This window comes from Medicago truncatula, chromosome 3, assembly GCF_003473485.1.
Source record: "Medicago truncatula cultivar Jemalong A17 chromosome 3, MtrunA17r5.0-ANR, whole genome shotgun sequence".
NCBI lineage: Eukaryota > Viridiplantae > Streptophyta > Magnoliopsida > Fabales > Fabaceae > Medicago > Medicago truncatula.
Window position 1 is genome coordinate 13,228,343 of NC_053044.1, and position 71,238 is coordinate 13,299,580.

The window sequence follows — 71,238 nt, forward strand, 5'->3', positions numbered from 1 at the left end:
ACATCTTGGGTTGGGATGGGTTTGATTTGGATGGGTCCATACTCCATGCTCCACATCAGGGAATTTTACCCCATACCCCAACGCATGTACTTTCACCCCTACTAATTTTTAAATATTCCAATTTTACCCTTTTTGCTATTTAGCTTTTTATACATTAATTTTTCACCCTCACTTTCAACATTTCCCAAATCATTATGAGTTTAGCCCACATGATATTCTTCAAAATATGTATTTCTGATTTTTTTTTTCATTATATAACTTTTCCGTAAAAAATTCGGAACACTCCTATCTTGCCGGAATGTACACCGGAATTCACAACAAATCCTTTCCGGTGCATGTGGGTGTCATGAAACAGAAAAATTCTATTCTAAAATTACCAAACCGGAAACGTGATGTGAAACTATTCCGGTGTGTAATATTTTCAATAACTCCAATTAAAAAAATCCAACTTCTGTAATCTATAAGATCATAGCTAGCCTTTATTCTTAACTTATGCATATCTTGTTTAAAATTATTCTTAACTGGTGGGTCCAATAGTGAGAAGGGTGCAGTAGTTAGTGTTTTATGCTCCTTCATACGGTGTGTATTCTTAATGTCTAATAAAATTAAAAAAGTTTGAGTAAAAAAAAAGTAAAATTAAGAACGTAAAAAAAAAAAATCTTGAACCGGAATTCATCACGAAATGATTCCGGAAAGAATTAACCGGATCACTTTGTCAGCGTTTTCCAAAAATCTACCGGAACACTTACGCTTTGGTGAACACAGTACCCGAAGACAGCTTTCACCAAATCGTAATTTCCAGAATACGATTCCGTGAAGGATTCCTAACACAGAAAACCTTGGAAAACCTAGCAAACCTCGAGCAATGATTTCGGTAAACAATTAAAAAGAACAAACACTGAAAAAGTTTAAGAGAAAGAACACATAAACGATGGAGAGAACACAAAAGAAGTATTTTTCTCCAGAAAATGGGATGAACTGCCAAGCCAAGTTTTTTTTTTTCCTAGAAAAAGGTGGGGGTGAAAAGTGAATGGGTGATTGTGTTTTGTTTTATGCAAAGGGTAAATTTGATAGTTTGTGTTAAATGTTGGGGTGAAAGTATAAATGTAGGGTTGTGGGGTATAACTTTCTCATATCATACGTGTATACTAGGATTTGATATATTTTTTATGTTAACATCAAAATAATAGTTTCACTACAAATTTTACTTTTCTTTCTCCAAATAAAAATATCCAATCTTTTCTCCAAATGAAATATCCAATTAAAAAATCTATCACACATCTTTTTTATTATCAAGTAGCCTAATGTGAAAAAATAGGAAATTTGGGGTTCAAACCTCGACTCTTACATATCGCAATGTCCTCACCGATCGAGTTATTTTCAACAGGACGAAAAATTAACACTAACTGCTTTAAATTATACATTATTTTTTGTATAAGGTAGGCTCAATTATACATTAGTTATAAACTTATATCCAATACCATTTTTATAGAGGCGTCTGCAAAATAAACAACTTCAAATTCGATTTCTAGGTTGATGTTTTATTGTTTTAGTTTATTGAGTTTTTGGCGAGCTAAAAATTCATATTTAATCTGCCCCTTGTCGGAAAATTATAATTTTTTGTCATAGATGTTTTTTTATGTCCTAAAAATGCCTGCAAAAAATTGTGAAAAAGCTCAACCTCTAGGTCACTTTTCCAACACTTGTGTTTGTAGGGAAGATTGGACCTTTTTTATCTCCAAAACTGGAAAAGCCACATCAAGCATACACAGGGGGAGCACCTTGAGGTGCCATGACAAGATTCGACACCCCCGTGTGCAGGCCAAACCACGTCGGGAGTGATCCCGCAGGTAAAAATCTCAGGCACGTGCGTTATATTAAGGTCATATCGATAGGTGTTTTGGTTTGTCCATTGCACGTGGCACTCCCCGGGGTGCACCTTCAGGTTCAATGACTGGGATTCAATCTGTCCGTGCCTTCGCCAAGGCGGCATCCGCGATTTTGGAAAAAAGGGGACTAAAAGATAAAGAATATGTAAATAGTGGGAACTAAATTGCATTTTAGCCTAAATACAACTAACCTGCAGCACTAGGTAACCATTGTGCCAACCACCTATAAACACAAGTCAATATAGTTATAAAAAATTTGGTTATGCTAACAAGTGATTTTAGGGAACTTGTTAAGAATTCAAAAGAGGAAATTATTTGTAAATCTTATGTAGAAAATGTGTTTCTTCTTTGAACTTCTAAATAAATCCTTTGAGATACTTGTTAACATTTCTCCTAAAAAAAAAAAAAAAAAAAACTTTTAATATGGTCTCCTAGCATGGAAGACCTATTCATCTCATGCACCCTAAACGGCGCCCTTCTTTCATCATCATAAATGTATCTTCTTGAGAAGTGTTTATTAGTATACATTCTCCTGATCTATTTTTTTCACATTCACTACTATCATAGATATAGATATAAGACATAATCAATATGTGACCTCAACTTCAGTCTGTCTCGATCTAACTTTGCTAGTTATTCATGGTTTCAATTTCAAGTGCAACAAAAAAAACTAACAAAATAAAATTAAAGCTGGGCATAATCCATGAGAATGCAATACTATCATATATTTTGTTGAATTACTAGTGTGACGTCCGTGCGTTCGCACAGATTAATTTATCATCGATTTACAAACATAACATTTGTGACAAAAATAACAACAACTTCAAGATTTCATTGAATATGTTTGACAAACATGTCATTACATAAGTAATTTCAAAAGAACACGGAATGTTTTGTCCACAATGCAGAAATTATAAAATTGAATACCGTGACCATTCGAATTTGATTCCTCTACTTGTGTGAGGGAGTTTCCAATGACCCCAATCATTTAATCTATCAATAAAAAAATTACAATTTTTTTTGGGTAAACCAAAGGTATCCGTGCGAATCTGTGACATTAACCCCCCGAGGTACTGAGGTTTATTTAAGGGTTGACCTCTCTAACAAACTAGAGAAAAGAATAATTTACCAAAAATTGGATTTAAATCCAAATGAATAATTTATCAATCATAAAATTGGAGTCCGACAGTGCAAGAAACTTAAGACTGTTACTTTACCCACCCTATGAGGTTCTCAGCCGCCCTATGTTATTTCCAAAAATGTTGTTCGAATTATATAATCTGAAATCCAGTTTGGATTTTAAAATCCAAACTGGATTGTTGCAGTTTGGATTTTAAAATCCGAACTCTACCAATAGCATTTTTTTTCTTCTGTTGTGTATTTTTTTTGTTGACTGTGTGTTACCCTTTGATGCATGTTACATGTATGGAACTTAGCGCACCAGGGGTGATGGAGAAGTAATGCATACTTATGTTAGGAGAGAGCGTCTGGAGAGGTTGCAGGCGGAAGGCAGAGTGCCCAAGTGTGGGGGTGGCAGGCGAAGGGCACGCCGTGCTGGAGTCGAAGCCAGAGGAGCTTGAAGACTATCCTGGTGGCCCACACGACTTGACTGTGATGTCGTGTCCAGTGGTGTGGTGGCGCAAGGGTCTTCTGCATGGGTTCATTTGGAAGGAATCAAGGGAGAGGTTCATGGAGGGCGGGTTTATCGTCGTAGGCGTGATGTTAAGGGCAACAATGGTGGCGACATGGGTTTATTTTATATTTTTGTTGATTTTATGTGGTTGATGTAACATTTGGATAATTTTTTGAACTTTTTATGTTGTTTTGTAACAATTTGATAATTTCCGTTTTAAACTTAATGTTGTGAAAATTGGGTTGTGTGTGATTTCTTATCATTTTTATCATGAATGCATGTTTATCTCACTTGGAGGCAATTTAAAGTGTCAAATGCATGATCCTCGTGAACTTAACTCAGTTGGTAGGGATATTGCATATTATATGCAGGGGCCGTGGTTCGAACCCTGGACACCCCACTTCTCCACAATTAAATTGTGTGAGTTCTAACCACTAGGTTACTTAACAAACAAAAAAAGTGTCAAATGCATGCATGTTTCAGCCAAAACAGACATTGTATGTCTTTGTGCTGATACAATTTGGATTATATATAATCCAAAACAATTTTAGTCAGCTTTGGATTATATAATCTAAAATGTCACTTTTTCCCTCCGAAGTTTGAGATTTTATGGGGTGTTTGACATGTTTCTGATTTTATAATCCAAAACCGACTAAAATTGTTTTAACTATGTAATCCGAACCTATCCTATGCACTTTAGCATCAAAATCCTTCATGGTGTTTTCAGGCTACAAACTGGGTCGTAAAGTTTCGGATTATACAATCCAAATTGATTTGGATTATATAATCCAAATCAAAGGTATTTTAGAAAAAGATGAGGTGTACGAGAATAACATAGGGTGGAAAAAGTAATAGTCTAAACTTAATGTAGCATAAAGCATCTCCTATTGCATAATCTAGTTTGCCTCCAAAAACATCATTTTTTTACTTTCACTCTTATAAGATAAGATAAGATTCAAAATCATGTCAGTCAATTTGGTGTTTGATTCAAACTCATGTAATTGTTTTTTAATGCAATTTCAGTGGTCTTTCTACCATGCCAAATGACTAATCAAAATACCTACCAACATAAAGTGAAGAAAAAAAAGGTTGTATAGAACATGCTAAGTACATATGAACACGAATTTGAACATTCAGTGATAATCTCTAAAAAATGAAAAAATCAGTCATAACTCACATGGAACTATTCATTCACGTCTTAAGCATATTTATTAAGGCACTAAACAAAAAAGTAAAGAAAAGACATGGTTCATATTGAAGAAGCCTCATTGAACAAAAGGAACAGAACAGTGTCCCAAAGAGGAATACGAATCATATGAAGATTTTCTAACTTACAATCAGAAACAATGAAGTTGCTGCCATTGTAGCTGGTATTGCTACTGATCAATGTAACCTTATCGAATGGCTCTTTCAGGTACATTTGTTTCGGGATATGCCATGGGAGATGATAGGAGACGAGAGAGAGGCCATGATACGAGATGGGTTCATTTTGATTTCTTTTAACAAATTTTTCTGGGTTTATTATTGGTTTGATTGATGAACATTCATGAAGTTGATGAAGATGAGAGTTTTTTCTGGGCTTGTATCTTGCTCTTTTTGTAAGTTGGTATGAAGATTATGTTGAAGATGATAAAGGAGAGAAGGGAAGAAGATGAAGAAAGGAAAACAAAATACTTGTTGTTGGTTTACTATTAGCTAAAATATACCTTCATAATCCAACGGTTATCTTTTTCTAAAAAAAGATCAAATGGTCAAAATATAAGGTCCATGGTGGATTACATATAATGTTGGTCTATCTTATATATTTATGGTTCAAAACTAAGAAAGATGACCAAAATAGGTAACGAAATAATAAATAAGGAACCAGTTTGAAACATTTTTTTAGTGAGGGGACCAAATTAAAAATCAAAAATAAGTTAAGCAACCAAATTCCTTAAAAAAAAAGCTAAGGAACCAAATTATGTATGATACCAAAAAACTACTAGGCACTAGAATCCAAACTCCACCTCTTAAGTTAACGTTTATTTCTTTTACTACCTATACGACTCTATCTCTACACACCAAGTAATAATATTAGAGAAATGGAACATCATGACCAAGAGATTGAGAGAAGGAAAGCAGATAATAGTATTAATCAGAAGAAGCAATGGAAATAATAATAATAATATTACATAAATATTTTTTTTAAATCTGACATTTACAATAGTACCAAAAAAGTTATAAATAATAAAAATTACTTATATGCCTCGTCTTTATTATTCAGCCATCCCTCATGTGTTTCATCCAACACTTGAGAATTCATAACAAATAAATAAATGAATAAAAGATAACAATTTTGGAAAGAGAGAAAAACATAGATGAATGGCTGAGATGATGGCAGAACAGACAGCAGGAGAGAAAGTGCATGAGATAATTCAGATCCCCATATTAGATCTACAAATAAAAATAAAAATAAAAATAAAAATAGGCAACTCCTCTGAAAAAAAAAAAAAAAAAAAAAGGAAAATATGTAACAAGATGATATTTGAATTGAATTTCTCCAAATCTAAAAATTAAATCCATGTTTAACCAATTTCTCTTCAATTACAGTGTTTAATTGCTCAATCATTTCAGTTGTTAGAAGCTTTTCTCCATCTCCAACTTGGCCACGACGAAAAAAAGCTTTATTTTCAACACCAAATGACACTTTCCCAGTCTTATTAACCTCCAAGTTGCTAAGCTTCTCAAAACTACACAAATTTAATATATCATCAACCACCCCTTTAGATTCTTCATCTTTAGTGAAAGGACACTCCAAAAATTCAGCAAGCTTTTTCAAATGAAAATCAGGCTTCATTTTCATTTCTTCAAATCTCAAAAACATAACCTTGTTTGATCTTTCCAAACTTTCCTTCCAATAACCTAATACATGCTCCCAAAAGGGTCCAAACAAAGTCACTCCTCTAGTAAAGTTATGAAAAGACTCTTCTAATGGAAGTGTTCCACTACTTTGTGATCTTACCTTGTTTGAGAAATGCCATAGTGAAGCAAAAGTATCTTTAGGATCTCTACAAAGATAAACCACCTTACAACTTGACTCTTTTACAGATTTTGGCAACAACTCATATGGAATGTGTGTTGCAAAGAGTCTTGGAGGGGATAATGAATTGAGGTTAGGAACATAATCTTTATCATAGTAAAGGTCAACCTCCAAGAAGGGGACAAGAACATGAGGGTTTGAAGTGAGTAAAGGATGATTGAAATTATGAATATTTTGATATTTTTTGCGGTTTATTAAAGCAAAGGTTAATGCTTTGAGCCAAGTGGTACCTGATTTGGGAGTGGTAACTAAGAGGATATCTGTATTAAGGGCTTGAAAGTGTTTTTGACAAGATAAAACACCTTGAAGAATTCTCGTGCCAATCCAAAATCCTTGATATTGATGAAAGTGGGTACTGATCCATCCTTTTTCTAATGGTAAGGTTTGTATTAACTCCTTGCATTCTTTGCCTAACTCATCTTCTTGCAAGTATTTTGGCACAAGAGAGTTTTCATCACCTAATTTTGCCATGTGGTAGGTGGATGAGTAGTAAAGGCTTCAAGTAGATTCCCAAGATCTATATCTATCTATATTTATATATATGGAAAATTACATTTTTAGTCCCTTAACTTAATTTCAGATAACAGTTTGGTCTTTTATCTTTTTTCATTTCAATTTGGTCATTTTTGTCCATTTTTATATACATTTTCAAACTTCAAATCTAATATTCTTATGCAAACATAGACGAAGATCATAGATTTGAAGATGGAAAGACCATAAGAAAATAAAATCATGAATTTTAAACTTAAAAATTCATATGAAAATGGACAAAAAGGACCAAATTAAAATGAAAAAAAGATAAAGTATCAAACTGTTATCTGAAATTAAGTTAAGGGAGCAAAATTATTTTGCCCCATATATATAATGAACTTGAGTTAACTATATGTAAGGATTATATTTATATGGCACTTCTAAAAAGTTCTTATTACACTAAACTTAAGTGATTTTTTGTCAACCATTTTGATTTAGTAATAATAATAAATGTAACATCTACTACTTCGGTACCTAACTATAGAACCGGTTTTACTCACTTGTGCAACATTTGGTTCATCACATGGTTAATTTTGTTGGTAGATAATTAATAATTCAATTCACGATTAAAATCGTGATTAATTCAACTAAATAAAATTGAGTTAGGATTCTTTCCATTTATAATTTTTTTCATTTGGTGAGAAAAAGACATAAAAATTCTTAAAAAAACTATAAAATAATTAATGCAAGTGGGACCTATTTAGTGGAAGCATTTACTATCATTTTTATGAGCGCTGCTATTTTTTCCGAAACAATTTATCCTGATAGCTTCCTGAATTGATATCCACCGTCAGATTTGCCTTTGCATGAATTTTATGTGCTGAAAAAAAAAAAAAAAAAAAAAAAAAAAAGGAAAAGAGGTGATGGTCATGTTGAATTACAACACTCATGAATTTGTCAGGATATATATCATTATCCCATTTTTATTTTGTCTATCATTATCCCATTTTCATTGTCAGGATATATTCCATTAAATTTGATAAATGGAGGGATCTTTACTCAATAAAATCAGGGATCAAACCCTCAACTTTCTTATAACTTCACTCCTTAATTTCTCTACCTCGGCCCCCAAGCAAACCTTATATCCACATGCCCCTAGTTATTTTACGTATATTTATGCAATCAACAACAAATATTATGATAAACACATAAGCTAATCTTTTGTCAGAAAAACATAAGTTAATTCTCTTTTGCGAAAAACATAATGTCTCTTTGGTGTAGCCTATAGTCTTAATGAAATTAATTTTGCAAGGGCAAAGGGCTAAAGAGATTAATCGTGTATTGGAATCAGAGTGAAAAGTTTTAGATAACGGGTTGATATTATAATTTTCTTATATTTCATTTATATTTCTATTTTTTTTTTGTCAATATATTTCTATTTTATTGTGAGCATATTTAGATAATATGCAAGTGTGTTAAGTGAGAGATATGAATTATCTTATGTTTAAAACTATTTTTATTAATAAATTGCAATTACGGTTCGTTATAATCATTTCTTATTCTCTTACTATATATTTATGAAAGTAACATTTTCTTTTCGAACATATTATTTTTATTTAAATACATGCATTAGCGCAGTAAAAGAAGCGGACTGACGGATTTAACTAATTTAGTAAACTAACCAACTTTTTAAATTCTTGTCATTTAGTATATGGAGCATATATTCTAATTTAATAAACTAACCAACTTTTTAATTCTTGTCATTTAGTATATGGAGCATATATTTGGAGATGTACATAAAAAACAATGGTCTGAGAATATTTCTCTTTCTGCACAAATAATTTGTAATTTGAGAAAGGTGGTCCCTTTAGTAAAAACAAATAATTGTACTAAAAAATTTCTTTGTAAGCACATACTGATCTTGATTGAAAGTATGGGAAAGTTACTTTTTTTTCACCATGGGAAAGTTAGTTTTTGACCATTAGATCAAACCAAGAACACATCCTTATCATACTCCCTCATCACTAGATTTTGTAATTTTATTATTTTAAAAACAAAAAATATATTTTGAAATTAAAATAAACATTTAAAAATAAAAAATAAATTTAAAAATATGGAAATTAATTTTCCAAAATTTTAAAAAATATAAATAAACTTGTTTTCAAAAAATTTAATTATGATTTTCGAAGATTAAATTTTTGTAATTTTCAAAAATTAATTTCCATATATTTTTAGAATTTTTTTATTTCGAAAAAAATGTAAAAATTTCTGAAAATATTTTTTTGTATCAATCAGACTTTTATTTTTAAATTTTTATTTTAATTTCGAAATATATTTTTTATTTTTAAAATAATAAAATTATAAAATCTAGTGATGAGGGAGTATGATAAGGATGTGTTCTTGGTTTGATCTAATGGTCAAAAACTAACTTTCCCATGGTGGGAAAAAAGTAGCTTTCCCATGCTAAACCTCACCTGAAAATACACTTTCATATCGTGCATATTCTATTATGAAAGACTGGAAGACTCTTTTTTTTTTTTTTTTAATTATCCCTTCTTCCCAATATACTTTAATATGTTGTTAACGTATGCAGATTAAAAAATATAATCAATTGTGAATGAAAAAGAGAAATTATGAGTCATTTATTGACCTAAAACGATATTTAATCAATTGGTTTGATGGTGAGTTTCAACTTGGATCAAATGTATTTATAGACCTAAACCGAAATTTAAATAGAAATCTTTTAAGTGTGTTAGAGAAAGAATAACACAAAATAATAATTCTTTTTCATAGTATGAAAGACCCTTATATGTGGATATCTCATCACTTGGAATTTAAACTTTGGTTCGTTACTTTGAGAGTCTAGTCCCTTTCACTAGAGTCAACTCATTAGCGCAAGAACTTTTAAAAAAAGAATAATTTAATGACTAATATATGTTGAAAATAATATTTAGTATAGACATTATTTACTATTATTAGATCTTAAAATCAAAATAATATTGAACTCTGAAACAAATATAAATTATTTTTAGTTTTGTAAACTTTGATTACACACTACCTATCTTGATATATTTTCGACAAATAACATCAAATTAAATTGATAGTAATATAAAGGAAAAAAAAAATTACTTACTAAAACATATAGAAATTTGCTCCATCTCATTAGAACAAACATGCTAATAAATGAATTCCCAGTAAGCTTTTTACATGATGTTGGTAAAAGAATCAAATAAGTTATGTTTGGAATAGTCAAAAACTCCGTCTCATTTTTATACACATTATAAAACAAATGTAATGATTTTGGAATATATTGATGTAAGGGTCCTAATCACTTGTTGCATGGTTGCATTCTTGTATCATGTTGTAAACCTCCATATCAAGAACAAAATGCAAGAGCTTCATTGAACTTTAGACAATGTAAACACTATGTTATGAAAACTCCTTTCCTTTAAGGAGAAACCACATTGAAACTAATCGGAATCAGAGTCTGGAAGTGGCATCTGGTAAGCATCAGATGGTTCGAAATCTGTCATGGAAGGGGGTGCTTTTTTACCGGACGGTCTCCGGACCCGGTCAGTTGGTCTCGGTTTTCTTTCATCGTGGGAGGGAGGCTCCTGTCAGCAAAAATTTACAATTATTTCTTCATTATAAAAATATGCAAGACAAGACAACCATATCGAAACAAAACTTTACCGTGGAACTTGGTTGAGTTGGTTGTTTTGACTGAGATAGATGAACTTGTTGGCTTCTTCTAAGCCATATGGTGCCCAGAGAAATTAAGGCTGCCAAAAGCAGAAAAGGACCGATTCTTGGATCATCGAGATACACAGAAAGTCCACCAATAACACCAAGAATATGCTGCTTAATATTTTTTAAAGGAATCTGTTGTGCAGTTTTAGACCAGATAGGTTCTGTGTCATCTGGAACAAGCTTAGGAGTTCTTAGTGTCTGCAAAGAGAACATAGCATTGCATAATATGAAAACTATATAGAATTTGTCCCATCAACCAGCCCATTATGAATAAAGCTAATATTCAAAATCATGAGAATAGGGAGCAGGCGGAATACTGACTACAAAGGTCATGAATGAATGATAATGGTAACATTATCATAACATCTTGAGGTTGAATTTTAGACAAGAATGAGAGCGAAAGATAAATACTTTTGAAATATGGTTATGGTGCAGTGTGGTATGATTAATAACAATTTGATACAGAAGACCTAAGCACTAGACCTACATATATACTAATACAAGACTTCAAATCCTAAATGAATAGAAAAAATGGAAAACAAATTATAGTAATAGTTAAGAAATATGAAAACTAATTTTGACAGATAATCTAGAATTCACTATGATAAGAAACTAATCTTATGAGATAAACTAATATACTCCAACATAATATCAGGATAATATAAGATATAAGATATTTTTATATATTCTAACAAGGCTTAGAAACAAAACTTCCCAAGTTAAAAAGACTTACAAAGAATGGCAAATCTCTGGAGTCACCATCTTTTATTATATTTGAAAGCCATTGGGTTATCTGTTTGAAAAACAGAAAAAAGCAAAATATCGGTAAGAGAGTTGTGCATAGCAAATATAATGATAGCACCAGAAAAAGCAACACTTCTCTATCTAAAAGTTTGATTGTAAAACAGCAAACCTCTGAATCATCAGCTGTGCCCTTGTACCCAGCTACAAACTGGCCTGCCTGATCGGTATCATCGATTAAATCTTGGACCAGTAATGATTTCCACTTTGAAAGATCCTGTGTTCTCGTATCAATAGCACTACTATTCCTTAGGTAACGAATAACAAGCAACCGAGGAATATCAGTCATTCCCTTCCGTTGTCCACAAGTGGCTTCGCTTGCACCCTCACCAAGGTAAAATTGGCAATAGTCCTGAATAATAAAAGAAAATATAAAAATTCAAATACACCAAAAGAATTTAAGTAAACTCTCACTGAAAAATGTAATGAAGTTATAGGAAGTAGGTCTGGCATATGCAGTTGCTACCACAAGTACAACCACATATTTCCACTTACATTTAAATTCAATAGATTCAAATAAAAATTGAAAGTCAAAGACAATAGGCATCGAAGATTAAGGAGCCACTCGATTAAGGAGCACAGTGGCTTGTTCAGCAACTAGTAAAGGATAGTCCAGAGCCTGTGGGTCGTACCAGAGAAATGATTCTCCTAACAAACTGTTAGAAATTAACAAGCATGATTCTCACCACCACACTACCGGACACAATATATTCCCCTTCCCTCTAACTGAATTCCTAGAATCCAGCTCCACTTCACAACTAACTCTTCCTCTAAGTGGGTCCTGTATATTTGGGTCTATGTATATAGATCATGAACCTATCAGAATTATTCAATTCTTATGATTCTGTTTATCTAAATTGTTTGATCTTTTAGTTTCTCTGCTGAGTATGAAAGACACACATGCTAATGTCCAACGTTTCATTCACAAACTATGAAGGGTAATATCAATACCACAAGGCTCTATAGGCCAATCAACAAGCCATGTGTAACATACAATAGCACAGAAATGATACATCTTACACAACGAGCATGTCATCCTAAAAAGTTAGTTTTGTTAAAGATGACCATGTAACACTGCAATTGTATCGTGATAAGAAAAAAATTATGAATAAGCATGCCTAAACCATTTGCATAAAACAATTTAGAAGTAAAATCAAATGGCAAGTTCAAATTGATATGTTATACACAACCACCATCTAGAAGATTAAAGATTGATATTAGACAAGACATGGCAGCAACTTGGATAATGTTTCCTTGATCATCATAGGTCATTTTCAAATAACGTTGGCATCATTAAAAACATATTCTGAATACATGCTAAGTCTCAGCTTTGTGTAACACAATATGACAAAAAGATTTTGAGCATCAATCAAACCAACGAAATAAAAGAATTACCTTCTGCTTTTCACTGTCAAGCCAAGCAAATGTCAACCGCTTTCTCTTAAATGCATCCACAACTGGAGCCAAGGATTCATTTTCAGATGATGCATCTAACTCACTTTGCTTAGCCAATGTATCTTGGACCCTGCAAATAGTCTATGGACATACATTACAACATCTGACAAATTTGACATGTGCATGCTTGTTTAAACACTCAAATGCACCATGTCCCTACCGAAAATACCAGTGATTTGATATTGACGAGGAAGCAAAGCAAAAGACAATATATTTTAGGAACATATCATGCAAGTTAGGTTAAAAACAATAAAAAATACATACTTCACGCATTCTGTTCAACTCTACACTTGGCCTTCCCACTGCAATAGCACAATACCAAATAACTGTATCATATCCAGCACGAGAGTAACCACGGGGATCACAGCCTAGCTCCATCGACGTCACACTCCTTAGTTGTGGTAGTTCTGTACAGAAAAAGGTCATAATGAATAATATCCTAACATTATATACCATTAAATGAATTTTTTCATTGCATCACCTCACAGCCCACTTTCTAAAGCAAGTGTGGATAAGGACGATTTTGTTATTGAAAACTAGTTACCAAATGAACTGGACAATTTTTAAATTATAGATCTGTATCTACCTTGATCTTTATTCTTTTCCATCATACTCAAAAACAATGAATTGTCAACTGAACCTACAGCATACAACACAGACAGTGAGTTAAAGAAAGACTAAAGCATATTCAATTGGATCTCTGGTAGAATGACAAAGAATCAACATACCATGGTGCACAACAGGTTTGACACCTGGGTCTTTAAGAAATACTATAGCAGGTGCAGATTCTACTCCAAATCTGATATTAAGGAAATAAAAACAAAATAGATTCAATAAATTATTACATCAAACTGTGAATCAACAAGCTGATGAATATTCATTTAAAATATTCACAGCGCTATCTTCTATATCGGAAAAGTAACACAAAACATTGTCCTCCAGTTTAGGTTTAATGAAAATTGCAACTTACGCCCCCAACCAATAGGATGATTCCTCTTCCCGCCAGAGAATGAATGCAAATGAAGCATGAGCCCAATAGTCTTTTGCTACTTGTCGTATATATGGAGAAGCACGCTCCCCAGATTTTGAGAAAAATATTACTTTCACCTATAATATTGTTCACAAAAATTCAACCCTAATTAAATCAAATAAACTCAAATATAGATGCACAAAATCAAAGAGCATATAACAAGATTACGACAGCCGTAAGCCTTTCGCAATTGTTTTTTATAATTAACAAAAAGGTACCAGCAGCAAATTATAGCAATGAGATATAAGCATGACATAGACCACCTAATCAGCCATAAGAACTCCACAGTTAAGCTAACCCACCCAATGGAAAAAAGCTTTATTTGGTATCCGTTGAAGTTAGAGTTTTAGATAAGGAAGAAGGGAAGAGAATAAAACTCTAAATTAATACTGTCGTTTAATATTATCCACTTGTCATTATATAGACCACCTAATCGCCTTAGAGAACGATGAAAGGAAAACTCCGAAAAACTCCCCAAAATAATTTGCTACCTAACTTAATTAAGATGCTGGTAATTTACATCAACAACAATGCTAACAAGGAAAATAAATAAGAACAAACCTAGCAGTGGAATTATAAGACAACTATTTATGTTAAGAAATTAGGGGAAATGAAAATACAGAAATCAATTTACATAAACAATAGAAGAGAAAAGTAATTCAACCTTATGATGACTACTTTTTCCAAAAAAATTCGCCACCTGAAATGTTATAAGGTGAGTTCCAGGTACACTTCAATCAGTAAACATAGAAATTTGAACAAGCAAACATAATAGGAATCAAACTATAAGCAATATCAACATACTATTAAACTGAAATTGAATTAAAACGTCATATTAATATAGTTTATAAGAAGGAGCTTGAAAATGGAGATTTTGTTCAACCCTTAGAATTGACATTAGATAAAACATTTTGTTTGTTTTCTCTACATTCAAGAAATAAATACTAAAAGTGACCAAATTAAATAATGAAAAATGCAGGGGAATGAACCTAGGGGTCCCGTGGACAGCAAAAACATAACGAAACCTGTTTATACTGAGTAGTATACCATGTATTAACTACTACCCATTTTCACTTGTACAAAGAATTTCCTTATATAACATAAATGGTAGGGACAGAAAATAACTTTTCCACGTATACATTTACAGAAAAGAACATGATACTTTAGAGTTCAGACAAATTACCAATGACTCTTTTGTGTAGTAGTTAATTTGAGGTAAAGCCAATACAGTTGTTGCAAACCAATTTGTGACTGCGTCAATCGTAGGCTCACCGTCAAACCTAACACATATAAATCACGTATTGTAATATCATGCTGTAGTATATGACTAATGCAAGTATCATATTCACAATATATGATACATATGGTATTGGTATCTGTATAAACTAAGTTAAATGTTAATAACCCCCAGTGAGTTAGTTAACAAAAAGGATTTTCAAAATTGTAATTGTGTGTCAGCAAATCAAACCATTGTCTTTGTCTTATAATAAAACTCACCTACTAAAGCATTTTGCGGAACGACATCCAGGGGGAATGGCAAAAAGAGATGGAATTCCTGGATAAATATATTCAATATGTCAAGACAAGCAACTTATGTATTTGGAAATCAAGTAGAATAACTCAAATTTCTAAGAATTAGCCATATCAAATGATTTAAATAAGTGCTTATTATATTTCATATGGGCCTTCATTCTGTAATTTTTTATTTACAATATAACAGGAGCAAAAAACCAAACACTATTTAATCCTAGGCAATGGATGTTTTGACACGAGGCAGAAAACAAAAACTTTACTCAGCACATACCATTTCTGAAAAAGGGTTTCCCTGTTGGTCTTTTATCAGCAAAGTAAATAGCGACCTCCTTCTCGCCCAGTTCAACCACACCAGTATTTGCAAATCCATCCAATAAAGAAGCTAGAAGCAAAGAAAATAATCAGCATTTTCTTATCCTTAAACTGGTGTGTAATTGATATGACAAATTGCTTGGATATCATTTAGATATAGTGATGTTTTAAACGATCGATTAGAAATCTCATAAATGCAATATTTAAATTCTGTTTGTAAAATGAAAACTATACAGCACATTTAAAAACTTAGTATCAAACTTGGAGTTTGAGATCAAATAACATACCAATTTTATTCCAGGACTTAGAGAACTCAGCACAACGATTGCTTCCCGATGAATATAACTGAAACATACATGTATGTTAACTCAGGAACTTTTAAATAATAATCATAACCAATGCTGCATTCTGGAAACAAAGCTCATAAAATTTAGCTTAGTTGTTAGCAATGTAAACAATATATTTTATGTTACCTTCTTTTCCTATCCCTAAAAACATACATAAAGACTTAACAAGAATCTCAAATACAAACTTATATCATATTGGTTATAAATGATGGGCCCAAGGAGCTACCTTTGGGGATTGAGTTATACTTGGTCTAAACCCTATAATGATATCAGAGTCTATCCTACATATGTTTTTAGACCATCATGTTGTTGCGCCACCCATAGGTTACTAAATATGACCAAAAGAGTGTGGTTATTAGTGGTGGGCAGCCCTCACCCCCATGGCCTGGATTTTGGAAATCGGTTAGGCCTAACCATAATTTGAAGACAATCAACACAATTTCACAAACGGAGATCATTAGTTGCGATATATCAGCATATTCTACACTGTACGTACCTGAATTAGCCATGGTTTTGAATCTGGAAATATAGACTTGAAATCACTTGCGGTAATGACTTTAGTAGAATGATCAATAGACTCTGAGAAATAATAAAGAAGGTATGCATCAAAATATTTCCATGTCATAAATCCTTTAAGAATATTCAACAAACAATTCCTGTCATTTATGATGAAGGGCTTGACTAACCAGAGGAAGGGGTGTGTAGTAAAGGGAATTCCAATTCTGAAATGCTTTTCCCAGCATAACGCTTATTGGCACTCTCAATGATATGCTAGCATCAAAAATCATATTATTTAGTTGAGAAAAATTGGAGTCGACAATATATCAAGAACGAAACACACACTCTTAGAACAAAGTGTAAAGAACAAACACGAGTTTTAAAGAATGCAAAAGTACTCACAAGTTGTTCATCAATGCCAAATAAGTCATAGTCTCTTTTCCATAAAGGATTAGTCAGCAACTCATAGGCATATCGAATCTGTAAGATTTCAGAACAAAATAAGTACAGAACCATAGTAAATCAACAACACTTGTGTCATAATGGACAGCTTCCAAATAAAGAACATACACAACATACGGAACCATAATGTAGTGCATGGGCATATGGTAGGAAAAAGACAATACCAATGTACAAATAAAGTACTAGTAACATGTTTCTGTGTTACAATATCCAAAATGTTTTCATCATTTCATTTTCAAAGGAGTTACATTGCTTTGTAGGGTTCAACGGTTGAGATATATAAGATATCCAAATTCAAGTTACAATTATAACAACTACAATCAGTTTGAGATCACTCCTTTTTTCTCACTTCCATACACTTCAACACTACCAAATACCAATTGTTTCATCTTGCTAAAAATACTGGGCTTTGTCAGCACACGGATTCACACTAAGGTAGCTTCACTAGCAAAGACCGTATTTGAACTATAGATTTAAACCTCTCATACATTAACAAAGCATTTATTTTTTTCATATCACATCTCATATAGTATATGCACTATTTATTTTAAGATAGTGCAGTTCAACAGGACAAGGTTGTAATTGTATGTGTCTGACTATTATCGATTAAATGCCTATGAACCAAAATGACTGCACTGATATACATACTTGGAAAACTGTCTTTCTGCAATGTTCAAATGATTTAACAGAGTCTGCTCTTTAAGAAATACATTATAATTTATTCAGCATAAAATAAATTAAATAAAAAATCCAATACAAAAAACTTAACAACAATCAGACAAAAGTGAAACTGGGTAGAATTATCCTAATCATAATTTTTGACACTTCGCGCCATATTTAATAAAATGCTACTTCACATTACCGCATGGGCATAGCTTTTCCTCTGTATCAAAGACCTTTCTCTTTAAGGATTAAAGTACATAACACAACAATTCAAATGATAGACTACATAGCTCATAAATGAAACTAACCTTTAAAAACTCGCAGACATCAGATACTTCCACATCCGAATTCCTAAAAGACCATGAAAATAGTTGCATAAGATCGTTAACAAGGATGCTGATAAGTGTCGTCAAAGATGCCACAATTATTTTTCATATTCAGAACAAACTAACACAGGACAACATGTTCAACAAACTACTTAATAACTAAAAAGTGTTGTTCTTTATTTTAACAACTTTACTAAGGGTATGTTTGGATTGAGGGTTTGGATGGGAGGACTTATTTTTCCTTTTTAAAACTAATGACACTATAAAATGTTTTTAGAAATTAATTAAGTGTGTGATTGAAGTATTATATACATGATTAATGATGTTCTTTCAAAAAAAGAATTAAATATCAAATATATATCAAAATATAAAAACCCTGTGTTACAACAATCAAACTCTATTGTATGTTATACAAACCCTAATTAAAAGAAAATCCTACCAAGACTTGGAACAAATGTAACCTACCAATCTATGGTAACTTCAAAAACTGAAAAATATAAAATAAGAATGCTACAGTGCCCATGTTAAGTAGAGTGGGCACTGAGTAGTAGCAGTTACAAGCCACAACTTATCTACAACAGACCAAACCCAAACAGAAACTAAACATTTAACTACAATCTGTCTTCCTTGTCCTACACCATATATATTGCTTAAGATGAAGTGTATGTTTGGTTAACAGTTGAAAAACTGCAATGTAGGTTTGGACTTGTTGACATCTCAATTGACCAGGTCCTAGTGATCATTAGATAGCTCTAGACAAGTCCTTGCACATAAGTCAGAGTTTTAAATTGCATTCAGATGGCAATTTCTGTAATGGAAACACAATTTTAAACCATGTTCATGACAATGTTATTAAGTAAAAAGGATTGTGGCGAAGGTAAGTAAGAGGGATTATAAAAAATCTCTGCAACAACGATTTGAGTTGTGTCGTCAAGGCTTTTGAAAACTCTGCAACCCCAATGCTACCGCAATTAAGACTTCATCAGCTACATCGAATTTGACCGCGGTTATCCACAATATCAAGAGTCGTCAATGTGTCTCCACCGTGATTTTAAAAGGCTATAAATCCTAGTTTTTGGTCAATGGTATGACCCCGTCATGGAAACAAACAATCACTACATCTATCGGTGTCGTGTAGGTGTTTGATACCAAACAGCCTTTAATCTTAAGTTGTCAAATTCAAAACAACAATAAAACTATACAGTAACAAAATTCAAAGAAACAAACTAAAATTCAATTACCATTTAGATTCAAGATTGACATAAGCTTCCTTCACTTCATCAATCGAACTATACATCTTAATTCTCAGAACTGCATTCAACAAAACAAAAACTCAACAAAAAAATTACTATAAAGAAAATTAAAAAAAAGGTAGTTACTACTAGTTACCATCATAATGAGAAGGAGGAAAAGCATTGGGAATAAGAAAAAGCTGGTAGAACATGGCAGCAGAGAAGAGAAGAAGAGGAAGTGCGTAGGCTTTGATGATGGAAGGCATTGAAGGTGGTGAAGGAGGTGGAGAAGGATTCGTCGGAACCCTAGACATGGTGGTGGTGGTGGTGATTCAGAATTCAAATTCAGATGAAAGAGAATAAGCGATCGTGAGTGGTATTTATAAACTCCGTGGTTTGTTTGTTTCACTATATCCTAGGAGCAGAACATCTCGGTGTGTGTGTAAGTGTAACTAACTTTGTTTTGTTTTCTAAACAAACTCAAACTTCGAAGAATGTGTTTAAAGTTGTTTTGTCAACAATTATATCTTTCCTTTAAAAAAAAACCAAAATAAAACAATTATATCTTTTTTTAGGAAAAAAAATTATTTTTGATTTCATGATATAACCATTCTAATTTATTTTTTTTAAGAGGCTAAAATGGAATATATTACCAACTCAAAATATTCTTCTTAGCACAAGGAAGAACTAATATATGCCTAACAATGAAAGCGGACGCAGCCACCAACTATGGTAATTATAAGGACAATCAATTTTCGCCTTCAACCACCGGTAGGAAAGCAACTTAATTTTGTCTACTAGCACTGTTATCAAACACTCTATTGCATTGAAGATCTTGTTATTTCTTTCTTTCCAGATTTTCCACACACTAGCAAACCAAATCAAATGCAAGATAAATTGCCGCATCTTAGAGTCTCCACCACTAAATGTAAACTGAGTGAAAGATCCACGACTTCATAAGGAATAGTCGTAGACCATCCAAGCCAATCGAAAATATGATTCCAAACAGCCCCAAAAGTATAACAATGTAAAAATAAATGATTAAGAGTTTCCGGAGATCCGCACCGATCAGTACATAAACTTGAGTCATTATTTAAAATGTTACGCCTGATTTAACTTCTTTCAAAAAAAAAAAAACTTTTCTAATATTAACTAAACAATTTTTTTTTTCTAATCTCAACCTAAAAATATTCAATTACACCAAAATTTAATTAAAATTTAAATATATTTTTTTAAGAAAAATTTAGAAATATTATTGAAATTGTGATTATTCATACTAAAGTTGAGACGGACATTGCTTTTTTTTATTGTATGTATTTGTCGTAAATAAAAAAAGAGATATCAATCTTTCTGAAAAATAAAATTAAAATAAATTTGTATAATATTGTTTCTATTGTGGTGGTGTTGTTCCTATTTTAAAGCGATTTGTTTTTTTAATTAATAATTTGATTAATATTATAAAAATGATAAAGTTGTAACTAAAATAGTTTAAATAAAGGGTAAATTTATTGCAATATATAAAAACCAACTCCAGTAAGGTATAAATGTAATATTGATGCTTCATTTTCTCATGCGTCGAATAGAGTTGGAATTGACATGTATATTCAGGATGAAGATAGTCGTTTTGTGTTGGCCAAAACATAGTGGTCGACTCCACTCCTTGATGTGGATTTAGGGGAGGGCTTGGGAATGTTATCGGCTCTCAGATGGGTTCGTTATCTTCAATTGCGTATTGTGGATTTCGAGGGTGACTCCAAAACTGTGGTGGATAATGTAACACCCTTAAACCCCGAATCCTTATTTATTAATTTTGTTACGTTTGAAATAATTTAATCTAATTTTTTTCTCGTTCATTTGCTTTATTAGGTTTGCAATTATTTAACCTAACAAATTACATCTAAAAAAATGCATCGCATCTGATAAGATTACTGAATTTTCTTTTATAATATTTTCATATTTCATACATTTTATGAAGTGTTTTATTTTGTCTACTATGGATTATCACGTGTTATTTTTTCACCATTACCTATCACACATATTGCATTTTATTATTTGTATGTCATCCTTATTTATTAATTTTGTTATGTCTGCAACAATTTAACCTAATTTTTTCCCGCTCATCTACTTTATTTGGTTTGCAATTATTTAACCTAACAAATTTCATCTAAAAAAATGCATCGCACCAATTTCATTCATATCCTTTTGCCTTTTTTTTTAAGAAAATATTTTCTACACTTATCCTTATTTATTAATTTTGTTGTTACGTCTGCAGCAATTTATCCTAATTTTTTCTGCTCATTTGCTTTATTAGGCTTGCAATTATTTAACCTAACAAACTTCATCTAAAAAAAATGCATCGCACCAATTTCATTCCAATCATTTTGCTTTTTTTTTTTGAAGAAAATATTTTCTACACTTATCCTTATTTATTAATTTTTGTTACGTCTGCAGCAATTTAACCTAATTTTTTCCCGCTCATTTGCTTTATTAGGTTTGCAATCATTTAACCTAACAAATTCCATCTTAAAAAATGCATCGCATTTGATAGGATTACCGAATTTTCTTTTATAATATTTTCATATTTCATACATTTTATGAAGTGTTTTATTTTGTATACTATGGATTATCATGTGTTATTTTTTTCACTGTTATCTTTCATATATTGCATTTTATTATTCGTATGTCAATCCCTTTACAATAAATCCGAGCGGAGCACGGATCAAAAATCTAGTACTATTTAAAAGTAATAATTAAACTATTATAAGAACATATCATGGTGTTACTTTTCAATTTTCAACACATATCAAGTCCTCGTCATAAAATATCAAATCACAACGAAAATTAGTCTCAATAACATTATTGTCATGCATCATATTTGAGAATAAGTACATCATCAAAATGAACTCAAGGTTCCTCAAACATAATCCAATAACATAACTAAAATTCAAAGAGTCCTAATTAGAGCAACACTAGGAAAGACTCCAAAATCAAAGTGGTAAAGGATGAGTAGGCTCCAAGCCGTCCTCGGGAAACTCTCGGCAACTATGTGTCCTCAACCTGCAAATCTACACCACAAGGATGTAGGCGATCATTTGTCACACATAGGGTAAGATATAAATTCAACATAAAGGAAATATGAACGCATATGTATAGTATTAGGATCACAACATCATTTACACGTATTCATCTTAAGCAATACCATATTCACATGTATTCTTATTCAATTATTTAAATAGATACAACGAATCTCAAATCATCATCACAAGGACATAAACAAGTATTAACATCATCGAATTATCACCAAGTCGAATGCATAGCATTCACACTTCATCACCATAGTCAAATCACACATTTTCCACATAACCATATACGCATCTTTCACATAGATTCACGTATTCAAGTACACAACTTCCACACAGACTCATATGCATGCAATGTTCTAATTCGACTCTATGCATGTGGTACCGTTTTGGATATCAGAGGTATGTTTCTGAGTGATCCCACAATCACTACACCGTCACTTGGATTGACCATAAATGCATGAACATTTCATTATGACTCGTCAATGCTTAAATTCATACGACTCGATAACTAACATCAACAACATCGTCATATATTCACCGTCATTGTTTCATCATTATTATACCATTATCATCATATCAATGTCATTATATCATCATTATCATTACACAATTCACAATTTACACTTTGTTAAACAATGTGTCATTCACATATCATTAACTAGCTCAAACATTACTCATCACATTCACATCATTAGATACCCATCATCATATAACCATTTACAAGCCAATATTTCATAATTCATCAAGCCAATATTTACAAGCCTTAATATTTCATCATTAAGGCTCTGTTTGGATTGATGGAAAATAATAGAGTGAAGTGGAATGGAACACTCTGTTTGAATTGATGGAACATAACAGAGTAGAGCGGAATAGAACGAACTGGAGTGGAACGGAGCGGAACGGAATAGAGATTCCATTCCATTGTTTGGTTACTTTGTGAAATGTTTCCATTCCATTATTTAAAATGTGGATGAAAGAGAACACATTATAACTTTTTAATTACATGTTTACCCTTTTTAGCATTAAAACATTATTATGTAAAATATACTAAAAAATATATAATTACTAAAATCTTTTTTTAGGAGAATTACTAAGATCTTACTTCCTTAAAAAAAAAAAAAATGAAACTGCCAAATGCTTTTTATTTTTAATGCTAAAAAAACACACGAGATCTAGATAAGAAAAACAAAAAGCAACAACAAAATAAAGAGCATAAACGAAATAAGAAATACATCGCAAATTTTTACAAAAACAAATATTAAAACACGCACATCAATAAATCACAACACACAATAATACATAGAAGAGCATGGGCTGTAACCATTTTTTAAGCACAAAAGAAGAAAGGTGAGGAAGAATGGAGAGATAGAGGTATTGAGATTAGGGGTAGAAAAGTAATAGTTTAATTATAAATTCTCATTCCATTGGATACATCTCAAATTGGGGGGAAAGAAAAATTGAAGGATATGATGGAATGGGATGAAATGAGTTCCGTTATGTACCATTCCACTCCATCCTGTTTTTACAAATCCAAACAATTGAACTTAATTAGTTACCACTTCATTCCATCTCATTCTATCATATTCCATCAAACCAAACATAGCCTAAAAGTGTTAACTACGAATCATGATAAGGGGACAAATACTTACATATTAACAACTAACATCAATCAATAAAAGTGTTAACTTCTCTATTCTAGTAACTAAGTTGATAAAAGCTTTTGAATTTATGTGTTGGACAACGATACGAATATATAAGAAATTGTACTCTTAGAGTCTGTGTCAAACTCTTTTACGTAAAATAAAAGATAGTTCATTATTCGAGTCATTGTCAAAATTCTTTCACTAAATATTTCTTATTTCTTGATTCCTTTCAAAAGAATCTAGAAATCTATTTATACACAAAATATAAAAGAAATTTCCCTATTATTACTATATTGTAACAAGCTAAAATAGTAATTGCATTCATATTATTTTTAGATCATAACAAACCTTGTTATCCCTATTGTTGCTATTGCATTAATTATTTAATTAATCAATTATGGATTGAAAATAATCAATTATTATAAGTTAATATTAATATAAATTATGGTCTACTATGTTAAGCACTAATCAATAACCATTGCTTTTCTGACTTCAAAAAGTTCCTAATAATACATGGAAAATAAAAAATTGTCCCTAGCGGTAGTTAACTACCGTTGACATATCCCGCAACAGTTAACTACCGCTGAATGAATTGTCTCTTCCCAATTTCTCAAACACGCCGTTACACAAAAAACTCCACTTTATCTGTGTTCTTTGGTGTTTCTATTTTACAACAATAACAATGATTTATTGATTTTTTTTAATTTAGGGAAGATTACAATAGCAGATAACAAAAGTTGAGTAGATTTTATTTTTTTTAATAATTTCTTCACGCTGGTTTCAAACCATCAAGTTTCTGTAAGTACTGGAGAAAATAAGAGGAGCAAGGGGTGAAGGAATTGAAACAAAGAGAAAAGATCTATAAAAAAAACTACAAGATTTAATTATATATGGCACCATCAGTATGTTAGAAATTTGAAAATTTTAGGTTTTTTTAATGCGAATTGAAATTGAAGATAACATACTCTAAATTTTAGTCATCATAAAATTTAAATCAAAGCTAAAAGGAGACAAATAGAAGGATACAGAGGTGAAAAATAAGTGATTGTGATGGGGATGAAGATGGTAGTTCTGGGTGTTTTCTATGGCAGCTGGACATCTCAAACAAAGAAGGAGGATGAGGTTAAAGATGAGAGAGAGAATAGGAACAAACAAATAATATCAATTGAAGAAATGAATTCAGCGGTGGTTAACTACCGTTGGGGGTAATTTCGTCATTTCCATGTGTTATTAGGAAACTTTTGATGTCAAAAAGGCAATTTTCCTAATCAATTGATGAATATGTGTAACTGGACTATTGTTTCTAAATGGACCGTGATGGATTTGACCATTTAACTAAGCCCAATGAGAGGTCCATGCCCTTAGCCGTTTAGCTATTTAAACGTCATACCATCAGACGGTTAAGCATTATGGACAGCTAGATGGAATAAGGGTAGTCATCCCTCTCATACTGGATGGCGGTTATCCTCCATGAACCCAATTCGAAGATATGCTATTTCTTATTCCTTCTCTCTTATTGATGATATGTTATAATTTGTATCTATGATCTATGGCTAAGTGTTAAAACTTTTATCAATTGGTATCAGAGCCAAATAGATACATGTTATGGCTATATCACACGTTTGCATTCTTAGTATGCATCTTTTCTGATATGCATCCTTTGTAACATAAATTGTTGTGCTAATTTTGCAACCCAAGTTCATGGCTTTAATTCTCTATCCTAATACCATAATTCTTTTAGGGTTTTATTTTGTCTTGTTGGTATAATATACTAAACAAAAAAAAATGTGTTCTATCAAACAAATGATTAACAAATCAGATTTACCATGAACTCCATTTTTCGATCCAAGATTTCTCTCACTAGTGGGTTAACGATTCATGAAATCGAATGAGGACTTCTCTTAATTGATTGATTCTGAATCAAACCTTTATCAAATCGAAATTTGAATCAATTTTAATTTCAAATTTTGGAATGAACCCTAATACTTAGATCTGTCATTAACTCGATAATCCGAAAAAATTGACATGTGCAATCCCTTTGTTTCTATCTCGCGATAAAAAAGCCTTTAAAAATCGATCAAAACATTGGACAAAATCCCAAAATATTGTCGAGTCTGGCCACGGGTCAAATACGACCTGTTTCTAGCATAACGGGCAAAGAAGATGCCCCACGCGTGAATGTTACGCACCCACAAAAACTTGTGTATAAGCCCAGGCGTGTGGGAGCGCGTGAATGAAATATAATTCCATTTTTTTCATAATGCCAAATAATTATTATTTAATATTCTTTTGTCAAAATTGAAATATAATTCCATTTTTTTTCATAATGCCAAATACAGTAATTCCTTTTTTTTTTCTTTTCATAATGCCAAAATTGACATGTGCAATCCCTTTTATGACGTTAGATATTTTACATGTAAATAATTTTATATAGGGATATATTTTTGTCAAAAAAGTAATAATTTTATATGGGAATATTTAACTCATGTTCTAAAATATTATATTTTCACATTTGTATGAAAATTTTATGAGCATTCTTTACTCTTGATATTTAATCTTGATGATTAAGGAATTAATGGACTTTGATTAATTTCTTGATATTTAACTTGTGCTTTGAGTGTTTAAGTAAGAGAGGAACAATGTTTAAATCATATCAAGATACAGGAAAACACTCTATAAATAGAAGTGGAAGACTTAACATTACTTGCACCATTGAAAAGCAACAAGAAAAACAACATAATAATGTTGTGAAGATTTAGCAAAAAATTGATCATCACAAAGATTTCTAGAAGTCTTTAAAAGTGTAAATCAATTCTCTCTTATCATTTTAAAGATAAACCTCTCCCTCCATTCTTCTTCTCTTGTCTGATTTCAATCATTCAAACTCCAAACAAATTGTAAAGAAAGTCTCATATAGCTTTAGGGGTACTAAAGTGTTAGTTTGAGCAAAAAGTGTAAAAGTGTAAGCGGGTAACTTAGCAAGAAGGTGCAAGCCTGCTGAGGCTTAGAGAATACAGTTGTTGTAATTGTTTAGGTGAACAATATTGTAGGATGCAGGATTTGAGAGGTTATCTCAAACATCATAGTGAAAACTCTCATAAGATTGTGAGAAGTGGACTAACCCACAATGGGTGAACCACTATAAACTTTGTGTGTTCTTCTTCTCTTCCTTATACTCTTTATTTTCAAGTATACACTACACACACAAACACACACACACACACACACACATATATATGGGGTTTACTAGAACACACCCACTAGTTTTTATGTGGGAGTGTTTTAGCAAAGCTACACCTTAAGGTGTATTTAACCACTTTTTAGTTATTCACTTGCTAAAATACTCCTTCTAAAAAATAAGTGGGTGCATTCTAGCAAATGCCTATAGGATTTGCTAGAGCACACTCACTTGTTTTTTTAGAAGGTGTGTTATAGCAACATACACCTTAAGGTGTATTTATTAACTTTTTAGTTATAACTTGCTAAAACATTCCCACATAAAAACTAGTGGGTGTGTTCTAGCAAACCTCCTATAAATAATTTTTTCATAAAATTTCTCATAGAGATTTTCCATGTCGATTGGAGAATAAGAGGTTATTGATAAAATTGATCTCCAATCTATAAATAAATGATTTTAAAACGATAAAATTGATACTCATAAAATTAATATCCAATCGATTGGAGAAAGAATGAGAACAAGGAAGTTATTGCTCATAGAGATTTCCAATCTGTAAAATAATGGTTACGGTGAGAGAAAGGATGATAAAAAAAAATACAAGAGGTACTAAGGTGTATAAAATAAATTTGATCTCACCGTGCACTATTAAGTGGATAATTATTAGCCTTCAGATTAAACCAATTTAATGGTTAGTATCAACGGATCCTGACTCATATATATATATATATATATATATATATATATATATATATATATATATATATATATATATATATATATTGTACTAACTTAACTATTCAAAGTCCAAAACTTGAGAATCAATTTTAATTACAGGTTAATTTTTTAAATGGTCACAATTTAAACCCCCATTTCTTGTGACTATTTTATCTACTTCAATTGGCATCAGAGTCTGTTCTAAGGGTTTGAACACTTAAACAAATGTTAGAGAAAAGATTCATGAAATATGTCTAAAGTCAAATACATAGTTTAAGGAGGATCATCAAATAGACCACCACTTTTTAATGGCTTAAACTATACTTTTGAAAAGGTAAGATGGAACTCTTTCTCAGATCTCAAGACACATATATGTGGGGTGTTATCACATATGGAGATTTTGTTCAAATAACCAAAGAAGGAGTTGTCAAATAAAAGAGTACATAAACTGAAGGAGAAAAGGGAGAAAAGTTTCTCGGTCCTAATATTCGCACGAAGAGAAATGCAGATAAGTTATTTTATTTATTTTGTTAAAAATATTTTGGTCTATGTCAATTGTCAAAGAATGAGCATGCACATGTTACCAAGAAAGATACTGATTTTTTTTTGAAAGATTTTCAATGCTTACTGTTACTGTACTTGATTCAGTCTCCACAATCAATTTAATATTGAAAATCCAATTCAGATATTACCAGAATAAATGTCACACTCTATATAGTTGTCATAGAATCCACAAAAATAAGACCAGGCATGTCTCATTCTAATAAAATCCAAACTTATATTCAATAATAATTCTCACGTTAACAACCCTTAAGTATCAAACAACCAATACAATACAATTCCATAATAACAATTCTTATAGTACAAAATATATGCTTCACTGTTATTCACTATTCACTGTTAAAGCTCCCACATACGCAGAGTCCGGGAAAAGGTTCCACCATTTTACTAGTGTATTGTATGCAATCTTTCCTTGTTTTTTTTTACACAAAAGACTATTTCCAGAACTTAAACCTGTAACCTTCCTGTCATATGACAACAACTTTACCAGTTGCGTCGTCAAAGTTACCCCTCATACAATAAAAATATATGCTTCAATTTATTTGAATTCAGTAATTCCATAAGGTAGATAGATCAATTGGTGCAGTTGAAGAAGGTGGATGATGCTGATTCTCAAAGTTTGATCCATTGTTATAAACAGAACCATGTAATGGCAAATTTGGTGAGGGATGAACTTGAATTCCTTGAGTAGAGTAAAATGAACCAATAGAAGGTGTATTTTTTGGAAGATTAATTGAATGATTTGAAGGAACTTCAAAAGGGGTGTTGTTAAAGGAATCAAAGATTCCAACTTGGTTTCTTTCAATTGGATTGGAGAAGCAGGACACGTAAGGTGATTTGATTTTGTCAATGGAATAAGGTGAAGAATTTGTGAGTGGTGGAAGAATAGAAGAACTCATTTCATTTCCTAAAGATTCTAACCTCATTATCCCAGAATGACATGTCTTTTTGCCTGATAAACTCTTCTTAAATACCCTGCAAATCACCCACTCATTCTGCCACAAAACACCAAAACCAATTAGTAATAATGAAGCACTGACACCAACACGACACTGACTCTTGCATTTCAACACTAATGAGTCATGGTAATTTGAAATAATAAATCAATTGAACATAATCACATGTGACAGGTCGTGTTGGTTTTGGACAGGACCGGTCTAAGGTAAGGCCACCAAAGCCCTCGCTTTAGGCCCCCATACAAAAAATTATTTTTCATTAGATTTTACAAGCAAAAGGCCTCATATTCTAATAAAAAAAGGCCCCATATATTCAACCTTACTTTAGACCCCCCTTATTTTTAAAAATTATTAGACCGACCCTGGTTTTGGACACAACCACACAGTCACATGTGAGAGTAGAGACACGCCTTTGATCAAATGTGTTAGTAAGGTTTGCAATCGCATCATTACGATTGTACCTTAGTTGTAGTCGATGTGACCTCAATTGCAGTCGCATTATCTTTATGCCACGACTCATATGATGATCACAGACCTTTATTTAAAGCTCAAAATAAAATAGGTATACACTTTTCGAACAGAGAATTTACCTTGGCAGTTTTAGGGAGGTTGTAAACAGAGAATTTACCCTCAAGTCTATATTCATGCATTACCCAATTACTTTTCTCTCCTTTAGGTGCTCTTCCTTTGTAGAAAACAAGAGTTTTCTTCATTCCAACAAGATATTTTCCTCTGTAAATCTCCTTATCTTTTCCTGTTGCCTTCCAATATCCAGCTTCAGTAGCTCTATTAGTCCTCAAACCAGTTGGGTACTTTTTATCTCTCATACAAAAAAAGTACCACTCTTTTTCACCCATTTTGGCTTTACCTATAACCAAATTAATCAAAACATGTACACAAAATTATCATAAAAAGTAACCAAAGAGAAAATAATTACATTTTACAAACACAATAAAAATAAAAAGCTAAAATATGGTTTTGGTTCCTGCAAATATGCCTCGTTTTGGTTTTAGTCCCTGTAAAAAAAATGACTATTTCTCTAATAAATGGGTTCAGTCATCATGTGCCACGTGTGCAAATCATCAAAAAAGTGGAGCCAAGGACCAAAACCAAAATGAGGCATATTTGCAGGGACCAAAAACAACAAAAAAAAATTACAGAGACTAAAACCAAAACGAGGCATTTTTGCAGCGACCGAAACCATATTTTAGCGGAAAAAAAAAAGAATAATTTTGATGAAACCTAATATATAAACCAATCAAAAGCCACCGTCTATACGTCTTTTCATTTACATGCGATGAAAGTCAAACATTTTTAATGATCGAAAATATATCATTACCCGATCAACGTGCATATGAATTAAATCAAAGATTAAAATAACTTACATGGCAAATCCCAAGGCTCAGATTTGTTCAAATCCACTTCTCCAATGGCCCTAGCAGAGAAGTTTATGTCAATTACCTTTTTATAAAGGTAATGACTAATGAGCTCTTCATCAGTTGGATGAAACCTAAACCCTGGAGGCAAAACCATCTGATCCTTTTCCTTACACAAAACTGAAACATTTTCCATTTTCAATTACTCTTAATTTAACCCTAAAACAAAAGGGTCACTCTAGTTTTTAAAATATCAAACAAAAACACCTCCAAAACCTTAAAACCTCAAAGAAGAATCTATAAAGTGAGAGAGAAAAGGTAAGAATTGTGGAGAAAAATTGAAAATCATGGAAAACATGTGTAATAAGGGAAGAGAAGATTGATGATAATTGTGAGAGTGGAATGTTAATAATAAGTGGGAAAAAAAGTAGAGAGAAAAAGAAGACTGAAAATATTGGTGTTTTGGGAGAGAAAGAAACGTGGAATACAAGATAACTTTGTTGGTTGTTTATTGCCCACAAATGTAAATTTTGTGTTATCATGATTTTATCCTTCTAAATTGTTCTAACTCAATATACTATACTGTGTCTAAATTCTATGCATGTAATTATGATAATCCAAATTGGTTACTGTGGAAAGTCATTGTTATACTTAAAACATTAATTCATAGTTAATTAATTAAATTAACCACTTATTTTATATTTTTGCAGGATTTGTCAAATATACGTTGATGTTGATGTTGATTGGTGCATCTGAACTCAACATTCGATTTATAAAAAAAAATTATTGCTCAATCTAAAACAGAAAAAAGAGATCAAGAAATAGAGGAAGCTGACGAATCATATGAATTAATAATTTTTAGTGAACTTATTTTTTTTTCTAAAAGGTCTAACTGCGAAAGTAAAACTCAAACAAATTGCGCTCAGATGGTTAATCAACTCTATATTTTTTGTTGGATTTTATTTACCTTACGAAGGAACGTTGAAAAGTTAAAAAGTAAAAAAATGTGGTCTCAAACTTGAGTCGGTGTAAATGTCTTGCAATTACAATAAGGTAATTTGTGAGGTAATTAATCTTTATTATGTTGTTGCTAGCTGTGTGGATGCAAGGTTTTGGTCATATAAACGTGTGTATCTTCCTTAGAGAATCGTATTCCTTAATTCTTAATTGGATTCAAATTACTCATGTGGCCCAGGGTTTATTAGGGAGCAAAATGACAAAAAAAAGTGATGAGAATAATAACAGACTATCTTGCAAAAGTTTCCGAAACTGACAATGGCTTGAATATATTAAAGTATTCAAGTCAAAAAGCAAAAATAAATATATTTAATTAAATATTTTTAATTAGATTTAATTTACCTTTCTGTTAAAATTTAAATAACTATGATTCTCTTTCCTTAAAAATCGAAAGGTTCAACAACGAAAAACAAATTTTCAAAACCACTAAAAGAGTCCTCAAAATGTTAGATGAGATCAACTAATAAATGATGTCAAATTTAACATACAATCACTACGATAATTCTTTATTACATAATTTATTGTTTGATCGAAAGTTATTATAACAAAGATTATCTCTATAAATTATTTAATTTGTCAATGAGATAGAGATATATTGAATACGAGGTACAAAAAGTGTTATAATATTAAGTTTTACATTATGGTGTCAACCGATGGACCATTGTATATATCGTGGTTCAGCTAGTTTAGTTTTTTTAGGTGCCAAACAATATGTCTTAATTATAATCTCAAATGAAAATTTATATAATCTTAAACCAAACATCGAGGGTTAGACTCATTCTGTTATGTTTGGTTTAGATAAAAAAACCAAGTATAATGAAAGAGGCTAACCTCGATGACAAGATAATCTTAGAGCTAGTCAAATAACATAACAAAGTCGGCCAAACAACAACCGCTAAATAAATTATAGTAATAAGTAGTAACTATATGGAAACGTTAACGAGTGTCTTTAGGGCATTATTTAGAAACTTTAAATAGTAAGTTTTTGTCAAAGTTTATGAAATCACTGTATTGAAAATTGAAGTTTTTGACTTTTTTAAAGAATAATTTTTTTATTAAAAATCCTTAAAGAGTGTTCTTAGGACACTCGTTAACAAGACTCATAATTATATTCAGCTATTGTACCATGCTGTTCAACAATGGAATACATAAGAAATAAATGGTGAGTTACCATACTCATACTCACGAGATAAAATGAGTGGAACCGTGCAATATCTCATCACCAAGGAATGCTAGAGACATTCTCTATTCAACACTTTTTCTAATATTCATTTTCTTATTAAATAAAATCAATGTATGTTTCAGTATTTAAGTGAAACCAAATTCTAAAGTGTTAGATCTACCTTAATTTAAGACAACAAGAGAGTTATAAAGTGTTGCTAGCACTATTCTTTGACAAATTGCTAACCGGATTATGCTTTTTGGGACTAAAAAAACAACAATAAAATCAACATATTTTGGGAGCACTAAAACGTACTTATTAGCTACAGTCACCCACTTTTTTTGTTTGTTGTATGTATTGGGTATCATTGAGCGTAACTGCAAAGACTAATTCATTGATTTGAATAGAACTGCAATGAGTGACAAATTTAGCCATCATAATATTTAACATTGTTGCATTCTTAAGTGTGGATTTAAACAAATGGTATCTGATTAAGCTGAAAGAGATCTCTTACTATCTTATCCAAATGATCTTAGGTATAGTCGCTCACCTCAAAAAAATGAGTTTTTTTTTTTTTAAAAAAAAAATTAAGAGCCAAAAAGAAGAATTTATTATTAAAATCAAAAACATCTAAAAGCACAAGAAATGCTAAGAAGATATACATGGCAAAATCAAAGTAGGCAGATGACAAAACCCCCTTGAGAGCAACAAAAACAACAAGGAAGCCGGAGAGCTCCGAAAAGGAAAAATTAAATTAAACTCTTAGAGCACCAATAGACAACAAAATGCCACTTAGACAAACCAAGGCAAAAGCTTTAACATCAAAGAGAGAGAACTCCAAAGTAGAAAAGTTAAATCTCTACCAAAGTGCACAATTCGAACCAATTGAATAAAAATTACCCAAGGATCGAATTGAAAGAGGCTCCTTAGAGCAACTACATCCATGCCACCTAAATGGGTGGTATAAATATGACCCACATAATATATTATAGGAAAATTCTATGGTGAAGTCTTGAGAATGACTTTTCTGATGAAGTTAAGACTATAACATCGCAAGTGTTGTGAGTAACACCCCACTGTTTGTACAGTGGCATCAAAAGTTTAGTCCCCATAGTATCATCAATTCATCAGATTAACAAGAATACACTTAATCTAATTTTATCCTACCTTGTTTTAAGTGTAATACCCCACAAAGTGTAACACTTAAGACTATCACATGATATCAACAACTCTGTTTGCATGTTTAAGATACCAACGACAAAATAGTACCTGCAAGTCTAAGATGTTGCAATAGATGAATTACTATTGATCATTAATCAACAATTTAAAAATGAATCAATCATTAAGAATAAAATTAACTTTTTCAAAAAAGTCAGTTTGATGACTGCACCGTAGAAGCTCCCTATATTATATTACTTCACACTTCTCAATTATTTAAACCAATCAACTACATTTTCTAAATATCCATATCACTCCTCTAAAATTCTAAAATGGGTCTCACTTATCTTACAATAACAATATACTTTAAATTATATTTTACATTAATATATAAAATGTATAATGTAAATATATAAAATGTATCACACAATATACTCAAAATGAATCAAAATATCTAAAAAATAAATAAAATTAAATGAAAATTATACAAAAATATATTAAATAATGTACTACTTGACACAAATAAGTTATAAGAAAATACATTAATAAAATTATTAAACGTTGAAATAAACTACTACCTCAAAATATACTAAATTTTAAAATAATTTTTAGTTGTAGTTATTCTCATGTCCAAAACGTTCCCATATATGTTCTATCAAGTCTTGTTGAAGGTGTCGATGAATTTGCTTATCTTGAACATGGTGTCTTCTACGTAGCAACTCGTGAAAATCAATATTAAAATCATCTGATGCTGCAATCGGGTCATTGCCAAAATCAGGGCTGGCCATGAGGGGGTGCAAACAGCTCTACTGAGCTGGGCCTTCAAAATTTTAGGGCCCAATATATATATATATATATATATTTTTAATATACTGCACGAAGAAATCAAATATATTCTCAGGTCAATGGTTCAGCACCAACACCCAGAACCTCTATTTTGCTTCTTTAGTTAACTGTATTTTTTTTAGGATCTCCTTTTTGCTACTTTAATTAATTTTCATTTTTTTTAGGATCACCATTTTGCTTCTTTAATTAATTTAATATATTTTAGTATAGAAGGGCTTTGATTTGAGCATGTCCTCAATAGTAGTACTCTTTTTTTCTCCAATTCAGTCTATATCTCATTAACATATTGGATTATATATTTACAAATAAAACCATAATATAACTTATTTTCTTCTTCCTCTCAAAAAAAAAAAAAAAAACTTCTTTTCTTCTTATTTTTGTTAGAGCACTTCTTCAAGTTTTTTGCCAATACTTATCGTATCAAATAACAATGTTCTAATAACGAACATTATAATCATTCTCTAGAAATAACATTATATCTTTATTCCAATCTTGATGCCAGGCTTTTCCCATGATTTGCTGAGATTGCAATAGTTGAAACCTTGACACTCAATCAACTTGAATATGCAGCTGCCATTTAAGAGAATAACAATACTTCCTAACATGCCCTGATAATAACACGAATATGCTACCAGCGTCTTACTATATCTGCACTCAAAAGAAGAAGATAAAAAATTCTCTGCTGCACTACAATACACACAGGCACCTGTTTGCAGAAAAAAACTCTCAAATGCCCCCTCTACACTGACACAATTAAAATTCGTATTCTTTCTTTTGAAACACAACGGCAGAATTGTCGTTGTTGTTCTGATCTAAATCAAAATTCAACAGCAGTTAGCTGCCGCTGGTACCGAGTGTGAGTTAACTGCCATCGATATCGAGCGAGTAACTTACATTGGAGTTATTAAGGTAATTTTCAGGTGTGAATGAAAAATTTTAAAAGTTAGAAAAGTAATTTTCCCACTATTGCAAGGGATGGTGACACCTTTGATAAATCCAAGGCTGATTAGACAAACCTTGATAGAAAGAATGTGCAGTTTGATAAAAAAAAAAAAAAAAAAGGTAGAAATAACACCATAGTCGTTGTCTGCTATCATCAACCAACTAGCCGTTGTTCTCTCTCAACTAAAGATTTTTCCAATTGTTTAGTTGTATAAAAAAGTAGAATGAAGAAGAAAATGAATATTATTTGGCTCTCAATAATATTGAGACCAAGTTAACACATAAATAGAAGAGATAAAAAAATATTTTGGGTAAAATTAGGATAAGTGGATTGTTTCCTTAACACTGTGTTTGGCATGAGAGAGTCAGAGAAGAGAGAGTAAGGGAAGAGAGAAGTATAAGAGAAAGTGAGAACTTCTTGTGTTTGGCAAACAAAGAAAGAGAGAAGAGAGACCCAAAATGGATGGGGTCCACAGCTTTTTAACTTCTCTACACCAAAAAGGATAATGATAGTTTATATACAACACACCCTCCTCAACCCAACCAAGGACAAAACTGCGAGTGTTCACACAAGGCCTAAAGCGAACAATATCAGAGAAACGCAATGTTGTGGACTTAAATCGAAACACCAATTTTCCATAAAAAGCAAGCAAAGGGCAAGGGATATAAGTCATTTTAAGGTAAGTACACAATAAATTGATAATCTCATCCACAAATACATAACATTTTTCAACATTATACCCAAATATATCAACAACATTAATCTTATCTAATCTCCTGTAAATTTTATTTTTCTTCTTTATTTCAATGGAATGATATATAACAACATTTGTAACAACTTTTGTCAAACTAAGAAATTTTCTTCTGTTGCTTTTCCTTCCATTCTTTGATATTAGCATCTATCCTTGCCTGCACTTTTTTCTGAAATCCAGGATATGGTTCATATCCTATGGATGATTGGAGGATCTACAAAACAAATTAATATTGACAACCTTGATCAGTTTTGAAAGAAATCAGTTTAGATCTGTTAGAACAACAACCCGGTACAAAAGAATACAAATACGAAAAACACAAAAAATGAACAGTGTTTGCTAATGCTAACGAAGTTTGGCCAAATTTTGCTTACGTCTCCAACTGCAGGGCCGGCTGTTAATTTGTATTACGATTTCAAACTTAGCGTTTACCATGTATAACTTGTATTTAAATACTATGATCCCTTATGAGTAACTACGAGTCAGACTAAACAAAACAACGCTTTAATAAATAAACAATTACCTCAAGAACAACGAAGAAAGGAGCCATTAGAAAAGCTTGAGCAAGGTTGTCCAACAGAGCTGGTGCACGTTTCTGACAGAAAAATTATAGAACATGAGTAAATTGTGAAAACCTATGAATCATGCTTTTGAGTAATGGAACAATGATTTACCTCAAACACACCATGGCCAATAAACTGTCCTGTCCAACAAAACAACTGAGCAGCCAACACAACCTGAAGATCATAGTCATAAATAATCGTCACAATTTTTTGCAAATTACAACAACATAGTGAGATACCTTTCCAGATGCCTCGTGACATTCTTATTTTCTCTTTTTAAGTAAAGAAAGCATGAGCATCAAGTTTAAAGAAAATGATGGTTAATTGTGTCAAGAAAGGATAAGTATCTAAATACTTAGGGAACCCTCCCTGTAAAGCATGTTGTCAAAACCAATCCACATAAATACTCCATCGAGCATCCTCATAAGCACATATGTCACACCGACACTGACACAACGACACCGACCCGTTAATAACTTGAAAAAACGTAATAATTAAATGTAAAAACATGTATCAGTGTCGTTGTGTCGGACATTGACACATGTTGGACACTGAACGCATCTTCAACCTGAAGTGTCAGTGCTACATAGCTTGGAATCCTATATTACCCAAATCCGAATAAGATAGTAGCAGTCTTCAGTGGGATACTAGCCAAGTTCAGAACTTGTAAATTCCATATACTCTATATACTAATTAATTAAAGACATATAATTATATTATCACTTTTCAACATTAGGATAAGCAAACAAGAAGTAAAAGTGAACTGAAATATATTTTTCCTGTCTAATAACCCAAGTCTTCTGCCATTATACTCAACAAAATGTTAAAACAAAAGAAAAAGAAATTCACATTATGGTTTTAGCTCCTAATACAGGAATATCATCATAACACAGCTTTCTAACTGGCGTAAGATAAGAGTTACCAACATCAACATGCCACTATTAGTAATTGTAGACAACTGAGACTAAAAAAGAAGCAACTATGAATAGCATGGATCAACTAAAACAAATTGAGTAAAGTTGCATTATTTATCTTCAAAATTGTAAGATTTGGGTGGTTTTTTCGCTCAGATTTGAGTAATTAACAATTTCGTAGCTTAATTTGAAGAGTGTCGATCAATTTGGACCAAGGGTAAGGGATATAAATCGTTTAAAGGTAAGTACACAATAAATTGATAATCTTATCCATAAATACATAACATTTTCCAACATTATCCCCATACATACACGCTAAGATTATTTTGATGACTTCAATATCATAGTCTTCTGTTTTTAATATGGTATTAAATAGTCTCATGGTGCATCAAGGCAAACATTAAACATTTAAACTATGATATTGAAGTCATAAAAATGACTTAATTGACTCACATTTTTTAATTTAAGAGACTAATAACCTTTTTATTTTTAAAATGCCTTTTGTATTTGAAAAAGGGAATAAACTTGTGGTAATGGAAATGCTGCCAACTTCATTTATGAACAATATTTGGAAAGGTAAGCAAGGGGCCATGAATGGAGGATATCATGTTCGAGGAGTTGTGGACACGAGATGTGGAAGCCTCTCCTGGTAGAGATTCGATTATTGGTTCAACATATTGTGAAAGACTAGTTCTTTCCACTAGACTCAATCAGTTGGTAACAACATGATAGTTTATAGCCAAGGCCAAAACGTAATAATAGTCTAAGTAAAATTACACATTTCGTCCCTGACTTAATTTCAGATAACGATTTCATCATTTATCTTTTTTTCACATCATTTTTCCTCTTTTGGTCTTTTTGCATATGCATTTTCAAGCATCAAATCTAAAATTCATATGAAAAATGAGTGAAGGATCATAGATTTGAACACTAAAAGCTCATATCGATATGAATGAATTCATATGCAAATTGTTCAAAAGGATGTAAATAACGTGAAAAAAGATAAAGAACAAAATCGTTATCTGTGGACGATGAGAGTAATTTTGCAAATAATCTACTACTATAATACCCCTGAAAAGTCAAAGAAAAAGGGGCCTACAAAACTTAGGAAAATTTGATACTTGTCACAAAAAAGTGTGATAGTACAACACAATTACAAACGTCAATGAGTTGAAAACAAAGTACAAAAATGACATGCCAACTCTTGTACTTTTACTGTGACCCCATACAATTATAGATATATACATCCTCCTGTCAGTATTATAAGCAAAAATCAATATTTTAGATACATTCATTAAATGATGTACGTAGTCTTTATTATAAACCACATACATCATTTAATGATGTATGTAGTCTTTATTATAAACATCATACATCAAAATGAAAGAATCTAAAATGTTGATTATAACTCTTTAATTGTACTTTGTACAATGTTGGAAAACAGCAACAAAATTTATCTATCTATCTATCTTAAAACAAACAAATCCAAGATTCAGAAAATAGCCAAATTAGTTTCACATCAATCACGTTAGTCTCAAAATAATTCAAATTACTTAGCTTGAAATCACTAATTAAAAATCTAATTTCATTAACAAGCACATCAAAAAATTTCACAACTAAATCTTGTAAGCACAACTCAATTGGTAGCTGCAAAACATAATTATGCAGGGACCGAAGTTCGAACCCCAAACTACCCATTTCTCAACAAAATAAACACACAAAAATGAAATGAAACAAAACAGACACAAAAATTGAATGAAGTACCTTCCAAGCGAGTTCGTAGCCGATGGAATTAGCGACGAAACTAGCACCAACCCAAGAAAGAAAAGTAAGAACCGCCGTAAAAGAACCAGCTTTAATATCCAAAGCAGCGTAGAAAAGACCGTAGAAAACAGCGAATACAAAACCAAGGTTGAAAATTAAGACAGGGTGAGTAAAATTAAGAACTGTTTGGGAAGGAGAAAAAAGTGGAGGTGTAAAGTAAAGGAAAATAAGAGAGGTGAAAAGAATTGGCCAAACAAAGAGAATATGGATTATGATGTTTGTTGGGTTGCTGTGATAAGAACCGTAGAAAGCAAAGTGCTTTTCCAGATCTAGTAGACCCATTTGGTCACAAGAGAATTCTTTTTTTTTTTTTTTGTTTGAATTGTGGAAAATATGTGATGATTATATATTGATGAAGGTTTTGTTGCTTCTTGAAACTTCACGTTTTGTGTTTTGTTTGTTTAATGGTAAATAATGAAGAGGACAGTGCCGATTTGGCATCTAATCTAATCATCTTGGCACACGGATTGGACCAAATTTTATTTTTGACTTATTTGATTAAGGTAGGATAATTAATTCTCTTGGTAAGATGTTTGATTAAATCTTTTCAAATATCAAAATTTTTCCGTTCCTTTTTAAATGTCACTTTTGGAGAAATTTTTTGTTCCTGTTTAACTTTCACTTTCAAAGTTCAATGCAACAATAAATGTTGTTTTACCAACATTACCCTTAGTTATTTATTGCGGAAAGAGAAGTATATGAAATAAGATATTAAATGACTAAGGTTATTATAGTAAAAGTATAAATTATTGTATAAGAAAAAGTAACATTTATTGAATGTCTTAGTTTGTGTAAAATGTCAAAAAGCGACAATTAAAAAGGAACAAAGACAGTAATTTTTTTTCATATATAAATTAATATATTAAAGGTCAAAGTTGTATGTTGACTTGTATGAGCTAGTTGATTACGACATGTATTTGAAAGAATTTATTGTTATATATTTTCTTTATAAAAAAAGTATTATCAATTTTTTATTTTGGAATTTTTTTTTTCTTTCTCAATAATATATTTTGAGACAATACCCTATAGCGAATATACACCTACTTCTATATTATTTGAACGATTTTGTGCACTTATCAAATTTATCATGACTCGCATGAAGTATTTGAGCATAAAATATCTCTTTCGAAAGTGAAGTGACAATATACTGAAGTAGCACTATCAATTATCCAACTGGACGCACTATCAAGAATATTAGTAATATCATGTTCTTCAACAAGAAGCAGGTCATCATATATGCAAAGTCTGAGGTTCGAATCTCAGACACCACAAAAAACAAAACAGTTCATCATCTATCAAATTAATATTCTCTTCATTAATCTTCTTCTTTCTGTTTACCTTTACTTTTGTTTATGAGCTTACTCGTGATGAACTTATCTCTACCATCAAAGACTTGCTAAAGAATGTTTAAGGTAAAACAAAAAAAAAAATACAATGTTTTACACAAACTTTTGAAAGAACTTCGTGAAAAGGAAGTTACCTTGAACCATGAGATTGAAAATTTGAAAAAGGAAAACGATGTTTAGAAACTGTTCAATCTGTTGTAGCTAACAATTGAATATGTCTTTCAAGAATTCATCTCTAATGATATAGAAAAATGAAAAATGACATCTATGATTTATGGTGTAAGTATGAGCAAACTAAAAGGTATTGGGTATACAGAAGATGAACAAAAACCAAAGGTTCATACTTTAGATAAGACAAAAATGTAGTTTACTCTTATTGCATGAAAATAGGACAAGAAAAGAAAGCATGTTCAATGTTAAAAGATTTCATGCTTAAAATAGTGAAAAAGGACAAGTCCTAGAAAACTAACGTTAGAGACCTCTCAAGATATGGGTACCTAAGAAAGAAATCGTTTATGTTGCATATTCGATTAGAAATAAAGTCAAGACACCAATCATTGTACTTGAATAATGCCTGCTCTTGGCACATGACGGGAGAAAAGCATATTGATGATGGAACATCATATGATATTTCAGACTACGTTTATAGTTATTTTCTTTGCACTTAAAGGAAAATTGGAAGTCGTTTAAAGGACTAGTCAATGGTTTGAGGAACTTTTTGTATTATTTTCATTCGACTCGTTGTAATTCAATTTTATCCTAAATCATGCAACTTCATATGTGTTTTGAGTCTTTTTTAGTGAGAAATCATGTAAATCGGCAAAACAAGACATCACATGAAGGATCGAAGATATGAGGATTCAAGATAAATGGTTCTTAGAAGATATTTGAAGACAATACAAAGTGAAAAAAAAAAAAATCATTTCAAGTTCCAAGGCGTTGCAAGACGGAAGAACGCTAAAAAAAGGGACGAAAACTGCAAAATTCACACCAGTGCCCAGGCCATGCGCCCCTATGCATGAGGCAACATTTTCTACTACCTCATGCACCCATGCACCTCACCCTATGCACCCTGCGTATAAGCTTTCTCTGGGAGTGTTGGTTGCTTGGTTTTGAGTGGGAAAACCCTAGTTTTCTTCTTTTAACCCCTAAGTAATGATGTAATATAAATAGAGACTCTTGCACACTCTTTTATTCATTCAGAAAGCTAGCGGTGCAAGGCAAGGATCAAGCATCAAAGCTTCAAGGTAAAGGATCTTTATCCTTACCTTGTTCTCTCTAAGGTATGTTTTTATATTGTTTTGTAATGATATATGTTGCCATCTGCAACTAAACCTCTCTAATTAGGGTTCCACGATGAACCCCTTGTTATTTTTTGTATTCCATTAATAAAGTTTTTTATTTAGTTTTTGATCTAAAGTCGGATTTAATTTGTATATGTTTGTTTCTACACCACATCTTAGATGGAGCTTAATAGGATTGTCAACCATAGTTTCGTCTGACCCTAATAGTAGTAAATTGCTTAGTTTCTAAATTAATTTTTCTTAATCGAATTTAAGTATGAATTTAGGGCTATGACTTATCTTAAGGGAATGTCGCAATTGTAATTGGTTGAATTGCAGCTATATTAAAATAGCTTTCCATCGATTTATCACGGGGTCATGTTCGACTATCTTAAATCCAAAAAGACAAGTCATAAACTAATAACCAATCGAGTTAATTCCAACAAAGACAGATGAGGGATTAAATGATTCCCTAATCGCCGCTATACCTTTGAATCACAAAACCTAATATTGCATTGGGCAGGACTATTAAAACCTTACAACCACTTTTAATCTTTTGTTTTATTTACTTTCTAATAAATTCCTCTAATTACCGAGTTGAACGACAATCCTTATAAAGACAATAACCTACTACTTTATCAATTAAGTATGATTATGGTGCACTTGTCAATCATACACCATCACATATGTTCCAAAGCCTAACACTAAAGCAGGGAGGCATAGTCGGAGTTGGAGAAAACCAAAAAGGGAAGATCATTGGCTCAAAAACTATTGGTAATTCCTCTTTTCCTTCTATTCATAATGTTTGGTTAGTAGATGAAGTTAAACATAACATACCAAACATAAGTCAGTTGTGTGATAGTGGTTATGATGTTGTGTTTAATAAAAATTGTGTAAATCCATTTGGGTTGGTCTAGTGGTATTGACTTGTGACCTGGAAGTATACCTTTCTAAAGGTTTTAGGTTCGATTATCACTGGTGCCAATTTGGATGGGCTAATTTAGCTTGCTAAAAATAATTGTGTAAAGTAGTCAGTTAAATTTGGTAAAACATATGGTGAAAGAGGAGTTAAACTTTGAGTTTAGAAAAATATTGAAAGAATATTTGTAACAACCCGATTTTTCGCTAGATTTATTTTTAATTAATTATTATGTGATTAATTGTGCTTGTGTGTAATTAATTGTCATTGGGTGCATTTTCATGGATTACCGTATTAGAAGGGTATTTTGGTCATTTGGCGGGTAAGGGTAAAATGGTAATTTTGGTGAGAATTATTTTTAATGTTTAGTGAGAACCATTATTTTACTAAGTTACTAGTGTAGTGATTAATTTTTACCGTTTAGTGACCGTTGGTTATATTTTACCGTTGTTAGTAATTACCGTTGAGTGTATATAAACTTTTTAGAATTATGTTAGAATGAGTTAAGTCCATTAGGGTCTAGAATTGAGCCCAATTGAGTGGGAACACACTTAAACCTAAACTTGGAGAGAAATTCATTCATTCATTTCATTTCGCAAAGTTAGAGAGAGGTAGAGAGAGAAAGTGGGAGAAAGGAAGAACAAGGGTTAGAGAAAGGGGGAAACTTGAAGATTGAAGAATTAGGAGTTAAAGTGAAGCCTAAGTTTGAATTAATCATTACCTAAGGTAAGGGGGTTAGTCTTCTTCATAATCATGATTGTTTTGTTTGCAATTTTCCTTGTTGTATGAAATGGGTTGATTGGAATGAATTGATAATTGTTGTTAAAATTCGTGCTCTTGTTTTGGTGATAAGTTTGAGTATGTTAATTGAATGATAAATGATTTGTGGTTAATAAAATAACATGTTCATAATGCATGAAAATGGGTTGTTGTGAAATTATGCTTAATTGATGAATTATGACATGTTGTGGTTGAATTGAGGTGAGAATCAAGTTTCAATTGATGTTGTTGCTGCTGAGATATGTTGTTGTTTATGATTTATGGCTTGGGTGTTCATATATCATGATTGTTGATGAAAAATAAGATGTTGTTGGTTGTTTTGCAAAAATGGGTCAAATAGTGATTTTGGTTTAAAATGATGTTTGATTCAAGTGATTATATGTAATTGAGTGTCTTTTTATGTTAAGAAACGTTTGAGTGCACTTTGGGTAATGGGAAATCAAAAACTAGGATTTTGGGGTGAAAATGGATTTTTCCCGTAAAACTGAATTTTTCTGAACTGTGCTCACTTTGCCAGGCGAGCTGATGGCGAGTAGCTACTGCCTTCACTTGTAACGCCCACTTTCGTTTAATCGTTATTTAATCGAGTTTAGGCCATTATATTATAATTATATAGTATATGCATGATTTTGATATGTTTTGATGATTTGTGGTGAATTTAGTGATTTGATTGATGACGTGATAAGTTATGAGTTTTGGAGGATTTGATTATGATATGAGAATTATTTTATTGATAAATAGAATAAAGATTTGAAAATAATATAAAATATTTAGTTGAGGGCTGTTTTGATATTTTAGATAGTTTTGGGAGAGAAAGTGAAATAAGATAAGTATTTTAAGAGGAGATATAAAAGAATAGACCTAGGTTTAGAAAAAACACTTTGTACGTGAAAACTTTTGGAAAAGGGAGAAAAAGCCAAGTCTAGAGGAACCAAGGTAGAGTGCTGCGATTTTCTTCATACAAGGTAAGGGTGAGACTAATAATTCAATAATGTTATTTACTGTAATTCTGATGATTAGTTGACAAAGTTAGGATTGATTTAGAGAAGTTTTGGAATTAGGTCAAAACCCTAAAAATTGATGATCAAACGGTAAAACTTGTTTAGATTGATGTAGAAACCGTCCTTTAACCTTAGAACATGTTTAGGATGGATTATTGAATCAAAATTAGGCTTTGAACCATGTTGTATGATGGATTTTTGAGAAAAACCCTAGTCTGCCCGTGCTTCTGTTCATCGCTCGCCACGGCGAGTGATGATCCTCGTCTCGCGAGTGATGATCTTCATCGCTCGCCACGCGAGCCCTTCCTTTTCGCCTCGCGAGTTGTTTGGTTCAACTCGCCATGGCGAGCAACCCCTCCTCGCCTCGCGAGCTTAGGCAGAGTGCATGTCATATTTTGTGTTTCGACCTTTTGAGTTGGACCTTGGATGCCTATGAGTGCCTGAACATACCTAGTATTGATTAGGAATGAATTTAGGATCAGAGGGAACCCAGAACAAGCTTAGTTTGGGAGTTGAGTGGTACTCGCCATGGCGAGTAAGTACTCTCGCCTCGCGAGTACAACCAGGATGAACTTGTTTATGTGTTTATGCGATCTGTGTCGCACTTGTTGATCAAGAGTGAACCCCTAACTGGTAATGAGACCTAGTAATGTCGTTTAATGCAGACTGTAGAGTTGTTTAAGTTATATTAATATTAATTGAATATGAACTATTGTATGGTATATTCATGCAAGATAAAAAGATGTGATAATGATACAAATTATGTGCTTTGATATAATGATATCATCTTGTTATGTGACCTGTTTATGCTGCTTCCGTTATTTAACTAAGTGCATAAGTATATGATGAAGTCTAGCTCCAAATTATTGGATGCATGTTGACAAGTCGATTACGTTGTTTTGTTCATATGTGTCCATGCATAGCATATCATTGAGCTTAGTCCTCACCACGAAAATTAGGAGCTTTGTCCTCCGCACGTTTATAGGAGCTTTGTCCTCCGCACGATTAAAGTATATTAATACTTATGATGACGATTGGTACCACATGCATATAAGGAGTCTAGGAGCATTGTCACATTGTCATGATTAAGATGCCTTGTTGATAATGAATGAATATGTGATTACGTGATAAGTGTTTATTGATTATGTTACGTTGTTCATAATGAATTGGATATATGATTACGTGATAACTGTTTAGCATTTATGCAAAGTTAATAATGGAATGATTATGATGTTAATTTATGATTCGCAATTACATTGATTAATGTTATTTTATTATGAAATCTCACCCCTTCTGCTTGAAAATGTTGCCCTTCGTATGGGTAACTTGCAGGTGATCGTGCTTAGTGTGCAGTTGCTTCGTGAGTTGGCCTTGCCTTCACTGTGTCGTCTAGGTCGCTCTGATACGTAACGGGATGGGGTTTTATGCTATAACATGCTTCATTCTTTTACGTGAACTGCTTATGTTTTGATAAACTCTTTTGAGATACTTGTTGGGCCTGCGTGCCAAAATCGTTTTACGAATTATGATTATGATTTTCCGCTGCTATGTTAAAGATAATTTGTGAAGGTTAAATCATTATTTAACTGTTTTGGATTACGTTTCTATGTGATATCCCGTTTATGGTTTTTACTCTGATAATTGTTTAAGAAATTTGTATATTGAAAAAACGGGGTGTTACAATTCGCCATGGCGAGCAGTCTTCCTCGCCAGGCGAGCTGCCCAGTGCTGCATCCCATGTTTTCGTGTTTTGCGTCGTTTTCGCTCGTTTCCGTTTTGTTTTGGCTTTTGATTTTAACATGAAAGTTTTAGACAATTGAGTTGACATTCCATTGGCTTTGGTTTGACTTGGAAATAATGTTTTGATCTTGAGTTATAAAGAAAATACTCTAAGGAGGTTTTAATAAAACTTTACGAAAATATCACATAATTGTTCCTAAGTCAACCCAAACCTTATGGAGTGTTTCCAAACTTCAAAGTCTGTTATTATAAGTTCAATTAAAGGTTTTAGAGTATGTGAAACTTGGTTTGTGAAATTGAAACTTAATTTGGAAAATTACTTAGGATGTCGATTTTTCCGGAATGTGATTTCCCTTAAGAAATGGAATGAGATTAATGTTGTTTAATGATTATTGAATTTCCGGGAATGGATGAAATTGGTTCCTTTGAACTTTACTTGGTTATACTTTGAAAATGGAGATGTATGGATGAATTATGATATGTTAGATATGATAATAACATGAGGTGTTGTATGTTCTCTTACTTGATATATGAGAAATATTGTAATGATGAGATGATATTGGTGAGCCCGTATACGTTGTTATTGTGATATGGTATTGATTATGTATTGGTGATGAATTATTGGTGTGATTGCATAAATGCAAATAAATATTGGTGATGGATTATTGGTGTGATTGCATAAATGCAAATAAATATTGGTGATGATTTGGTGAGTTGTTGTGTGGACATATGCATTATTATTGAGTCATATGTTCATGCATGCATATTTGGTGATGACAGATATGTTTATATATCCAATTGGTGATGATTTTGGTGATGATGGGCGACGGCCTAAAATATTGGTGATGACCGGTACCGCATGCATATAGGTGTTGTGTCTAGGATCATATCATAAGGTGACATGAGTCCTAGTTGTGAAATTACTTGATGTACTTGTGGTTGTAAATGATTGATGGTGATGTTTACACTTGATGGATTGTTGTGTCATATTATGATTAATTATGTGAATTGATGAACTCATGGAATTGGTGGAACTATGAATGATGAATATTGATGATGATGTGTTCATTGAATTTATGTCGGTGAGACTTGGATTGTGGTGATGATGTATGTATGAAATTTATCTATTTGATTTCATTACATGATGTTGGATTATGCTATTCCTGCTTATCTGTATTATTGATTATGTTGATGTAATACTTACCCCAGTGGTTTACCCGTCTACTTGCCTGTATGGGTGAGTAGACGTTGTGCAGGACTAGTAGCTTGGTGAGTTCCTGATGTTGGTGGATAGTGGCAGCTTTCTCCACTATCGGTCTTAGAGTAGAGTTGGCTCTGATATAGGGTTTTGTTGTTAGCTCTAGATCTTGTTGGATTATTTTTATATTTTGAGATTTTGTCCATGTGTCGGACTTGAAGATTCTATGCTTATGTATTTTGAGATCACATGACATGTATGTTTGATGTATGAGATTTGTATCCGCTGCGACTGATGAGGTTTATATACATGCATGTTGACCGTTGATTCGATTTTGTTTTCTTTGATTTGGTGAAAGTAGCGACTATTTCTTGAATATATGAATTAATATCATTATTCTCGTGGCGGTTTCTGGTATTGATCGATTCAATTTGGATTTCAGAGGTTACAGAGATAGGCAGGTTTAGGGTTTAGAACCTCATATAGATGGCTGGAGGAAGAAGAAGAAGGATCTGATGGGGTGACATGCATGAGGACGGAAGGAAGATGAGCGAAGAACGATTAGAATAATGGCGTGAATGGAACATGAGAAGAAAAAAGATCGGCGACAGGAGTTCCGTTTTGGATGAAGAGGAGGCGGTGAATGAGTCGAGAAATGGCGATGAGGGAGTTCGTTTGGGTGGGAGTGTGAGAGGTGGGATTGGGTTTCACGCATAAAAAGATAATTGGAAAATGTTGACCTTTCTTATTGGAAAATGAAAGTTAATTGAGATGAAGCTTCTTTGTGCATTGGAAATCTGTTCCTTAAATGTTGAGGGAAACGATGCATTTTTTAGGTAAGGCAACCATTAGATATAAAGGATTAAGATAAGATGAGAACTAGACCATTGACCCGTGCTCCGCACGGGTCCTACCAGCTTACACATGCACGTTTGAGTTACGATTATTATTCCCTTGGTTATAGCCGAATCAATGTAAGTAATATTTTATAGGTTTAATATAAAGTGTCTCAATTTGGTCCCTTATGTCTTTTGCCGTTACCTCTTTTGGTCCTATCCGTTACATTTTAACTGTTTGATCTATTTTTCAAATAAAAACCGTTGGATCATGTAGGTTTATTGTAGCCTACGGTGAATGATTAACACCTGATTTTTTTGAAGCCAAAAATATATAAAAAAATTCATATTTTATAAGAAAAAAACATTCCAGATTTTTTATAAACTCATTTTCAAAATTAAAAAAATTGAAAAAATTAATTTTTTTACAAAATTTTTAAAAAAGGTCAGATTTTTTTTTTTGAAAAAAAAAAGGTTTTTTAATTTTTTTTCTACAAAATTCAGGAAAATATTTTAATTTGTAAAAATCAGGAAAAACATATAAAAAATATATTCCAGAATTTTATAAAATCTTTTCCAAGATTTAAAAATTTGAAATTTTTTTACTAAATTTCAAAAAAAGGTCAGTTTTTTTTCCCAAAAAAAATGTTTTTTTTAATTTTTTCTACAAAATTCTGGAAAATATTTTAATTTAAAAAATTCTGAATTCTGAATTTAAAAAGGTTATAAAAAAGGTCATATTTTTTTTAATTTTTTCTACAAAATTCTGGAAAATATATAAAAAATTCAGATTTTTATAAAATATGAAAAAAAAACTGACTTTTTTTTGAAATTTCGTAAAAAAATAATTTTTTTTTCAAATTTTTAAATCTGAATTTTTTATATATTTTTCAAAAAATATTTTCCAGAATTTTGCAGAAAAAAATTTTAAAAACCTTTTTTTTTTTCGAAAAAAAAAACTGACCTTTTTTAAAAATTTCGTAAAAAATTAATTTTTTTAATTTTGAAAATGAGTTTATAAAAATTCTGAAAAAAAATCTGAAATATTTTTTTCTTCATATTTTATAAAAAATATGAATTCTTTTATATATTTTTGGCTTCAAAAAAATCAATTGTTAATCATTCATGGTAGACTACAAAAACCTAATGATCTAACGGTTTCTATTTGAAAAATAGATCAAACAGTTAAAATGTAACGGATAAGACCAAAAGAGATAACGACAAAAGACATAAGAGATCAAATTAAGACACTTTATAGTTAAGGGACCAAAATGAAATCTGAAAATAAGTTAAGGGACCAAAGCATATATTAAGCCTATTTTATAAAATTTCAATTACGATAAATATTAGTCGTATAATGGTGACTTTAGTAATATAGTTTGTTGCTACCATTAGAATGCAATATATCAAAATAGCATGCATACATACATCTTAGGTGTGTAAATTTCTGCCATGTTTCACTAAGTTAATTTCAAATATATGTCCAAAGAAAATTTTGTACGTATATAGCAATAGCATGCATACATCTTTTTTGCTCAAATGAAAAATTACAAAAAAGAAAAATGATGAGGTCTCTACCACACTACTATTGCAACTAAACATGTAACATGTGATGTTTCAAACTCAAATGGACCGCGAGCAAAAATATTCTTTATCATAATGGATACTTCCACTATGATTACATACCCATTAGTTCAACAAAAATATAGCAAAAAAGTATTAGAAAAACCTGTTAATTAATTAGCAACTTAGTTTTGAGACATGTTAAGTTAAGAGTGATGTCAAGCATAAACAATTAAAGTGATGCATTGATGTCCCCATGAGCTTAGCTCATTTGGTAAGGGATAATGCAAAATATGTGCAGGGGCCAGGGTTCGAACTCCGGACACCCCACTTATTCATCTTTAAGGTGAATTTCTCTAGCAACTAGACTACTTGACCAAAAAAAAAAGTGATGCATTGATTGAAGTAGTTGGAATAACAAAGGTCACATTTGCTCATTAGGAGGGAAATTCGAAATTCAAACCATGCACCAACATTTAATGAGTCCGCACAAAACACTCTTTGGTTAAGTACTTTGGAGGGAAATTAGCATAGCAATTAGGGCTAAGCAATTGCTTGACCTAATTAGCTTTTAGAGTAAGTATGATAACACTAAAAAATTGATAATTTCATCCACAGATACATAACAATTTCTAACATTATCTCCGTTCAACAAAATTAATCTTATCTAGTCTCCTGCAATCTATTATTTTTCTTTATTTCGATGGGAATTATCGATAACAACAATATTTGTAACAACTTGTGTAACAACTTTTTCAAACTATGAAATTTTCTTTTGTTGCTTGTTCTTCCATTCTTTGATATTAGCATCTATCCTTGCCTGCACCTTTCTCTGAAATCCAGGATATGGTTCATATCCTATGGATGATTGGAGGATCTACAAAAACAAATTAATATTGTCAACCTTGTTTCAGATTTGAAAGAAACCAGCAGTCCAGACTAATAGAACAGTAACCCGGTACAAAGACTAAAGACACGAAAACGTAAAAAAATAATGAACACACGATGTTTGGTAACAAAGTTCAGTAAATTTTGCCTACATATCCAACTCCAAAGCGACTACAGTTCCTTTGTATTATAATTTCAACTTACGGGTTATAATAAAAGCTTATATTTAAATACTATGATCCATATGATATCATTACTCTCGAACCACCCACGTATCAGTAACTATGAGTCATACTAAACAAACGAACGATTACCTCAAGAACCACGAAGAAAGGAGCCATTAGAAAAGCTTGAGCAATGTTGTCCAATAGAGCGGGTGCACGTTTCTGATAAAAAAAATTATACAACATAAATAAATTGTGAAAATCTACACATCATGCTTTTCAGTGATGGAAAAATGATTTACCTCAAACACATAATGGCCAAAAATCTGTCCTGCCCAACAAAACAACTGAGTAGCCAACACAACCTGAAAGATCATAGTCAAAAATAATTATGTCACAGCAGATTTTTGTAAATTAGAACAATGTACTTTTCCATATGCCTCATGGCATTCTTAATATATAGTTATTTATGTAAGACATCAAAGTACCTTCCAAGCAAGTTCGTAGCCGATGGATTTAGCGACGAAACTAGCACCAACCCAGCAAAGAAAGGTAAGAACCGCGGCAAACGAACCAGCTTTTATATCCAAAGCAGCGTAGAAGAGACCGTAGACAACAGCGAATACGAAACCAAGGTTAAAAATCAAGATAGGGTTGATAAAATTAAGGACATAACAATGAAAAAGTGGAGGAGTGAAGTAAAGGTGAACAAGAGCAGTGAAGAGAATTGGCCAAACGAAAAGGATGTGAATTATGATGTTTTTTGGGTTGCTGTGATAAGAACCATAGAAAGCAAAGTGCTTTTCCAGATCTAATAGACCCATTTTTATTTTTAGGTCACAAGAGAATGGGTTTTGTTGTGTTTTATAACATCTCATTTTGTTTATTTCAAGGTGTATATATATATGGATGATCTTTAATTGGCGCCCATTGATAGAACCAAATTTGATGTTTGACTAATGATAAAGAATCATCTGTTTAAGGAAGGATGATTAATCATAATTTATTAATAACCAAATAATTCATTTGAAATAAATCATCGTTATCATTTTCTTTATAAAAAAAGATATTTTCGTTGTTTAGAAATTTCATTTTTTGTTAATTATTTATTTGGAAATGATTATAACTGATTAAGAATAAAAATTATCGATTAGACTTTTTTTTTTATTTTTTTTTATTTTTAAGTTTTTCTAATTTAGACATTTTATTAAGAATATAGAAATAAAGAAATATATTAATTGTTACTTTCTGTTATTTTAATTAAATTAAAGAAATTGAAAAAAATAGTATGTTTACATAGAAAGATATTTATGAATAATATAATTTAATAATAAAAACGAATCAGATTTGAGATGGTAGTTTAGTGGTAAGAGTTTAGTCTCGTAACATCATACAAAGTTTCTAATCAACTTAGAGATGGTTGTAATTCTTTTATTTTTATAAATAAGATGGATGGTTTTATTCCATCTCACATCCACGCCTCATACTTGCGGACGAGGTTGTACCTATCCCGAGGCCAACCGAGCAAGAGGCAATTGATAAGGTTGCTGCTGAGTAGGAGGGAGAGCATGGGTACCTAAAGCTGATTAGAAGGTTGAGTTGTATCAGAGACCATGTCTATTCCGTCATGGCTAGTGGTGTAGTGGAGCAAGGGAGTAATGAATGGAATCATTTGAAAGCAATTCTGGCGGAGGTTCATTGAGGTAGAGCTGTCAAAACGGGCCGGGCCAAATGGGCCGACCCGAAAGCCCAAAAAAAACGTAGGAATTAGGATCATTAAAAAAAGGAAGGTGCGTGCGGGCTGACCCGTTAGACCGTATAGGGCCGGGCTCGGGCTCTATCATTCCAGCCCGTATTTAAACCGGGCTTTTTAGCCCGGTCCTAAAAAACCCGCAACCCGTTCGGGCTGGCTCGAAACGGGCCGGGTAGCCCGTTTTGACAGCTCTACACAGAGGGCGGGTTTATCTTCGTAGGCGTGGTTGGGGTGGGGGTGGCAGGGCTTAGTTTTATAGTGTTGTAACATTTTGGACATGTTTGATGTTTTGAATTTTATGTTTGAACATTTGGTTTGTTTTGTAACCTTTGGATAATTTCAATTTTAAATTTAATGTTTGACAATTGTGTTGTTTCTTATCGTTTTTATTAAAGTATTTATTTTATATGATCACGAATGCATGTTTATATCATTTGGAAGCAATTTCTTAGCATATATATGTCTTAGCCAAAAAACAGGTTTTGTCCTTGTGTTGAGACAGTTCAGATTATATAATCCGAAAAATGACCTTTTTTTTCTCCAAAATTAGTCATTTATGGGGTGTTTGACACTTTTCGAATTCTATAATCGTGACTAACTAAAGGGCTTTCCGGATATAGAATCCGAAACGTAGTTTTACGCAGATTACACAAACATCTCTAAGGTGCTTTAGGTTCCAACAGTTTCTGAACTGTTCGGATTATATAATCCTAACACAATTCGGATTATATAATCCAAACAAATGGTAGTTTCAAAAAACATAGGGCGAATGAGAATGCAATAGGATGGAAAAAATACATATGTGAGGTGGCTCTAAATCATGGTCCACCCATAGAACATTTGATACACATCTCCACCCTAAAAGCCACTTTTACACATTCAAATAAATTTGTTAGATTTACCAAAACCACATGTAAGTAATCATCTCATAGAAGTTCCTAGTTACAAAAAATCAATTATTTTCACCTTGTTTAGTTTTCTGCATCTATCCATTCTCATTTCTCCAATGATTTTATGGCTACTGGTGTGTATGAATTCTTTGGCTAGTATTATAACATCAATCATATGGTGTATATTATTTATTTTTCACCATTTACATGAGGTACACATCACTTTTCTGCATTTGCAAGTTCTATACAGTTTTCTCATAAAAATGGAACTGTGTTAATAAACTCGCATATGCTTGCCATTTTTTCATCCACATAGCAATGATTTTATTGTGATATAATGTTATTAATCAAACTCATATTTACAGCTCAAGCGTAGGATTCAAAATTCGATGTATTTTTTTAAATCAATGAAAAAAATGGTTCTGCAATGTCTGTGTATAAGAACTGGATAAATGGCTGCTGTACTCAACCAAACTCTTGCTTGCATGACTCTGTGCTCTGAATGTGTGAAATAAAGGATGACATGTTCTGGCTACTGTCAAGGATCTCTCCATGAAGGCCTGGATACTCCCTGAACATCATTAAGATTTGCGGAGAAAACCATTGGACGAATCTACCTTCAGTTGAGCAAATACAAACCTGATACATAAAAATACAGATACCATGTCAAGGTTGATGGTGTTCACTTTTTAATAGAACAAAGCAGTGACCAGAAGCAAATAAAATTAGGCGTCGATGATACAGATTAGAGGTAAAAAAACTGACTACATTATAAATTACAAGAACTTACTATTTAGCTTTTTCTGAAGGTGCACAAATAGGGTACAACATGCCAACTGCATGCAACGACCGTATCATAATCATCACAACAGGAATAAAACATGGCGAAAAAAACTAAACAAGGAAATATTAGTTAATCAAATTGTGTGTAACTTCTGAAAGTTAAAAACCAGTATCATCGGCAAAGGAACAATAAAAACTCACGTAAAATTGAGACACATCTACAGAGAAAGATAGCAAACTCAAAATCACAGATTGGAAAGTTTGTTGGCCTTCTTGAGCAATCCAATTCAGCTGCAACCAACAAACAAACACAATTGGAGAACTCTGCTTAAAGATGCCACGTAGAAAAAGAAGAATAAAATATCCATATTGGCGCAATCGGAGATGACAAAGAATAGTTCGATGTTTAAAACATGAGTTTGTTTTTTAATATATGCTGATGTTAAGTCAAAACAGTTAGATAAACACAAAAATGTGGAAATGCAAAAATGATATTTACTATACTAATAGATTAAATAAGAACCTAAACCACATTGCAATAGTTTTATAGACAAAAAAAGCACCTTACATAATTTGACTCAGTTGATCATCAGTACAACATTTACTGGACTTGGTTGCAGGTCGGACATGCGAATTTGTCTTCTCGCAACAAGATTGGGCAGAAGCAGGAGTGAAACAGAACAAAATTCTAGAACTAAAATAGAGTGTTAGTGTTATAATATTGTATTTTGATGTTACTATTGAAATTAGCAATATTAATTGATGATGACATTTTCAGCGACTAACCATGATAAGAAACTCATGTGATCAATTCATCATCAATAATTATGACAGGTATGTGAGCAATCTTACTCCACTCTTTCCCTTGCTTCCTCCGCAAAATTGCTTCGAGCAATGGGCAGCGAGTCATATTTAGTACTGAAAGAGAGGAAGGCAATCCTTTTTTTGGCAATGACTTGAGTTTGGGAGCATTAATAATCTCAAGGTTTTGGAGAGAAGTGAGATGTTGAAGCCACTTCCCATCAAGGCTTGTATTATTAAGACTACTGGTGCATAGTGTAACAAGCGATGCAGGTAGCAGTTGCACCATCAGCGTGTTCACCATAGCATTGCCATTAATTCGCAACACAGAAAGACAAGTGAGATGTTCCCAAGTTGGCTCAGTATTCCACAAAATACCCTCTACCGAGCCAACAGTCAGTTCCCGCAAACTCATAGGCAAATCATCTATGACAAAAGATTGAAGATTCGGCAGATCATCAATTTCCATTTCCTGAAGGTCAGTTAAAGTGTTCATTGCTTCTGGTAGTGACTGAAGCTTCTGACACTTCCACACTACAAAATGAATGAGGTTTGGAGTGTGCAATCTGCCTAGGGTAAATGACTTCAGTTCATTACAATCCCATATTTTGATGCTACTAAGAAATGAGAGACTCTTTTGCGGCCCGTCCTCTGCAATTAATATCGACTTCAGATTTTTACATCCCTCAATAAACAGACTCTTGAGGACAGGGAGAGCGCCCAAGGTAAACGATATCATTGAATTACAACTATAAGATATTTTCAATTCTTCAAGCGATGTGTAATGTTGCAAGTATTCATTAGGTAGGAACTCTAGACTCTCACAGTTACTGATTGTGAGAGACTTCAAGGTGTTTGGTAGACCAACTATATGGAAAGACATAGGAGATGGAAATACGTCTATAGTCAAATGTCGAAGAGAATTTAGAGGGGACACTGGTTGCCTGAACACATGATCTAATGCCTGGAAATGGTTGAAATAAAGGAGAACCATCACTTCCATAGAACTCAGTACCAATTGTCTGTACTGATTGCATCCCTTCAATAATGAGGTTTTTCAGATTACCCAATTTTCCAAGGGGTGGAAGCCATAAACAATCGTCACAATTCGAGATCCTTAAGTACACCATGTTGCTAAATAAAAAATCACCCATCCAATTTGGAAAGTTGTCTCCACAGTAGCCTTTTATGGCGAGACTTTTCAAATTTGTTGAAGGTTGCAAATGTTCAAGTACAACACTTTGAGTTTGTGAATCTGGAAAAGTACTACCACAATCCCATTCTAAAGCTAACTCTTCTATTCGTTCTTTCATCTTAATCTTGGCTTGATCTGCTTCAAAGGGGTCATTAACATTTTGTAGCTGTGAGATAGAAAGTTTTCCATGTAGGTGGGGAAATTTTCCAGCTCCGCTACCTTCAATCCATCATTCTGCTTGCCGACAACAAAGTCCGACAAAGTATGGAAATTTTCTAGTTTGGCTATTTGTACAGGCATCTCCCTCAATGCAGTACTGTCACTAATGTCAAGGTGGCGGAGATTAACCAATTTCCCCATATCCTCCGGAAATTCAATGAGCTTTCTACAGCCTGCCAACAACAAGAACTGCAGATTGTAAAGCTTGCATGTTGCAGAAGGCAACCTTTCAATCTTAGTGTGGGAAAGATTTAAGTACCGCAGGCATAACAAATTTTCAATAGAGTTGGGAATCTCGGTGATACTCCTGTAGTTTGACAAGGACAAAACACGTAATTGTTTCATTGTTGGCAGCAAGTCATGTACTACCTTGTTCGATAACAAACAAAAAGGCAGTTGTTTTTGTAATGGTAATGCTAGAAAGGTACGTAGACCTTTTACTGCATACAATTTATCAAATTTATTAAATGAGTCATATAGCCCTCTATTGTATGATAAATTATGTATCCTTTCATGTAGGTTCTGTTCATCCAACCTGGTACAATATGAAGATGAAATCATTGTAGCTAATTCATTGGTGAGGCTATACATTTCAAAGATTTCTTCCTCATCACCAATAGATTGTCGATTTATTAACGATCTTGACACTAGTTCATCAAAGTATTCTTCTCCGACTTTTTCCTGGTCCGCGGATGATTCTACCAACCCTCTTGTAATCCACAACTGAACTACCACATTTTTTTCTAAGATGGACTTCTTCGGAAAAATTGAACAATATTCAAAGCACTGTTTTAAAGGAGCCGATAGATAATGGTAGCTCAATTGTAGAGCAGGTTGCACCTTATAATGTACAAATTCCCAAATGTCACGTATTAGCACATTATTCCAGTAATCCGGGGACAATTCAATGTGAAGAAATTCCGCAAGTTCTATAACAGCTAATGGTAATCCATCACATTTTTTTGCAATTTTCTTGCCTACTTCTTCTAGATTGGATCGTTGTTGCTCGTTACATGCCCCAAATGCATGTCTGGCAACTAAAGACCAACAATCTTCGCTTTCTAGAGGTCTCAAATAGTGGACATAAGAAAAAGTTTGCATGGATTTTGGTAGTCTTTCATCTCGTGTTGTGATGATGATCTCGCTTCCTCTTTTTCCAGCATTTAAGATATCTATAAGTAATGTCCAATTGACACATCTTGCATCCAGAACGTCATCCAATATTAACAGAAACTGTGGGAAAACAATATTCAAGTCACTCGTCTCGTTTCTTTTTGTATACGTGTTATCATTACTGATTGTTTGTGAAGTAATAGATTCTAGAATGGTTTCATAAACCCTGAAAATATCAAAATCATTTGAAATATACCTCCACAATTTTAATTCAAATTTGTCATGTACTTCAGGGTCGTTGTAAAGGAGTAGAAAGATTATTCACCTTATTAGGTGAAGACAGATTATTCATCACCTGAGAAGTAGGAAATTGATGCTCAGTGTTGATTTCATTAAACAAACAGTCAACCTGTAATACAGCATATCTCAGCGCAACCGACCATTCATTGATAACAACATCATCATCATCATTAAGTACAACAGTTAGAACCTGTGTTTTCTTCAGGTTTGCCAAGATTGAATCGTCAACGAGCTTTTTGTTGAGAAACATGTTCATGAACTCACTAGAAATCAGCATGTAAAAGACAGCAGAAGCTGGTGTTTTTTAAAGAGCAAGTTACGATTATGATGTCACAACAAATACTAAAATGCAAGTGGTATAACAAATTCTGCTTCTCTTTTGTTTTTTTTTGTATGTCTCCACTTCGCTGGTCAATTTATTTATTTGAAATGCTAACGAGTGTACTTAGGACACTCTTTAAGAGTTTAAAATAGTAAGGGCACTCGTTAACGTGTAATAATAAATTAGGACGGCAGAAGATAATGTTTTTTGGCGTTTTATATTAATATTTTGATAGATTTTAACATTACTCTTTTAGATTAACCATGACAGAATTCGGAAAAAGAGATAATTGCTATAGCAACTACAACGAGCATCGATTATCTGTCATAGTTGCCTCAGAGTGCTGATGTTTGCAGTAGAGGATCCATACTCATAAATATCAATTTTATTTTTATATCTTTTCTTATTCTTTCACACTAGGCAACTTAGGGTGACTTTTGTGCTAGAAATACTTTTTCCAGATTATGTGGATGTGTTCGAAAAATTTGTTTCTGGAACTTGACGATAAGGTGTCTTTGAAGGAAGAATGTTCTGCCTGATTCAACATAAGAGTATTTAGCGACATGTTTCATGATGCTAACTATGTATATCATAGTGATCTTCATGAAAGATTTTATCCCGTTTAGCATAAAACGACAATTCTTACTTAATAAAAGCTTATGAAAAGTGTTTTTATATCATAAGGCGTTTTTAGATTGGTTTATTTGAGGTTATCTTCTGGCATAATTATTCTTATAAAAGTGTTTGGCATAATTTATGAAAACAACTTATGACATGTTGTGAGGTTATTTTCATTAGTAATCCAAGGCAGCTTATGTAAACAACTTATAGCATATACAAAAACAATATTGTTATGCAATGATTGTATGTGACATATTGTTACTATAATTAAATTCATGTCCTCTTTACACTTCAATGAATTTTTTGGAATCAATGAAAAGAATATGCTTCTGCAATTAATTTTTGCAATACTCAACTAAACTCTTGTTCTTTCGTTTTTTGGATGATCATTTTCTGAATTTGTGAAATATAGGATGAATGTTCCATGACAATTGCCTACGATTTCTCTACGAAGACCTGGATATTCGCCGGAAATCATTCAGATTAGTGCAGAAAACCGTTGGAAGATCTACCAAGAGTTGAGCAGCAGATACAAATCTGACATAAAAATATAGATACTCTGATTAAGTTTGATGGAATTCATATATAGGAGTAGAGGCAAATAAAACAGTCTACATTCTAAATTACTAGAAGTTACTACGGTTTTTCGGATGGTACACAAATAGGATACATGCATCGCTAATGAAGTAAAGTTAATGGCCACGTTTCCTTTGAGTTTGGGAAAATATTTCAGGGAGGGAAATATATTGAATGAAGAACAACTAATTCGAAAGAATTCAACACCAACATTCTTTACAAATACCCATAACCATCAGAGTTCAACCACATATAGATTCCATAGAAATGCCAAATAAACTGTTTTCATTTTGTTTCATTTTATGCATGCATCGCTTCTCATATGTTCTACAATGATCCTCTGGATGGCTACTAGCTATGAAGCACGGACATTCCTCATATTAGGCGTGTCCATATAATTACACTGAATTATGTGATTTTCTCACATTATTAGTGGTGTCGACGTGTCAATGTCCGTGTCGGTGCTTCACAGGCTACTAGTTTATCAACAAATTCAAAATATCTGCATATCAGTTCACACACAGCTTTAAATTTCTTACGGAAAATATCAAGTGTGTTCTGTTTGTAATTTATATTTCACCATTTAGCTGAGGCACACATCTCTTTGCAGAATTTCCAAGTCATAGACAGATATTACATAGAAAAAGAACTGCACTAATTATTTTGCATGTTGATCAATGTTAGCTAAGGGACTGCAATAATATTTCTAATATATGGACGTGACGTGAGGACAAATAAAACCTAGATTAGCATCCAGATTATTAGCTCAGACATACACCAGCACTGTGAGATTCGAATTGAACTGATTTATCAATCACTTCATGAGCCACATATATTACTGTCACTTGCATTTGGGATTTTACATCGCAATGGAACGTTAACTTTTGCAATGTTAATGAAAAACTTCGAAAGAAAGATAAGCAATTGGACCATGCACGTAGTAAACGGGATAATGTTAAAGCCAATCATAGAAGAAATGTATACCTGCCATCAATTACACTTGAAGTGGTAAACAAAGAGCAAGACATAAAATCTGGGAAACAACAAAACCATGTTACAGAAGAGTTCTAATTGACCAACATGAGGAAGAAATATTAAGTCAAGACAGTTAAATTAAAACAATAGTATGGAAATGATGTTTATTAGAATAATAGATTAGAAAAAAATTCAAACCATGTTACAAGAATTTGACACAGATTAACACTCAATACATTAAAACCAACTCATTAAAATATATATGAAGTCATATAGACAAAAAGATTACCTAACAGTTAGTTGTTGCTTCTCCTTTTCATTTGTTCGTCATTAGTAAACATTTAAGAGTTAATAGGCTTTTACCCCCTGTCATATAGACGAAATATGGTTTACCCCTTGTACAAAAAAAGTTTGGAGATCCCCCTTGAATTTAAAGATTCTTTGGTTTTGGACCCTCAGGGCATATGACTGTGCATTTTCGCTCATGTGGCAGGGGGTAAACCAAATTTCGCCTATATGGCAGGGGGTAAAAGCCTATTAATCCATAAATTTCTGCATAGTCATATGCATTGAGGGTCAAAAACCAAATAATCTTTAAATTACAAGGGCGATCTCCAAAGTTTTTTTTTTACAGGGGGTAAACCATATTTCGCTTATATGGCAGGGGGTAAAAGCCTATTAACCCAACATTTAATAATGGACTAGGGGGAAGGCTGTACACAAGAACTTGGCTTCTCACAACAGCAAGGTTGGACAAAAGCAGGGATGACACAGAATATAATTCTATGATAAAAAAAATAGTTAATGCTATAATATAGTATTTCGATGTTACTATTGAAATTAAAAATATAAATTTAAAATGGCATAACAATAAAGAAACAAAAAAGAAGTATCTTAGAGACTCACCCGGACAAGATACTCATGTGATCAATTCGTCATCGATAATTATGGAGGGAATATGAGCAATCTTACGCCATTCTTTCCCTCGCTTCCTTTGCAATTTTGCTTTCAGTAATGGACAGCAAGTCATATTTATAACTGAAAGCCAGGAAGGCAATCCCTTTTTCGGCAACGACTTAAGTTTGGGAGCGTTCACAATCTCAAGGTTTTGGAGAGAGGTGAGATGTTCAAACCACTTCTCATCAATGCTTTTATCATTAAGACCACAGATGCATAGTGTTTCAAGCGATTTAGGTAGAAGTGGCCCCATCAGTGTGTTCACCATATCATTGCCATTAATTCGCAACACTGAAAGACAAGTGAGATGTTCCCAAGTTTGCTCAGTATTCCACATAATCCCTCCAACATAGCCAACAGTCAATTTCTGTAAACTGATAGGAAAATCATCTATGACAAAAGATTGAAGATTTGGTAGATTATCAATTTCCATTTCTAGAAGGCCAGTAAGAGCGTTCATTCTTTCAGGTAGCGAACGAAGCTTCCCACACTTCCACACTGCAATATAAACAAGGTTTGGAGCGAGCAATCCACCTGGGGGAAATGACTCCAACTCATTACAATCCCATATTTTGATGCTTCTAAGAAACGAGAGACTCTTTTCGGATGCTCTTTCTGCAAGTACTATTGATTTCAGATTTTTACATCCCTCAATGAACAAACTCTTGAGGACAGGGAGAGCACCCAAGGTAAATGAAATCATTGAATTACAGCTATAAGATATTTTCAATTCCTCGAGGAATGTGTAACTGTGAAAGTATTCACGAGGAAGGAATTCCAAATTCTCACAATTACTAATTTTGAGAAATTTCAAGGTTTTTGGTAGACCGTCTGTTGGGAAAGACGTTAGAAATGGAAAGTCATCTATGGTAAACTGTCGAAGAGAATAGAGAGGGAGCATCAATTGGCTGATAACATGTGAGAATGGAATTATCATTATGAAATTGCTATTATCATCTAAATGTCTTGATTCCACCGAAAAAGGATATCCTCTTAACTCAAGTTCAGTTAAGGAAGGAAGATTGTCAGGTATGTCTCCTCTCAGTTTCGGGCACTTACTTAGTAACAGACTTTTTAGACTAGGAAAATTTGTCGTTGTACCTCCAATGAAGTTCCATTCCTCCCATTCTGGCATATCCTCAAAGTGTAGAGTCTCCAAGGAGGGAAATGGTTGAAATGAAGGAGAACTATCACTTCCGTAGAACTCTGTGCCAACACTCTTTATTGAAAGCATCGAATCAATAATGAGTTCTTTCAAATTTCCCAATTGTCCAAGGGGTGGAAGCCATATACACTTATCGAAATTCGAGATCCTTAAATACACCATGTTGCCAAATAAAAAATCACCCAACCAATTTGGAATGCTGTATCCACCATAGCCTTTGATGGTGAGACTTTTCAAATTTGTTGAGGGTCGCAAATTTTCAAGTACAGCCCTTTGAACTTGTGAATCTGAAAAAGTACTACCACACTCCCATTCTAAAGCTAACTTGTCTATTTGTTCTTTCATCTTCAAATTGGCTTGAAAAGCTTCAGAGGGGTCATTAACATTTTGTAGTTGTGAGATTGAAAGTTTTCCATGTAGGTGGGGAAATTTTCCTAGTTCGGCTACCATCAATCCACCATTACGTTTACTGACAACAAAGTTGGACAAAGTGTGGAGATTTTCTAATTTGGCTATTTGTGCGGGCATCTCCCCCAATGCAGTGTCACTAATGTCAAGGCACTGTAGATTGACCAATTCTCCTATGTCCTCGGGCAATTCAACGAGCCTTCTACAGCCTGCCAATAACAAGAACTGCAGATTGTAAAGCTTGCATGTTTCATAAGGCAATCTTTCAATATTAGTGTGAGAAAGATTTAAGTACCGGAGGTATAACAAATTTCCAATAGATTTGGGAACCTCGGTGATACTCTTGTAGTTTGACAAAGACAACACACGCAACTGTTTCATTTCTGGTAGCAGGTCATGTACGGTCTTGTTTGATAGTAAACAAAGAGGCGATTGTTCTTGTAACGGTAGTGCTAGAAAGGTACGTAAACCTTTTAATCTATACAACATATCAAATTTATCATGTGAATCATATATCCCTCTAGTGTATGACAAATTATGTACCCCTTTATGTAGGTTATGTTCGTCCAACCTGATACAGTATGAAGATGAAACCATTGTAGCTAAATCATGGATAAGGTTTTGCATTTCAAAGTTTTCTTCACCAATAGACCGTCGATGTATCAACGACCATGATACTAGTATATCAAAGTATTCTTTTCCGACTTTTTCCTGATCTATGGACGATTCTACTAAGCCTTCTGCAATCCACAGCTGAACTATCACATTTTTTTCTAAGATGGAGTTCTTCGGAAAAATTGAGCAATATGCAAAGCACCGTTTTAAAGGAGGAGAAAGATAGTGGTAGTTCAGTTGTAGAGCAGGTTGCACGTCATAACCTATTGATTCCCAAATGTCACGCATTAGCACATTATTCCAGTAATATGGGGACAATTCAATGCGAAGAAAAGCCGCAATTGATACTGCAGCTAATGGTATACCGTAACATTTTTTTGCAATTTCCCTGCCAATTTCTTCTAGATTGGATCGTTGTTTGTCATTACATGCTCCAAATGCATGCCTGGCAACTAAAGACCAACAATCTTCGCTTTCCAGAGGTTTCAAATAGTGGACATAAAAAAAGGTTTGCATGGATTTTGGAACTCTTTCATCTCGTGTTGTGATGATGATCCTACTTCCCTTTTTCCCAGCATGTAAGATATCTGTCAATAATATCCAGTCGACAGAACATACACCCAAGGCCCCATCCAATACTAACAAAAAAATTGGTTTCATATTGTCACAACTAATTGTTTGTGAAGTAATATATTCAAGAATGGTTTCACAAAACTTTAAAATACCAAAATCAGTTGAGATATACTCCCATAGTTTGAACTCAAATTTGTCATTTACTTCAGGATCGTTATAAAGGAGTTCTGCAAAGGTAGTTTTACCAATCCCTTCAATACCCACGATTGAAATAATTCGTATTTGACTATCATCACAATCACTAGACAACAAAAGATGTTTAAGTTTCTCTTTATCACTGTCTCTTCCATAAATAGAAGATTCATCAACCAAAGGAGAACTTCTACGAGTTCCACGCAAAACATTGCTGGAAGTCAAGCGTTCTAATCTTTGAGTTAATTTTAGCAATTTACAGTTAATCGCTTCATTAAACGGGTTGAAAGGAGAAGAAAGATATTTCAGCACCTTAGAAGCAGGAGTTTCCACTTTGCAGCGCAACGCCTCAGTGTTGATTTCATCAACGAAATTGTGAACTTCATAGACAGCAAATCTCAGCCCATCCAGCAATTCTATGACAATAGAATTTATGATCTGTTTCTCCTCATCATCATCAAGTACATTTGGAACCCTCAGCAATGATTTCTTCAGCTTTTTCAAGACTGAAAAGTCAAGCTTCATGCTCCGGAAGTTGTCCACAAACTCACCAGAATCAAGCTTCTCTAACAACACTGACACCTTCCTAAGAGCCGCCATTCGTAGATCTTTGTTTGTAACAAGAACAACAACAAGAATATAGGTTTAGAAGAAATCACAACAAAATGAAAGTGAGTATAGCAAAACTCAATTTATTTATTTAACGTGTAAAACAAAAAGACAGACAGATGTGTAGCATCTTTTAAATTATTTTAGTGAGATTTAAGCTATGATGCAAAGCATCACATGCTTATCATGGTCTGAACTATTATATGTATTATTATGCAAACAGCACATGCTTTCTATTCTTACCTACATTGCATAGGTATGTGTACGGTACCCGATACCGGTACGGGATACGACATTTCTCAAAAAACTACTAAGATAGAGTCAAGATAATATTTTTTTTATTTAAAATAACATAGCATGTGGAAATTATATTGCTCAAATATATTCAATATTATGTTTATTGTCGCTTTTATGTGTTTTTGTAAATGCATTGTTATACACACTTAGGTGTTGATTTTTTTGGCTTGCATCTTCTTTTCAACTCACCGGAGCTTTGAATGGTTGAAGTCATTAGCATATATGATTTATGATTTTTTGTTATGTGTAGTTGTCAGTTAGGAAGGAACTGTGATCTTACTTACTTACTTTTGTTACTTTACTTTTATCAAGGAGATAATTTCGTTAGCAAATTTGGTTATGTCGTTTATATGTAACTTATATATTTTTTAAAGTCATGTTTAAATTTTCATAAACTCGTACAAATTTATGAGTCAAGTCTATGAACGTTTTTCGAATCTATGTAATCTAATGATTTTCACAACCTTGCCCTTACACCTTCAACAAACAAATGGACTAAATTAAAACAAAGTCCCAAAGCCCTAGATATTGCCCCAATTTTACTTATACCATAAACTAACCACGGGGTAATCAGGAATCAACTATAAGTCGATTCCTGATGCTAACAATGATATTATTTGTCTAGAACAACAACATTTGTAAACAACTTTTTCAAGCTAAGAAAGTTTCTTTTGTTGCTTGTCCTTCCATTCTTTGATATTAGCTTCTATCCTTGCCTTCACATTTGTTTGAAATCCAGGATATGGTTCATATCCAATGGATGATTGGAGGACCTGCAAAATAAATTAAAATAGTCAATCTTGTTTCCAATTTGAATCAAAACCAGTTCAAAGCACTATGCCAAATAATTACCTCAAGAATTACGAAGAAAGGACCCATTAAAAGAGCTTGAGCAAGGTTGTCCAATAGAGCTGGTGCACGTTTCTGACAGAAAAATAATAGAACATAGTACTAAATGAATTGTGAAAATCTACGCATATTTAGTGATGGATCAATGATTTACCTCAAATGCACCATGGCCAATAAATTGTCCAATCCAACCAATCAACTGAGCAACCAACACAACCTGAAAGATTAGAGTCCTAATTAAAGAAAAGTAATTATTTACAAAACGTAACAAAACACTGCCTTTGACCCTTGCTTTACATTAGATGTTAATATTGGCACGTAGCAATGAGCTTCGATTATTTGCTATAACAGTAATTCTAAGGTTTTGTTTACGAGTTTGGGGTGAAGAAAAGGAGGAGTTTGAAAAAAAGGAAGAAGCAAATAGAAGAAATAGATGATATTGAAAGGGGAAGATTTTGGGGGTTATTTTTCTTCATAATAGAAAACCCTCCTCATTTGGGATAACTAAAAAATTGTATTGGAGGGCTTTTGAAGGTTTTGGAGAGTTTACATTAATTCTTCAAATTTAATATATGTTGTTATAATATTCTTAAAATTAAAAAATATATTAATTATAAACATTAATTTATCATTCTCTAAAAAAATCATTCTTTCAAAAAATATGATTTTTTTCCTTCCAATTTCCCCTATATTTCCCCATAATAGAAAACCCTCCTCATTTGGGATAACTAAAAAATTGTATTGGAGGGCTTTTGAAGGTTTTGGAGAGTTTACATTAATTCTTCAAATTTAATATATGTTGTTATAATATTCTTAAAATTAAAAAATATATTAATTATAAACATTAATTTATCATTCTCTAAAAAAATCATTCTTTCAAAAAATATGATTTTTTTCCTTCCAATTTCCCCTATATTTCCCCATAATAGAAAACCCTCCTCATTTGGGATAACTAAAAAATTGTATTGGAGGGCTTTTGAAGGTTTTGGAGAGTTTACATTAATTCTTCAAATTTAATATATGTTGTTATAATATTCTTAAAATTAAAAAATATATTAATTATAAACATTAATTTATCATTCTCTAAAAAAATCATTCTTTCAAAAAATATGATTTTTTTCCTTCCAATTTCCCCTATATTTCCCCATAATAGAAAACCCTCCTCATTTGGGATAACTAAAAAATTGTATTGGAGGGCTTTTGAAGGTTTTGGAGAGTTTACATTAATTCTTCAAATTTAATATATGTTGTTATAATATTCTTAAAATTAAAAAATATATTAATTATAAACATTAATTTATCATTCTCTAAAAAAATCATTCTTTCAAAAAATATGATTTTTTTCCTTCCAATTTCCCCTATATTTCCAACCCGGGATGAAGCTAATTAAAGGGGGACCAACAGAGGCCACGGTCAACCCTAGATTTTTACTATAATTTTGTTCATATTAATATGCTATTATATTTTTTGGTCACTATATTTATTATCTGTGGTTGTACGATGAACTTTTTTTTTATTCACTCAATTTACTTAGCCTTAAACATTCAAGTTTCTAAGCTTAATTACACTAGCTATTATTTATAATGCATAACAATGAAAAATAAAGTAAAGTTTTGTTGCAATTTACAAAACAACATTAATCCTTAACAAATATCAATTTACAATTCCTTGTTGCAATTTGGTGAATTTTTTTTCTTTATAGCATACAGTGTTATATACGCACTCTCGTACCAACAATTCAGTGCTCGTGATTTTATCTTGAATTTATCCTATTACCTTTACATTTTATTGTTTAATTTTTTCTTTCTTTACTATTCAAAAATCTTCTTTAGTCTCGTCATACTAAACGAGCCTCTCATCTTTTGTATATCTTTGAAATTTCTCATAACTTTTGGATATATCATATGATTTTTTAAATTTCTTGAATATATTATGCATATAAAATTTTATTTTTTCTTTACTAAGTTATACTCTTAAATTTAGTCCTCCCTAAAATAATTTTTTGGCTCCGTCCCTATTTCCAACCCCCTCCCCTCCAAACTCCCAAACAAAGCCTAAGATAATAATAACCATTTAATCAACAAAAATGTTTAACATTCATCATCTCTAACCAAAAAATCATAAAATATTATGGTTTGTGACTGAAAGATAATAATAAAAAAAATGGACACGTCAATGCATCAAATTTATTTATTTAGCTATAAATACATCTTTAGTGTTTTTTTATTTTTCTAATAAAGATAGGTTGCCCAATTAATTATAAATGCATCAAATTATTTATTTATTTAGATACCCTTTGTACCACTCTGAAAATTTTCAAATAACCAAATATATGGTCTGTGTGACCACATTTTTCAGTTGCAACTAAAATGTGCGTGACCACTATTTTTCCAATTAGTTAACCAAATAAATTTTAAAAAAATAGTGCTAACGCAACTAAAAAACTGCGGTCACACAGATCATATATTTGGTTAACTTAAATTTTCTAAAGTGGTATAAAGGAGTGTACACATTAAGTGTGTCAACCTATCATTGTTTTTTTTAAAGGATCTTTTTAGTGTTGTTCATTCCCTTAATTTATTTAGGTTTTATGTGTAAGGTATGCTATAAAATTTCTTCAATTTTTATAATCTATAATGGAACCAAGTTTATACGTGTTAGAACCAAGTTGGTCAAGACATAAGGACTTTTAATATTTTTTATGATATCAAAAATATAAAAATATAATTTATCCTCTGTTTAAGTGTGCAAATAATAATTTATAAAACATAAATTAACAGATAAAACTAGAATAGATATTAAAAAACAATTTATTTTTTTTATCGTAATAGTTTGGTTTGCGTCTAAAAGTGACGTGATAATTCAGAGTTCATAAGACAAAAGATTCTTCCTGTTCAAACATTGTATTTTTTTTTATCATTCTACATTAACTTAGAGTTGTATTATTTGAACACACGTGAACTTGAGATATCCGAATCTAAGTTCAATGTTTTTTACCATTAGACTAAACTATTAGAGTCTGAAATATATTATTGCTAACAAATAAAATGAAACATACAACGTTATGAACTAATTCAGTACCTTCCAAGCAAGTTCGAATCCGAGTGAATTTGCGATGAAACTTGAAGAAACCCAACAAAGAAAAGTGATGAAGCCAACAAAGGAACCAGCTTTAATATCCAAAGCAGCGTAGAAAAGAGCGTAGAAAATGGTGAAGATGAAGCCAAGGTTGAAAACAAAGACAGGGTGTATAAGATTAAGAACTGTTTGGGATGGAGAGAAAATAGGAGGGGTGAAGTAAAGTAGAATAAGAGCTGTGAAAAGGAGAGGCCAAACAAAGAGGATATGGATTGCAACGTTTATTGGGTTGCTATGATAAGCGCCATAGAATGCAAAGTGCTTTTCCAGATCTAATAGACCCATTTTTTCTGGTTTGTAATGTGGACAATATGATTGATTACTATATGTTTATATTGAATTATTGATTGATTCAATTCAAAATGCTTGTTTCAATTTTAATATTAGAGATTTATTCAAAAAAATATTTTTTTTAATATTATAGATTGGTTGTTAGTTGCTTGCTTCTCAGCATGCTCGTTTGGTTGTTAGTTGACTTTGGACATGGTCATTTTCAATACTACATAGATAAAGGTTTTATTCCTTCATTTAACATTTTCATAATCAGCAACAAGAATCGATTGATCTTAGTCGTAAAAGATTTGAGCTCTTTGAGTACAGGGGTTTCATCTCTGGTTCTTGTGTATGTAAAAAAAAATAATATATGGTTATCACGGTTAAACAATAGTGAAAACTTTGTATTTCTATGGTGTAACGGTTCGGTTTGGATCGGTTTTCATTCTTTTTCAAAAAAGGAACGAAACCAAACAAATCGGTTTGATTTGGTTGATTGGTTTATTTAAAAATACAATTAAAATAAAAATTCATATTCTTACAAATTTGTATTTCATGCATAAAACATATGTCATGCTAAAATATTTCATTGAACTTTGTATTTCATATATTGTTTTTTCATGTTATCTATTTTTCAAACAACTTTTATAACTAACCTTACTCAATATTTCCAAGGCATATAATACGATATATTTTAAAAAATTTGAAGGCGTAAACATGATAAAA

General features: G+C 32.3%; 8 protein-coding genes across 12 annotated transcripts; all 8 read right to left on the reverse strand.

Moving 5' to 3' along the window:
* Positions 1 to 6,030: 6,030 nt before the first annotated feature.
* LOC25490386 (cytosolic sulfotransferase 5) lies at positions 6,031 to 7,121 on the reverse strand. Of its 2 annotated transcripts, XM_039832506.1 has the most exons (2): positions 6,524 to 6,664; positions 6,031 to 6,423 (listed from the first exon to the last, which is right to left on the reverse strand). In XM_039832506.1, the coding sequence occupies exons 1-2, from the start codon at positions 6,540 to 6,542 to the stop codon at positions 6,068 to 6,070; spliced, it is 375 nt and encodes a 124-aa protein (XP_039688440.1). In that variant the 5' UTR covers positions 6,543 to 6,664; the 3' UTR covers positions 6,031 to 6,067. The 2 variants fall into 2 exon arrangements, with proteins under 2 accessions (XP_039688440.1, XP_013459262.1); XM_013603808.3 differs by having other exon boundaries at positions 6,031 to 7,121.
* A 3,091-nt stretch (positions 7,122 to 10,212) lies between these two features.
* LOC25490387 (uncharacterized) lies at positions 10,213 to 19,970 on the reverse strand. Its single transcript, XM_013603809.3, has 20 exons — positions 19,639 to 19,970; positions 19,491 to 19,560; positions 18,232 to 18,274; positions 17,201 to 17,278; positions 16,987 to 17,071; positions 16,797 to 16,879; positions 16,241 to 16,298; positions 15,913 to 16,023; positions 15,606 to 15,663; positions 15,292 to 15,388; positions 14,773 to 14,808; positions 14,049 to 14,185; positions 13,807 to 13,877; positions 13,665 to 13,718; positions 13,343 to 13,485; positions 13,019 to 13,159; positions 11,736 to 11,975; positions 11,556 to 11,615; positions 10,766 to 11,020; positions 10,213 to 10,686 (listed from the first exon to the last, which is right to left on the reverse strand). Exons 1-20 carry the CDS (start codon positions 19,793 to 19,795, stop codon positions 10,543 to 10,545), a joined length of 2,121 nt encoding a protein of 706 aa, XP_013459263.1. The 5' UTR covers positions 19,796 to 19,970; the 3' UTR covers positions 10,213 to 10,542.
* Positions 19,971 to 28,852: 8,882 nt separating this feature from the next.
* On the reverse strand, positions 28,853 to 31,524 carry LOC25490388 (NAC domain-containing protein 100). The gene is made up of 3 exons (XM_013603810.3): positions 31,002 to 31,524; positions 30,207 to 30,484; positions 28,853 to 29,655 (listed from the first exon to the last, which is right to left on the reverse strand). Exons 1-3 carry the CDS (start codon positions 31,186 to 31,188, stop codon positions 29,209 to 29,211), a joined length of 912 nt encoding a protein of 303 aa, XP_013459264.1. The 5' UTR covers positions 31,189 to 31,524; the 3' UTR covers positions 28,853 to 29,208.
* Positions 31,525 to 36,783: 5,259 nt separating this feature from the next.
* Positions 36,784 to 40,571, reverse strand: LOC25490390 (2-hydroxy-palmitic acid dioxygenase mpo1). Its single transcript, XM_013603812.3, has 4 exons — positions 40,111 to 40,571; positions 37,544 to 37,606; positions 37,393 to 37,464; positions 36,784 to 37,083 (listed from the first exon to the last, which is right to left on the reverse strand). The coding sequence occupies exons 1-4, from the start codon at positions 40,450 to 40,452 to the stop codon at positions 36,967 to 36,969; spliced, it is 594 nt and encodes a 197-aa protein (XP_013459266.1). The 5' UTR covers positions 40,453 to 40,571; the 3' UTR covers positions 36,784 to 36,966.
* Positions 40,572 to 51,463: 10,892 nt separating this feature from the next.
* On the reverse strand, positions 51,464 to 52,731 carry LOC25490392 (2-hydroxy-palmitic acid dioxygenase mpo1). The gene is made up of 4 exons (XM_013603814.3): positions 52,377 to 52,731; positions 52,191 to 52,253; positions 52,039 to 52,110; positions 51,464 to 51,713 (listed from the first exon to the last, which is right to left on the reverse strand). The coding sequence occupies exons 1-4, from the start codon at positions 52,710 to 52,712 to the stop codon at positions 51,597 to 51,599; spliced, it is 588 nt and encodes a 195-aa protein (XP_013459268.1). The 5' UTR covers positions 52,713 to 52,731; the 3' UTR covers positions 51,464 to 51,596.
* Positions 52,732 to 57,396: 4,665 nt separating this feature from the next.
* Positions 57,397 to 59,192, reverse strand: LOC25490393 (putative disease resistance RPP13-like protein 1). The gene is made up of 2 exons (XM_039831903.1): positions 59,045 to 59,192; positions 57,397 to 58,947 (listed from the first exon to the last, which is right to left on the reverse strand). The coding sequence occupies exons 1-2, from the start codon at positions 59,190 to 59,192 to the stop codon at positions 57,425 to 57,427; spliced, it is 1,671 nt and encodes a 556-aa protein (XP_039687837.1). The 3' UTR covers positions 57,397 to 57,424.
* Positions 59,193 to 60,099: 907 nt separating this feature from the next.
* Positions 60,100 to 66,550, reverse strand: LOC25490394 (putative disease resistance protein At3g14460). 4 transcript variants are annotated; one of them, XR_003010452.2, is made up of 4 exons: positions 62,343 to 66,550; positions 61,726 to 62,219; positions 61,446 to 61,494; positions 60,100 to 60,422 (listed from the first exon to the last, which is right to left on the reverse strand). XR_003010452.2 is itself a non-coding variant. In XM_024779604.2 (2 exons), exon 1 carries the CDS (start codon positions 65,944 to 65,946, stop codon positions 62,356 to 62,358), a length of 3,591 nt encoding a protein of 1,196 aa, XP_024635372.1. In that variant the 5' UTR covers positions 65,947 to 66,550; the 3' UTR covers positions 60,100 to 60,422; positions 62,343 to 62,355. The 4 variants fall into 4 exon arrangements, 1 of the variants encoding a protein (XP_024635372.1); XR_003010453.2 differs by lacking the exon at positions 61,726 to 62,219; XR_003010454.2 differs by lacking the exon at positions 61,726 to 62,219 and having other exon boundaries at positions 65,659 to 65,794.
* A 124-nt stretch (positions 66,551 to 66,674) lies between these two features.
* LOC25490395 (2-hydroxy-palmitic acid dioxygenase MPO1) lies at positions 66,675 to 70,573 on the reverse strand. The gene is made up of 4 exons (XM_013603817.3): positions 70,183 to 70,573; positions 67,256 to 67,318; positions 67,105 to 67,176; positions 66,675 to 67,025 (listed from the first exon to the last, which is right to left on the reverse strand). Exons 1-4 carry the CDS (start codon positions 70,522 to 70,524, stop codon positions 66,909 to 66,911), a joined length of 594 nt encoding a protein of 197 aa, XP_013459271.1. The 5' UTR covers positions 70,525 to 70,573; the 3' UTR covers positions 66,675 to 66,908.
* Positions 70,574 to 71,238: the final 665 nt, after the last annotated feature.

Excerpts from the sequence above, each read along its gene's own strand:
- LOC25490395 (XM_013603817.3), bottom strand. The coding sequence starts at position 70,524 with ATGGGTCTATTAGATCTGGAAAAGCACTTTGCATTCTATGGCGCTTAT. Across the intron at positions 67,319-70,182 it reads GATTCGAACTTGCTTGGAAG|GTTGTGTTGGTTGCTCAGTT; the intron begins GTACTGAATTAG and ends CTAATCTTTCAG. Across the intron at positions 67,177-67,255 it reads TTGGCCATGGTGCATTTGAG|AAACGTGCACCAGCTCTATT; the intron begins GTAAATCATTGA and ends TTTTTCTGTCAG.
- LOC25490387 (XM_013603809.3), bottom strand. The coding sequence starts at position 19,795 with ATGTCTAGGGTTCCGACGAATCCTTCTCCACCTCCTTCACCACCTTCA. Across the intron at positions 19,561-19,638 it reads TCCTCCTTCTCATTATGATG|TTCTGAGAATTAAGATGTAT; the intron begins GTAACTAGTAGT and ends TGTTGAATGCAG. Across the intron at positions 15,664-15,912 it reads GAAACCCTTTTTCAGAAATG|GAATTCCATCTCTTTTTGCC; the intron begins GTATGTGCTGAG and ends ATATTTATCCAG.
- LOC25490392 (XM_013603814.3), bottom strand. The coding sequence starts at position 52,712 with ATGGGTCTATTAGATCTGGAAAAGCACTTTGCTTTCTATGGTTCTTAT. Across the intron at positions 52,111-52,190 it reads TTGGCCATTATGTGTTTGAG|AAACGTGCACCCGCTCTATT; the intron begins GTAAATCATTTT and ends TTTTTTTATCAG. Across the intron at positions 51,714-52,038 it reads CTTTCTTCGTGGTTCTTGAG|ATCCTCCAATCATCCATAGG; the intron begins GTAATCGTTCGT and ends TTGTTTTTGTAG.
- LOC25490390 (XM_013603812.3), bottom strand. The coding sequence starts at position 40,452 with ATGGGTCTACTAGATCTGGAAAAGCACTTTGCTTTCTACGGTTCTTAT. Across the intron at positions 37,607-40,110 it reads GCTACGAACTCGCTTGGAAG|GTTGTGTTGGCTGCTCAGTT; the intron begins GTACTTCATTCA and ends TATGATCTTCAG. Across the intron at positions 37,465-37,543 it reads TTGGCCATGGTGTGTTTGAG|AAACGTGCACCAGCTCTGTT; the intron begins GTAAATCATTGT and ends TTTTTCTGTCAG.
- LOC25490388 (XM_013603810.3), bottom strand. The coding sequence starts at position 31,188 with ATGGAAAATGTTTCAGTTTTGTGTAAGGAAAAGGATCAGATGGTTTTG. Across the intron at positions 30,485-31,001 it reads TGAGCCTTGGGATTTGCCAT|GTAAAGCCAAAATGGGTGAA; the intron begins GTAAGTTATTTT and ends ATTTGGTTATAG. Across the intron at positions 29,656-30,206 it reads ACCTCCCTAAAACTGCCAAG|AATGAGTGGGTGATTTGCAG; the intron begins GTAAATTCTCTG and ends GTTTTGTGGCAG.
- LOC25490394 (XM_024779604.2), bottom strand. The coding sequence starts at position 65,946 with ATGGCGGCTCTTAGGAAGGTGTCAGTGTTGTTAGAGAAGCTTGATTCT.
- LOC25490393 (XM_039831903.1), bottom strand. The coding sequence starts at position 59,192 with ATGTTTCTCAACAAAAAGCTCGTTGACGATTCAATCTTGGCAAACCTG. Across the intron at positions 58,948-59,044 it reads TGCTGTATTACAGGTTGACT|TTTACAACGACCCTGAAGTA; the intron begins GTTTGTTTAATG and ends TCTTTCTACTCC.
- LOC25490386 (XM_013603808.3), bottom strand. The coding sequence starts at position 7,072 with ATGGCAAAATTAGGTGATGAAAACTCTCTTGTGCCAAAATACTTGCAA.